This window comes from Bufo bufo, chromosome 6 (assembly GCF_905171765.1).
Source record: "Bufo bufo chromosome 6, aBufBuf1.1, whole genome shotgun sequence".
In the NCBI taxonomy this organism is placed as follows: domain Eukaryota; kingdom Metazoa; phylum Chordata; class Amphibia; order Anura; family Bufonidae; genus Bufo; species Bufo bufo.
In genome coordinates, this window is record NC_053394.1 from 294,490,144 (window position 1) to 294,562,232 (window position 72,089).

General features: G+C 43.9%; 1 protein-coding gene across 1 annotated transcript; it reads left to right on the plus strand.

Annotated features, from left to right (window-relative positions):
• The first annotated feature begins 4,854 nt into the window (after positions 1 to 4,854).
• LOC121005251 (junction plakoglobin) lies at positions 4,855 to 42,593 on the plus strand. Its single transcript, XM_040437872.1, is given in 21 exon segments — positions 4,855 to 4,995; positions 7,096 to 7,310; positions 11,625 to 11,878; positions 11,991 to 12,006; positions 12,009 to 12,041; positions 12,044 to 12,102; positions 12,104 to 12,160; positions 12,162 to 12,229; positions 12,337 to 12,402; positions 12,404 to 12,536; positions 14,513 to 14,657; positions 15,927 to 15,995; positions 15,998 to 16,029; positions 27,285 to 27,623; positions 27,781 to 27,936; positions 30,443 to 30,562; positions 33,557 to 33,707; positions 33,796 to 33,917; positions 34,044 to 34,083; positions 40,174 to 40,323; positions 41,212 to 42,593. Coding segments are annotated over 21 exon segments (2,334 nt in total). The 5' UTR covers positions 4,855 to 4,975; the 3' UTR covers positions 41,301 to 42,593.
• Positions 42,594 to 72,089: the final 29,496 nt, after the last annotated feature.

Consider the following 72,089-nt stretch of genomic DNA (forward strand, 5'->3'; position numbering starts at 1 on the left):
TTGGCGGCATCTTTAGGCTGGGCAGTTATTGAGAAGAAGCAGTATTTTGCATGCAGTGGTATTTTATCTGTCATGCCATTACGATAATGCCAGTATTCTGTTCTTTTGGCAGAACAGAATGCCGACACTTCAGGTGCATGCACGTGGCCTAATCATGTCGGGTCTTTCCATGTAAAGCTCTTCTAATTGGCAGATTTGACACTTCAGTTTTTTTGGAAACTAATTTCTGTAGGTTCAATTGCAGACTTTATTATTTATTTATTTTTTTCGACCCCCAAGAGTATTTTTGAAGGTTGTTAAAGAACATGTCCTGGATAAAAGTGTCTCTTCTCCCACCATGCCCTGCAGATAGGCTCATTCGGTTCCCATTAAGTAGATAATTGTAACAAGCAGCAGTGAGTAGAGGCACTCGGGGCCTGTTAATCAGAATTAGCCTGACATCTTTTGGGGTTTTCAGAATTACAGCTCATGCCGGGCTGTCACATCCACAGTTACTGGAGCTGTCAGCGGTGCTGGGGGGACTTGCTTCTTTTCAGTGTAAACTCATCAACTGCTGAGGTTGAGAAGACCAATTTGTCTTGTAGTGGAGTGGGGGGAGGGATAGTTCAGGCAGAATGAAGAACCTGGGAGCTAGAGAGTCAAATTCAAGATGATATTTTAAATGCACATTTCTAAATGGGCAATTTTAACAATACTTTTTGCATAATTAAATAAAACTATTGGTTTGGAGCCACATCCTAGCAAGTAAATAACTTACACAAAAAAGTCTGAAGAACTAGAGAGAAACCAAAATATGCATCCATAAAAAGAAAATGTCTGTTTATGGTTTTACGTGTGTGTGTGTGTATATGTATGTGTGTGTATATGTATATATATGTGTGTGTGTGTATATATATATATATATATATATATATATATATATAAATATTTTTTCTATTTATTTTTTCTTAATGATGGTGGATTATGCCCAATGAACACTGTTAAACCAGCATGGCAGCCCACAGACTCCCTATAGTTCCTTTGTAAAGAACCACTTTTTACCATATATCTCCATAACAAAGGAACATGAAACGCGCTACATTTTTGGGCTGTAAGTTGGCCATGTCCATGAGCTCGGTGCTATATATTAAGTTTTGGAGCCCTCAAAAGATTTCTTTGCATTATTGGTGTGCAATGCAAAGGAAAGTGTGTGTCCACCATGGGTCTTGTCCCTGGTCCATGGATTAGCACTGTCCCCTTGTAGTACTTTGGTCCTTGAATTGTATATTTTAGGGCTGTATTACACCAGCAGACTGTGACAAATTTTCTGACCAATCATTGGTCAGATGGCCATTTAGTCTTTCACAAACACACAAACCTCTTGTTGTACACACCAACTATTGGTCTAATTGGACATAAATTGGTCAGATAATGTGATGTAATACAGCCCTTACAGCTAAATCTCCTTTCCAGTTGCCTTCTTTGTCTCTTTTAATCGCCCGGCATCAGCTGTGTGTCTCTCACTTGGTTTCAGCAAAGATCAGTGCAATCTAACGTGTCCTCTCCAGGGAGTAGCACCTCGTCTTCTATGTGGCAACTTTCACTCAGTGCTATAATGAGCAGAAAATGGGATTTTTTCAGTCTGCAGCGTCCGTATGTTGGACGATTCAGGATGGAGCTGTCTGCAAGATGTTTTACTGCCAGATGTTGAGTAGGACGGTTTGGTTTTTTCAATCATGTATGTTGAATGTTATCAGGGTATGGTTGAGCCTATGTAGACGATCATATCGGACACAATAAAATGGACTGGACAAGCAAATTCTATTTTGTTGAGGTGTCTTCAATAAATTTCCGGATGTGTGAATGGACCCTTAGGGTGAATAGGACTTCACACTCTCCCTGCTGCCCTGTGCATAGTGCACACAGAAGCAGGGAGATTACCATGGCAGCCATGGCTTCAGTAGTGTCCTGGCTGCCATGGTAACTAATCAGAGCCCCAGAATTTTACTGCTGGGGCTCCGATCAGAAGCTGCCACTGCCACCAATGAGAAGGGGAGGGGACCCTGTGGCCACTTCCACCAATGATTTTAATACTGGGGGGGCGCACTGCGCCACCAATGATAATTAACCTTTAATACAGGAGGCAGGTGCCGGCAGCAGATCAGCGGCAGTTAAGGGAGGGTTAACTGCCTGAGGGGTTAACTGCCGCTGATCACAGCTCCCTGACAGAGGCAGGGTGACGGCTATGTGATTCTGCTGCCTGCCGGCACCTGCCTCCTGTATTAAAGGTTAACTATCATTGGTGGCGCAATGCGCCTGCCCCTCTCTTCTTATTGACAGCAGCAGCACAGGGGGGAGGGAGAGAGTGACTCCTTCTCCCCTTCTCTTCTTTAAAAGAAGAAAAACTGCTACAATAGGACATAGTTTTAAGGGGCAAAGGTTTAAAAGTAATATCAGGCAGTATTACTTTACTGAGAGAGTAGTGGATGCATGGAATAGCCTTCCTGCAGAAGTGGTAGCTGCAAATACAGTGAAGGAGTTTAAGCATACATGGGATAGGCATAAGGCCATCCTTCATATAAGATAGGGCCAGGGGCTATCCATAGTATTCAGTATATTGGGCAGACTAGATGGGCCAAATGGTTCTTATCTGCCGACACATTCTATGTTTCTGTGCTGCTATGGAAACCTGAGCGCGCTGACTCCATGTTCTCTGATGCTAGGCTGCGAAGTAGGGCAGCCTAGTATCTATAAATGTCAAATCCCGGTATCGTTATTTATTCCATCATAATAGAAGTCTATAGCCTGCAAAACGGATCTGTCCCGTTTCCGTTATGCAAGGGAGTCCTCTAAAGGTATTTCTTTATGCATTTCGTTATAAACTTGCGTTATGGTCCGTGGTAACGGAATCCATAACGCAATTCACCTTTTACCAACAAATGAAGTGTGAACAAATTAAAAAATATGAAATCTCTAGTAGATACCTAGCCATCAAAATTGTATATTGAGAGGTCCTTTAGCTCATGGTCCACTTCATGCCCCATTTTTTCAGGGTTTGGACATAAGTGAATTTTTACTTGTAGTCCAAAAAATTTTTTACCAGTATAAAGCAGGCAGAATATGTGTGGTTTTTTTTTTTTTTTTTTTTTACATTTATTTATATATTTTTTTTAGTTGAAGTTTTTGCAAAAAAAGACACCACCTAATTAACAAAAACACCAGTAGCAAAAATAAAACAAAAAACTGGAAAATAAACTCTAGGATTGTAGTGTTTGTGTCTTCCCCCCATGCTGTGTGTGATCAGAGTTTAAAACGCCCCATTCACTTGCATTGGGTGCAGAGTATTGGTGGATTTGATGAGTATTTAGAAAAGGAATCCTCATCAGATCCTTAATGTGTGAACAGAGCCTTACAGGTGTGGCAAGCATTTCACGTCTTCCCATGGGTTGTGATTCACTTACCATTAGCATGAACATTACTGAATTACTAATTGTATAGCTGACCTGACAGATGTCACTGTGGTTTAACAAATGCCTTCATAATGTCACTGTGGTTTACAGCGCATACGCAGTGGGGGCGCTGTCCACTAAATTGATGCCGCCACTCATTTTTAACTTGGGGAATTTGCTATACTTTAGTATTCAGAGAGACAGTTCCCCTCTGACTGTCGTGGTCTCCCGCCTCCGATGGGAAGCGAATGTGTCACTTGCTGCATTATTTAGCAGGCCTGGCAGTGCAGGATAATACGCTTGACAGGAAGCCCTAGTTTTATCGTGGCGGAGGAGAAGCACGCAGTTGTCGTGAATCACTGGGCAAACAATTTCCAAAAGACCTAGCTGCATGTACAGTGCCACCATGCCGGTCTAAAAAAAAAACATGGTGTACCGGGGGCGAGTGTCTGCAGCCTGAGCCACGTGTGAATTTGTAGCATGTGGTTGGGTTTCTCCTCGCTGTTATCTGTAAAGGAATTTCTGATTAATAGGACATCTGTATGAACTTGTTATTGACACCCCCACCAGCCCTGATAATGGCATTCCTGGTTAATGTCACAGTTACAGGCTGGGGGAGGGTCGGCACATGGCAGAACCCATTACCCCTGCCTTATATCATCCTTTGCTCCTGGAGTGGTGTCACGTGCAAGTCTCCGAGCAATGAACTTCTAGTTGACAGCTTGCACTACAGTCTAGACCTGCACGTACAGAGCAAGAGGGAATAGCAACCTTTGGGTAAGAATGCCAAATTTTGAAAAGCTGGGTGACAAACTACTGACGCTGTAATCGTGACCATTAGTGGTTGTGTCCTTCATCTAACATATAAGAAAAACTCTTAGCTTCTAATCATAAATGCAAGATCTGCAGCAACCCCCACCTACCATGTGGCATATTTGCCATCTTACTGCTACCTTTTGCACGCCCTGAACTAAGAGGAATAGAACTCATCATATTATCCCATGTGTCATTAATGAAGCTGGTGTGAACAGTGGGAAGTTCTGTCCTGTTATACCAGCTGTAATAGTCCAGTACATCTAGCTCTCACGATTGTGGCACACAGATAAGTGCCCCTCAAAACTTGGCATCAAGCGTGCCCTTTCTGTTCCTCTGTATACTGGCAGCACATCCGCATTTCGCAGTCTAACAAAACCTTGCAACGGGTCATTGTCGATACGTTGTGTTGACACACACTTAACATTGTGTGGCCCTTTGTCTCCCTGTCCCGTGGGGCGGCAGAGGGCAGAGAAGATTCTCCATCCTATCCCTTCCCTGCCTTTTTATTTTCTAGATAAACCTGCTTGTCCTCTTCTCCCCGCCCTAGAACTCCAGAGGAAACCCTAAGCAGGGACTGTGTGACAGGCTGACATTCCAGCTCAGGGTGTGCCTCCCTTGGACGAGCAGCTGGCTTTGTCTCTGCTTGTTTATTGTCTTCCTTATTTTTCTTTTTTCCGCACCCCTATTTGGATTTTTATTTTCTAAGAAGGCGTCTTTCCGCTGGTCAAAGAATGATTCGTGCTTCCTTGCTGTAAGCTGATATTATTCTTGATGAGTGACGTAATTTGTCTGAAGACCATCTTCAAAGGATTAGGGTTATGAGTGCTGTACCCAGCCCTACCTAACTTTTTTGATTATTTTTCAGAGGGTAGAGGAGGGTGAATCACTTGGTTGTTTCTATGGCTCATGGTACATTGGACAGTCCTTACATTGATGGCATTATTCCTCGATCTGTTACTACTTTCTATCCCCAATCCACAAGTTTATACAGTGAAATGTGTTTTTTTTTTTTTACCCAACTCGTGTGCAATCTCCAGCATGAACACTGAAGAAGCCTTCAAAGTTTCTGCTCCACAGGCTGTTTGGGTCTTTCCTTTACTAGTGCTATATATTGGATTGCGTTATCTGACCCAGAAAGACTTTGAGTTGTCTGGAGCTTTAGAAAACGAGGTGTTAGATCAGCTCCATATTGGTGGAATGGGGTAAATTGTCAACAAGAACTTTTTTTTTTTTTTATAGGGTTCAAGATAAAGGACAAGCACATTTATATTGGCTTAGTCACCTAATAGTTATTTCTCCTTCATACGTATAACTTATAAATCTTGTTTGTGTGATATGGTTCAGTTGTAGAGTGTCCATGGTGGTCTTCTAGCTTCTTACTACTGTATTGCATTGCTACTATTCTTGAATATCTTAGTCACATTTTTGTAGTATGGCTCTATAACTGTTTGATAGCTGCAAGGAGTTAGAAAAAGATCTTTTGGCTTCTGTACAAACAGACCTTCTCAAGGTTTCATGAAGTTAGCCAAACATGGTGAGAGGTCTCCCCAAGAAACATGGTCATTGAGGAATATTCCAGTCCTCCTACAAGGAGTTCCTTCAATCCCTCATTGCTAGATGAACAGGTTACAGTTGTTTCCTTTACTATGAGAAAGGTGACAGTTTTTTTGATTGGAATGAGAACACTTTGGGTCACCTTGAACTTCTTGATATTTCCAGTGTATGGCTACAGAAATGGGACTATGTATGAGCAGCATTCAAAATAACTTTTTAGAGGTTTAAACTGCTATACATCACGTCACTGTAAAGTTAATCATTCCTATGAAATATTACTTGACAGCTTTAGCAAATGTTGGGGCATTTGCTAACGATCCAAAGTCTACTGCACACCAAAAGTTCTGACTACTAATATCTGACCTTGTCTAACCTGGTATTCTTTTGTCCTAACTTGGCTTGAGTGGCAGCCAACTACTCTGCTCTTTTATGTGGATATAGTAATATTTTTATGTTCATTCACACTGAAGTCTTCTGCTATGACGTGTTTCTCCACCGAGGGAAGAGGGTAAGGGGTGTGATAATGGGATTTTTGGCTTGCTAATTCCTTTGAGCCTTGAGACTGCTCAGTTTCTTCCCAATTCCAAGACCATGTTTAAAAATGCATTTTGCAGAGCATCTGCTGATATCAAACTGGGAATAATCTTCTCCAGCATCTGTTCTTTCGAGACCACTCGTCTTGAGCAGTAGCAACCCAACTGTCTATTTAGCCATTAGTGGCACTGTTTAATGACTATATAGCTATTCGCCCAGTCCTGTTGAAGATTGTATAGTATGCCGTCTGTGTTACTCCACTTTATCTAACTTTATGTTGTAGTATAGTATATTCTTTGCATTTGGGTATGCGCAGAGGACACCCACACACCTATGTGGAGAATTGCTGCTGCTTACTTCCTGTTCCATGACTATATGCCAGCTGTCTCTTGCATAAAACATTTTCACCATGGACGCCAGCTGTAAATGTCTTTTGAGGTTTTTGTTTTTTCCACTCTAGAACAGCTGACTGTTTCACTAATGCCAGATCTCTCCATAAAAAGCGCGAGCGCATATATCTTTAGCCTCTATTACATACAAACCCTTTATTATATCTATAGATTTTTGAGGGCGATGTTGTCCATTTAGTGTATTGTTTGCTTCGTACATGACCTATCCATATGGATTTAGCATTCTTGTGATTACGTTCAGCTACTGGTTATTCTGCAGACAGATGGCTTCCTGTGGACTTGGTGCGCTCTGTGCATTGCGGGTAAATTAATTGAGCAGACGGAACTGATTCTCGCTGTTTTCTTCTTTACAGAAGTAGAATGGAGTTAATTGACGTAGCGGAGCGGCCTATGAAGGTCACAGAGTGGCAGAAAACTTACACCTACGATTCTGGGATCAACTCTGGCATGAACACCTCTGCACCATCGCTGAATGGCAAGACCGTGCTGTTGGAGGATGACGACATGGGCTACACTAAACAGTACACAACTGTGAAGACCACCACCTATACACAGCAACAAGCACCAGGTATGTTTTGTAGGAGGAATTGTGAGTTTTCCAAGTGCAGCGTTCCCCTCTGCAAAGAGAACATGAGTTAATAAACGGAAGCCAAGTAAGGATGTAGAGCACAAGCGGTGAAGAAAAAAATAAAAAATCCCAGCCCGCCACTTTTAGTTTAAAGGCTATGTACACCTTCAGGAGCATATTATTATTTTTTTATATAATATTGCATTTTTTTTTTTTAAACTAAAAATCCTTTTTTTAATTAGTAGTTATGAAAATATTCAGCTGTTTCTGAGATACAAGGTTTAAAAAAAATCAGTTTGCAAGCTGTCACTTTGTGTTTGTAGCTCTCATTCCTGATCTCCTAACCTCCATAAACACTTATTTAAGCCTTAGGCTACTTTTACATTAGCGTTTTTGCAGATTCATCATGGATCTGCAAAAAAACAAACTCTTCCATTACAATAATACAACATGAATGGATCCGGTTCTATTATGTCTTCTATAGCCATGACGGATCCGTCATGAACACCATTGAAAATCAATGGGGGACGGATCTGTTTTCGATTGTCAGAGAAAACAGATCCGTCCCCATTGACTTACATTGTGAGTCATGACTGATCCGTCTTGCTCTGCACCACATCGCAGACAGAAAAACGCTGCTTGCAGCAGCGTTCTGTCTGCGGTGGGAGCGCAACCATATGGAACTGAATGCATTTTGGTGTGTTCAGTTTTGACAATGAATGGGGACAAAACTGAAGTGTTTTCTTCCGCTGTTGAGATCCTATGATGGATCTCAATAGGGGAATTGGAAACGCTAATGTGAAAGTAGCCTTATTCTTATCAGTTTGAAACAAATTGAGCTACAATGAGTGTTTCAGGCCAGAAGGTCATAGATGCTACACATGAGCCATGGAGGGAATTTGGAGAAGGCACAGTGACGGCTTACAAACAAACTGATTTGTTAACCCTTGTAACTCAGAAACGGCTGTGAATGCGCCTGCTTTACTCCAAAGAAGCGATCTTCTCACTAACAATGTAGGCACTGTCCTCTTACTAGTCTCCTCGTAGCATCCTTGTCGACATTCCCTCCTGTATGGATCACTAAAAGTTGCTGTAGATGGCCACACTTCAGCCCCCTCACACTTTCAGATCACTGTTGCCAGCTGGCACTATGCATCTTGGATCGCAATCCTCCAGTCACAGGAATATGGAGACACAAAGAGAGAACCTTGTGCAGAGTCATTTAAGGTAAAACAATCTGCTGTATTGTTTCAGGTCAGTCAAAAGATGAACATCTTGTGTAAATCATATAGTAAAATGGTAGAAAAGATCTGGAGCTCATAAGTACCAAACTAATGTCCCCTTACAAGGCTTCTTCAGGTGTTCCTATTCTGAGCTAGCGTCCACATTTTTAATTTCATAAGCACCAACATTTCCAGGTCACAAGTCACTTCACTTAAAAACCTCATAAGGGTGCATTCACACAGTGTAGCTCCTAACTGCAGTAGCTACCAGCCTGTATGAAGTAGGACTCAGCAAACCCATTATAAAATGCATTCCCAGTCCCAAAATGAAAAAGGAGGGGGGTAAAAACTGCATCGAAACTGCACCATGTGAATACGGCCCGAAATTGTCAATTTCAATATTTCACCTACTTGGCCAAAGGGTGTTAATTTAGGTTAAAATATAGAGAGAAATAAATAAAAAAAAATACCAGATCCCTATTAGTGTATCTGATATATCAAATCGATCATACTGGTATATTTGCCCTGCATGGCTCTAGCGCAGCCTCCAATACAATCATGGCCATCTCAGTGCACCAAGTAAACTACTCATTCGGAGAATCCGTTTCCCAGCCAAAGAGAAAGGAAAATGATGCTTTAAGACTGCACTCTGTGAACACAGCCCAAAAAATTGACATTAAGCAATTAAATGTAAATTTCCACATTCAATTTTATCAGAAAAAAAAAAATTATTTTTTTTTGTCTTTTTGCAACCGTTTTAATGATGTGACCCCCCCACTCTCCACGGTGGGTCAACCCGACAAATACCACAGCATACAGACCTTTTGGATTGTATTCATGTTCTTGTTTGAAATGCTGGTACACGTTGTGAGTGATCAAACCCTTTCTAATGTTTCTAATATGTCCAGCCAATCCTGTTTTTACTCCCCGCCCATCCTACCAATGTACTGGTCACCACACATACACATCAGTACGACTACAACATTCCTGCTCTGGCAATTTGTTTCTTTATCTCAAATTGGTTATTTGGATTATATTCTGAACTGAATTTAGTTGTTAATTTAAACTAACTTGTGCTTCGGGTCCTTACTTGGAGATCTGGCTGCTGGCACTGACTGCAAAAATGGGGGTCTCGAGTTCCCTGGATGAGTGGTGGTTGAACATGCGCACTGCCACTCCATTTATTCTTTAAGACTGCCAGAGATCGTGGTAGAACAGTATACTCCCATCTCTGCAGTGCCATAGAGAAGAGAGTGTAGCACCCATAGTCGACCGCCACTCTATTGATCTGGGGAAATCGTGACTCCCATACTTATGATTGGTGGAGGTCCAACTGCAGGGATCCCCACCGATCATGAGAATGGGAGTCCCAGTTTCTCCAGATCAATGGAGCAGCAGTCAGATTAGATCCTGAAGATGGGCGAATACATTTATATCTTTGGGTAACCCCTTTAAGCTGGCACCATCTTTCCTCTACTTGACACAGAGGAAGCAGTTATGGTTTTCTTTGGCCCTCAAGCTGGAGGAGTGTCCACAGATAGCACATACCATAGAAGGCTGTTGTTTGGCTGTTCACGCACTGTCTCGTTCATGTGAATTTCCAGGGGGGAACTGTTTCTTTTTATTGCAGCTGGCACCGGCAGCCTAGTGTGGCAGCGATTCAGACCTTGGGTGTTGGAATAAAGGCTTCATTGTTACTCTGCACTTGTCTGCAGCATATTTAAGCAACCTCTTTAGAAGCTGTTTGCGTCTTTATGGCAGCTTCCCATGATGCCAGCCTTGGCTGCAGCCTTAAACTGGTTTAGAACACCAGTATCATACACTCATTGTGGCTTTTGGGACACCATTTGCAGCTTTCACTAAGAACTATGATTGTTACGAATGTATCAGTTGCCTTGACACAAGTTTTAGCCCTGTGGCAGTTACCGTACAGGAATATACGGTAACCACCCATGCTATTCATATTGAGCAGTCACGGCTCTGCAAGGAGAATGTTAATGGACAGCTTTTCCGTAATGCATTGTATATTTGCCAAATGCGTTTTGTTAGCCATTTTCTTTGTTGCCTCTAATTGACTCCCAGGTTTTCCTGTCTGTAAAAGTTTTGTGTAATTGGCCAACTGCACTGTAAATAGGCTGTGGTGGAAATGCTGCTTGAGGAGCCCCTTAGTCCCTTTCAGGATGGCAAGCAATGGCTGTACTGTTGGCCGAGTGGCTTCTTCCTTTAAGCTTGGTGGTTGGGCATTGGGATCTGTTGCATGGGGGAGTAAAATTGGGGTCTTCTGATTGATATGGCTGCGGCAAGGCCCTATATGCTTGGACTTAATAGTATGTAATAAAATCAAATGTCACCAGTAGATATAGTTGACCTTCCGATTCCATCTTTATTAAGCCGATACATTTTTCTTTGAGAACTGCGTGTCAACCTATAAGAGTTGTTCTCTGCTAATTCCCCTAGTTTTCATAATGAGGCTATGCTACATATCAGGGTGAAGGGTACAGAAAGCGATCCTTCACCAGCTAAGTCCTCAATGGTTTCATTGGTCCTGTCAACATTTTGTACCATTTATGTTTATTTTAGGGGTATTATAATCAGGACTGTAAAAGGTACCATCATTCAGTTTGAGGAATTGAGGATTTTCGATTTGTGGTTTTCCTTCTTTGTCTTGACTGATATTCCTTTTATGAACCTAATCCCATGAGGTAACCCTCAATGTAGGCTAACCAAGTGGGTTCTTGAGATTCTGCCAGGGGCGTAACTATATCAGAAGCAGTTAGTATGGGGCAAACCCAGGAGGAGGACTAAAAGAGATTTTGTCAAGGACCCCTCAACAGTAGTATACAATTACATTATATACAGTGACACTATATACAATCAAATGACATATAGTATATGCATGTAGGAAATGGATTGAGCGGCTGCTGGGCCTAGCCTTAGAGAGCCATCTTGACTAGGCACAGGAGTGGGGGTTGCAAAGAAATTTTGCATTAAAAAATTTGCCGTGTGGCCCAGTCATTTCTAGTTATGCCACTGGTTTCTGCCAATATTTCTTTATCAATTTCTGAATGTTTACTTATCTATCTTCACATAGATATGGAGTCTCAGCTTGCCATGACACGAGCCCAGCGTGTTCGTGCAGCAATGTATCCAGAAACGGTGGAAGGACACATCTTACCCTATTGTCAACACAATTTGATGGACAACAGACCAATGTGCAAAAAACTTGCAGAGCCCTCACAAATGCTGAAATCTGCGTTTGTCCACCTCATCAATTACCAAGATGATGCTGAACTGGCCACCCGTGCTATCCCTGAATTGACTAAACTCCTGAATGATGAGGATCCGGTAAGGCTTTGGTGAACCTTTTAAGTTGATTGATCTTGGGTGATAAAAAGGTGCAGTTTAAGGTTCATGAAGGACCTAAGTGACACAAGCTCCATCATTTTTGTTCTATCAGGTGGTAGTGAACAAGGCTCTATGATCGTTAACCAGCTCTCCAAAAAGGAAGCATCCGTAGAGCGTTGATGCAGTCCCCGCAAATCGTTGCAGCTGTTGTGCGTACCATGCAGAAGCACAAGTGACATGGAAACTGCCCGCTGTACCACTAGCATTTTGCACAACTTGTCCCCACCATCGAGAAGGGCTCCTGTCCATTTTCAAGTCTGGAGGAATTCCTGCTCTCGTTCGTATGCTTAGGTAACTAACTTCCCCACCATTTGTTATCTTATTACTGTGTCTAGTGTCTCTTGGTCTCATTTAGACCGTAATACATTATTTTTTTACTTTTTGTTTTGTGTTTTTAGCTCTCCAGTGGAATCTGTGCTATTTTACGCAATCACAACTCTACACAATCTCTGCTGTACCAGGAAGGTGCCAGATGGCTGTGCGCTTGGCCGATGGACTGCAGAAAATGGTGCCACTGCTTAACAAGAATAACGCCAAATTTTTGGCCATTACAACAGACTGTCTGCAGCTCTTGGCATATGGCAATCAGGAGAGCAAGGTGAGCCAATATGTTGCACTGAGACTCTTTAGTTACCCAAGTTTAGCTTTGTGTCATTCTCATAGAGCTGTGATGGCTAATCTCCGGCACTCCAGCTGTGGTAAAACTACAACTCCCAAGATGCACACTTGCTTAGCTGTTCTCGGAACTCCATAGATATGAATGGAGCATGCTGGGAGTTGAGGTTAGCCATCACTGTCATAGAGATTTAGCATATTATAATTGGTTTGCACGGTTATCTTGGTGATCAATGAACTTGAATGGCACCATGTGGTTTTTAAAAATGGCCTTAATCATAAAATCTGAATAATCATCCCAAATATGAACAATTTTTTTTCCCATGGAGAAATACTGTTAAGGTGCTCATACACATGGGGCCTCTTGCACTTGACCATATGTATTTTGCAGTCCGTAAAATGTGGATCTGTGAAATACGGTTGACGTCTGTGTTGTCTGTTGACTTAAATGGGTCTGTGGTCCGCATTTTGCCTTATGTTCCATCTTTGTGTAACAGACATACGGATGCAAAAAGCAAATGGATCATCTGTGTGCTTTCTGCATCCATACGTCTGTTTTTCAAAAGATAGAACATGATGTATTCTGGCCGCAAAATGAAGTCCATGGACCCATTTGAGTTTATGGGTATGCAAAAAAAAAATGGCTGCAACATGGACGTCATCCATATTTTGTGGATCTGCGTTTTGTCCGTTCAGTCCAGGAAACATGCTCTGACGGCTGTATATCCTGGACTGAACCCTGCTCCTCTGACATGCTGAACTGTACGCACACCATTATGTGTGTACAGTACAATAGATATGCGGTGAGGCAGGAATACACAGCTAGCTCATGTCAGAGGAACCGTGCTTGTTTCAGGAACTACAGCCTGGACTGAACATGATTGTGTGGAACTGGCCGTAGCGTTGAGCACTTATTGCTGGAGGAAATGGGTAGACAGACCTTCTCTTATGCCCATAAGAACTAATAGATTTGAAGAATAGAAATTATTCAAATGGAACACCCCTTAAAGGAACATGGACAAACTTGCTGGTTAAAATTGAAAATGTTTGACCTTTATACTTCGGAAGTTGTCTTAGGATTAAAAATTAAAACTCTGAACTTTGTCTTATTTTACTAAACACCTTTTTCGCAAAGTTTTCTCAACTTTTTTTCTCCTTCTATAAATACCAGTGCAATGACATTATTTCTGTGCGTTTTGCTTTGTCCTTGATTTGTAACAAGCTGCCATCCAAACCACATAATAAAGCGTAAAATGGTTTGAGATCTGTGCTTCGGGGAAGCTTTGCAAAGTCAAATAAACCCGGAAAGAACCCCCCCCCCCCCCCCCACCTCCTGCTCAAAAAACATTCATATTTAGAAATGGAACAAGATGGCAAGGGCAATTGTGGATTGGTTATCTGTAAACGTGTATCAACCTAGACCTAATCCTCTATCTATGAGTATGTAGATCGATACCTCCAGTGTACGCATACTGAGCAGAACATTCTGCATTATCATTTGCCTTTGCCGCTTATAACTTCAGGTCGATCTTGCAGTAAATATGGTCTCGACTTAAAGGGGCTACTTTATTCCAAAATCAGTACCAACCTGCGTCAAGATAAACTTGTTTAAAATTAAGAGAAGGTTCTCATGATCGTGAAAATGGTGGTCCTGTATTGTCCACCCCCCCCCCCCCCTTCCCCCTCATATGAAGTTCAGCATGACAACTGTTCTCGTGTTCAGGGGTCCCAGCGGTCGGACCCCAACCGATCAGGCACAAACCTCCGAAGAGGAAGGAGACTCCAAATAAAGAATCTGTTTCTGATTTGGCCCTATGATGCTCCCTTGCTAAGTGGTATCTTGCAGTGTCAACTGAGCAACCGCATTGTAGGGGGCACTTAATATGTTCGGTATTGCAGTCCGTGTTGTATTAACCTTCAACAAAGCTCTATCTAAGCTGAAACCTTGCATCTTCATAGCTCATCATCCTGGCCAATGGAGGACCTCAAGGTCTAGTGCACATTATGAGGACCTACAACTACGAGAAGCTTTTGTGGACCACCAGCAGGGTGCTGAAAGTCCTGTCTGTGTGCCCCAGCAACAAGCCAGCCATAGTTGATGCTGGTAAGTACATTGTGATCACCCAGCTGGCGTATAAATCTGAGTGGTGGAGCAGCCTACTTTTCCTTTTCTCTTTCTGTGTTTCACAAAGCCCATTGTGAAGGTAGTTGATTATCCCGGAGGAATTCATTGTAGATACAGCTGCAGATGTTATATCCCATGTTTTCCGAGCTGAAGCCACAACATTTCCTCTTTTTTGTCCAGGCCCGTTGATAAGGTCACAGTTGTAATGTTTGTTCCCCTTTCCTTTCCATGAGGATTCTCATGAGCATGGCTCAGAATTATATTCCAATCGCGTGTAACGGTACAAGCTCTAGATTTTATTTAATTTTTTTCACCCTAAGCTGGTTACTGTATGGTGGCCTTGTCCTAGGGGGACTTTGGGGCTTTTGGTGATGTATGACTGACATTTCTGCATTCTTGTGAAGGAGGAGGATAGATTTCCTTTAGTCTCAGCTATATAGTATGTAATTTTTGTCCATTTCCTTCACCACTACGGTAATTCCACTGATTTCCACTCAGTGGGTCAGCTGCTAGTCTGTCTGTCTGAGCAAACTTTGTGATGTACTTGAAAGCTCCATGTGTAAAATAAAATAAAAAGTGCTCCATAACCTGTCACACATGTCTGCGTGCCATGCTGGTCCACAAGGGAACCTCAGCCATGTACTATATCCCCATGGGTACAGATCCTAGTAGTCATATGTTATGGAGTGGAAGTAATTGCCCTCCTCAGTTGCGCAGCTTTAGTACAGGTCACCAAAGTTCGATTTTTCCACATTATGCATCCATTTGTTGTAGTATATATATATTTTTTTAACTAAGTAAGACCCATTTTCATGTTTGGACATCCTACCTCGAGGTTGCAATGGCTTTATATGCTCTGTCTTCATCATGGTCCGTGGCTGATGGACTGATCTAATCGACTTTCTAACCTTGCCTGTTGTAAACTTTTTGGATATGCCCAAAGCCTTGTGATATTAGATCTCTTTGGGGAGACTATGCGTGTAGTGGGACAATTTAAAAAATTTCTCTTAAGTCTCTTTACGATCAAAGATGAAGGTGAAAATTATCATTTAGGTATGTTAATAGCTGAATGTTTTGCAGCCTGAAGGGCCATCTCACATTTTAGGCTGATGAGACACTGGGACATGTTATATCATGCGTATTATGGTTGCCTTGGGTCTCCTCAGTCTTTTTTTTTTATTTATTTTTTTATACATTTCTAATCATCCTATGTTCAAGTAGCTCTTTAATAGTCATCTTTGTTTCTAGGAGGAATGCAGGCTCTGGGAAAACATCTCACTAGCTCCAGCCCTAGGCTTGTACAGAACTGCTTGTGGACTTAAGAAACTTGTCTGATGTCGCCACTAAACAGGTGAGGAACTTGACCATCATTGTAAAAGACTAAGATGTATGTTCAGTTGATATCTGCTTGTTGCCATTTTTTGGTCACTAGGATGTCGGCCAGGCAGAACTTAATGTTGTAGTACATGGCTACTCTTCACCCAGTCTGTTATTAGCTGACTTTTAAGATGGTTGGTGGTTCCCAACTGTCTATTGAAGGCTCTGAATGGTGTCGACATTAATACTGAAGAAAATGCTCAGGTTTCTGACCAGTCATTTGTTGTCACGTCTGAGAAGGTCCATACAGAAACCATATTAAGGTTTTCTTTGAAGATGTGATGTCTTCAGAGAATTAAATGGTTTCCCTGTCTTACAGTAGTGAAATGTTCTGACAAATTCTGGCTATAATAAATTACGCAATATTGTATTATAAGGAAGTGGTCAAGGCAGCGCTGTACACTTGTGTTATCAGCTCTGTCACCTCTTTTTGGGGGACTGCATGTGACATATGGACCTTTTGTGTCATGACAAGCTGTCATAAGCAGATTCATGACACGTACAGGGAATAATAATGACTCGCAGCTTTTTTTTTAAGCTGAAATTCCAAAATGGTAAAAATGCCTAATAAGTCACATTCGTTGAATAGGTTAAGTTTTCCAGAAATAACATCTTGTTCATTTTCATTTGTCCCTCCCAAACTTGGTCCGACATACCAGTGGGTTACAGCTGAATTTATGCTGATTGATCCCTTTCCCACCTTTAATCAGGTCTGAAAGAAATTGCTAGCAGCAGACTGGTTGCAGCTCAGCTGCTGGATCCAAAAATTCACTTGTCCAAAACATCCAAATTTTGGATCCACAGTCCAGGCAGGAAAAATTTGACAGCGTCCAGATGTGAATTAACATAATTTATTCACCAATCCCACTCTCAAAAAAATGCAACATTTTCTACTTCACTAAGGCTACTTTCACACTAGCGTTTTACTTTTCCGGCATAGAGTTCCGTCACAGGGGCTCTATACCGGAAAAGAACTGATCAGTTTTATCCCCATGCATTCTGAATGGAGAGTAATCCATTCAGTTTGCATCAGGATGTCTTCAGTTCAGTCGTTTTGACTGATCAGGCAAAAGAGAAAACCACAGCATGCTACGGTTTTTTCTCTCGGCGAAAAAACTCAGGACTTGCCTGAACGCCGGATCCGGCATTTTTTCCCATAGGAATGAATTAGCTCCGGATCCGGCATTCAGAATGCCGGATCCATCGTTCCGGCATGCGCAGATCGGTAAAAATGTGAAAAAATATACAAGACGGATCCGTCGGTCCGCATGACAAGCGGAGAGACGGATCCGTCCTTGCAATGCATTTGTGAGACGGATCCGCACCCGGATCAGTCTCACAAATGCCTTCACCCTCAGTTCAGACCTGAGCGTTTTACAGCGCGTTCCTATGCGCTGTAAAACGCTCACAAGGAGAAACCAATGCTTCCCTATGGGAATGGTTCTCACCTGGGCGTTTTACAGCGCGTACGATCGCGCTGTAAACGCCCGACGCTCAAACAAGTACATGAGCGTTTTTTTTTTGGGCGTTTGTCGCACGTTCCCGTACATAGACTTTCGGGAACACGCGACAATGTGTGTTCACTTGTCTCTGTATGCGCGCTTGTAAACGCCCGTACAATCGCGCAACAGAGCGCTCCTTTCAGAACGCTCTGGTGTGAAACCCAGCGTCAGTCAGCGGCAGATCGGTGGATCGGCGGGCAGTTCCGACGACTGAACTGCCCGCGGATCACACTGCCGCAAGTGTGAAAGTAGCCTTAGGTCATTGTCAAATAATATATAATCATATTAATTTACATCTGGATGCTGTCACATTTTTATTTCTTAGACCATGATGTAAAAATGAAAATCGCCCATTCTATAGTAAATGGCAATCTCTTTCTAGAAAGAAAAGCTAGAACCACATGGATCCAGCGATCTCTCCATTCATTGCTCCGATTTGTTCTGCTAGATTATTTCAGACTGGTAGCTCGGGGGCATGACTTTTTCTGCTGCAACTTTCTACCCATTACAGCTCATAGGGTATGTCCTTTCTGCTGCAGTTTCTGCAACCTGTAAATGTCACAGCATCTAACAGAAGAAGGAATAAAACGGAGCATGTGTGACCACCTCAACAAAAATAATTTATTGAATAATGCAGTAGTTATACAAAAATTTTAATTACAAGTAATTACATAAGTATTCAGTTCCAGTTGCTAACTTGAAACATGTGAAATATTTTTCATGGGATAACCCCTTTCACCAGATCTACTGGCTATGTGTAGGTCATTCATATCTCTTAAGGTGCCCATGATGTTGGTTAAGTGTTCATTCGGCTGACAGCGATTCCTCTGACTTCCCTCAGCTGTTTTCAGAGTGGTATATCTTCTGTGGGAGAAAAAGATCAGGCGTGCCGAAATCCAGAATTCCCGATTCTGCTTTCCCGCAACCTTTTATTTCAGGAGTGTTGGGACAACCCTCATGCCAAGATCAATGGGTTGGGCCAACTGTCCCTTTGGTGTATGGGCACCTATAGGTTATGTTCACATACAGTGGAAATAAATCTGTTGTGATTGGCTATTCCGCTGCTAACCCGCATGGGTTCCGTTCACATTATGCAGCAGATTATGACAACCCTGTGAAAGTCTTCAGCTTTTCCACAGGATAATGAGCACGCTTCGGATTATTGCTGTGTGGGGATAGGGTTTTACTAACCCAATCTGCATGTATTGTACTGTTAATTGCTACAGATTTGGACTGCAGAATTGGTACTGCAGATGTGCAACAATTCTACCGCATGTAAACATGGTCTTGGGGTCGAATCATGCAATCCTGATAAGATCTCACCAGTTGTGGAAAGGATGAATGTCTTCTCTGTATCTGGTTTGACCATGCAGTGCTCCAGACAAAAAAAAATAAACAGGAGCCATTGGCCTCCTAAATTGAAAAATTTAGGAGCCAAATACATTTTTCGTCTACAAATTGAAAATATATAATTATAGTAAAAAAAAAAGACTTGGAGAAGTGAGACGCAGTCATAATAATGAGCGAGCACTACATATTAGGGGTGTCACAATACCAAAAAAAACATTCCGCATTTTATGGAATGTCTGGCCCTTAATAGAACAGTCCTATCCTACTTATTGGGAGGACAAGATGACACGGGTATTTTTTTTTTTTTTTCCTTTTACAATGTTCACTGCATAGAAGATTTTTAAAATATTTTAATAGTTTGGACTTTTCGGACGTGGCGATATGTAATATGTTTATATATTTTATAAGTAAAATTGGGAAAGGGGGTGATTTATACTTAATATTTTGGTGTTTGTCTTTTTAAACTTTTTTTTTTTTTTTTTTTTTTATACACTTTTTATTTACTAACTATTAGCCCCCTTAGGGGCTACAACCCTTGTCCTATTCACCCTAATAAAGCTCTATTAGGGTAAATAGGACTTTACACTGTCCCCTGCTGCCTGGGCTTTGTGCACACGGCAGCAGGGAGCTTACCATGGCAGCCAGGGCTTCAATAGCGTCCTGGCTGCCATGGTAACCGATCGGAGCCCTCGCGATTACACTGCTGGGGCTCTGATGGGAACTGCCTCGGAGGGGACCTGTGGCCACTGCACCAATGATTAGATTACATGGTGCGGGGGCGCACTGCGCCACCAGTGTTTTTAATATTTAATACTGGGGGAGGGGGGGGGGGCCCACTGCGCTACAAATTATATTAATCACCCACGCGGGGCAGCGGATTGCAGCTACTGTCATAGAGGTCGGGTGCCAGGCTATGTGATTCTGCAGCCAGCCTCCGCCTCTTGTATTTGAATTAATGGGTGAGTTAACATCATTGGTGGAGCAGTGGCCACAACCCTTCCCCTCCTCTTCCCCTCTGTATTTTTATTGATGGCAGCAGCGGCACAGGGGAGGAGGGACTGCTTCCTTCTCCCCTGTGCTGCTGAGCGAACGCCTGCGCTGGGGCTCCCATGCACCGCCGCAATATTCAGCGGCAGCCCGGTGCATTGGCGACCAGGCTAAAAAGCCTTGTCGCCATCTGCAATTTGAGGCGCATTGGCGACCATTTTGGTCGCCATCTCTAGCGCTGCCATGAAGTTAGTCTTTTCCACCTGCACTACCTAAGGGTGCATTTACACAACTATATGTATTTTGCGGTCCACAAAATGTAGATGACGTCTGTGTTGCATCCTTTTTTTGGAATGGACGTACTGATGTGGATACAGCACAATGTGCTGTCCACATATTTTGCGGACCCATTGAAATGAATGTGTCCACATCCGATCTGCAAAAAATGTGGATCGCTTGAATACGGATGTGTGAATGGGGCCCAATTCTCATCTGATCATAGGTATCAAGCTATAGACTGGGGTCATGGCCAGAATTGTGTGTGTTTATATATATATATATATTTTACCCCAACTGGATGACTACTTTTAATGGGAGTTGGCATCCATATACACTGACAGTCAGGGTCCATAAATATTGGGACATCGACACAATTTCTAACATTTTTGGCTCCTATACACCACCGCAATGTATTTGAAATGAAACTAACAAGATGTGCTTTAACTGCAGACTGTCAGCTTTAATTTGAGGGTTATTTACATCCAAATCAGGTGACGGTGTAGGGAATTACAACAGTTTGGCATATGTGCCTCCCCTTGTTAAGGAACCAAAGTAATGGGACAATTGGCTTCTCAGCGGTTCCATGGCCAGGTGTGTGTTATTCCCTCATTATCCCAATTACAATGAGCAGATAAAAGGTCCACAGTTCATTTCAAGTGTGCTATTTGCATTTGGAATCTGTTGCTGTCAACTCAAGATGAGATCAAAGAGCTGTCACTATCAGTGAAGAAGCCATCATTAGGCTGAAAAAACAAAACAAACCCATCAGAGAGATAGCAAAAACATTAGGCGTGGCAAAACAACGGTTTTGGAAACATTCTTAAAAAGAAGGAACGCACCGGTGAGCTCAGCAAACACCAAAAGACCAGAAGACCACGGGAAAACAACTGTGGTGGATGACCGAAGAATTCTTTCCTGGTGAAGAAAACACCCTTCACACAGTTGGCCAGATCAAGAACACTCTCAGGAGGTAGGTGTATGTGTGTCAAAGTCAACAATCAAGAGAAGACTTCACCAGAGTGAATACAGAGGGTTCACCACAGATGTAAACCATTGGTGAGCCTCAAAAACAGTAAGGCCAGAGTTTACAAACGACATCTAAAAAAGCCTTCACAGTTCTGGAACAAACAATCCTATGGACAGATGAGACCAAGATCAACTTGTACCAGAGTGCTGGGAGAGAAGAGTATGGAGAAGGAAAGGAACTGCTCATGATCCTAAGCATTCCACCTCATCAGTGAAGCATGGTGGTGGGCAATGTATGGCTGCCAATGGAACTGGTTTCTCTTGTATTTATTGATGATGTGACTGCTGACAAAAGCAGCAGGATGAATCTGAAGTGTTTCGGGCAATATTACTTGCTCATATTCAGCCATATGCTTCAGAACTCATTGGACGGCGCTTCCCAGTGCACTATGGACAAGGACCAAAGCATACTGCAAAAGCAACCAAAGAGTTTTTTAAGAGAAAGAAGTGGATTGTTCTACAATGGCCAAGTCAATCACCTGACCTCAATCCGAATTGAGCATGCATTTCACTTGCTGAAGACAAAACTGAAGGGAAAATGCCCCAAGAACAAGCAGGAACTGAAGACAGTTGCAGTAGAGGCCTGGCAGAGCATCACCAGGGATGAAACCCAGCGTCTGGTGATGTCTATGCGTTCCAGACTTCTGGCTGTAATTGACTGCAAAGGATTTGCAACAAAGTATTAAAAAGTGAAAGTTTGATTTATGATTATTATTCTGTCCCATTACTTTTGGTCCCTTAACAAGTGGGAGGCACATATGCAAACTGTTGTAATTCCTGCACCATTCACCTGATTTGGATGTAAATACCCTCAAATTACAGCTGACAGTCTGCAGGTAAGGCTACTTTCACACTTGCATTCAGAGCGGGTCCGTCTGGTATCTGCACAGACGGATCCGCTCCTGTAATGCAAACGCTTAGATCCGTTCAGAACGGATCAGTTTGCATTACCATGAACAAAAAATATATATATTTTTTTTTTGTTCATGATAATGCAAACGGATCCGTTTTGACTTTACATTGAAAGTCAATGGGGGACGGATCCGTTTGAAAATTGAGTCATACTGTGTCAACTTCAAACGGATCCATCCCCATTGACTTACATTGTAAGTCTGGACGGATCCGTTTGCCTCCGCACGGCCAGGCGGACACCTGAACGCTGCAAGCTGCGTTCAGGTGTCCGCCTGCTGAGCGGAGGACAAAAGGAGCCAGACTGATGCATTCTCAGCGGATCCGCCTCCACTCAGAATGCATTACGACTGGACGGATCCGTTCGGGGCCGCTTGTGAGAGCCTTCAAACGGAGCTCACAAGCGGAGCCCCCGAACGCAAGTGTGAAAGTAGCCTAAAGCACATCTTGTTAGTTTCATTTCTAATCCATTGTGGTGGTGTATAGAGCCAAAAAATTTAGAAGTGTCACTGTCCCAATATTTATGGACCTGACTGTACCTGCATTACAATCTTGAGTCAGTGATGACAGCCAGTGTAGATGATCCCATAAACTGCTGGCTTTTATTGAACCGGCCTCATTTCCAGTGACGGGTTGAAGAACAATATTCCAGGCAGCAATTAAACCAAACATGGGTGTGTAGACCTGAGAGACTGCACACACCTCACATGTAAGCCTGCAGAGGTGTGCAGTTTATGAGCAGACCACACCTCAGCGTGTGTTGGAACTCTCGGCCTTTGTGTCCTCTCCCATTTGTCACCACTCACGCCTTATTTCTTACTGCATAATCCGGAAGAGCGGATACATATATGTATTATTGGCATCATCTGTGATTTAAAAGGAGGGATTACTTCAAGAACTAGACAGCAGCTTAATACCATTATTCCTCTTTAATATCCTTCCTGGAGTATCTTGGTGTTTTTAGACAGTTTTTGCCATGCTTATATTGAAATTCATTCCATGAATAAAATTGACTTTTTCATCTAGAAATGTAAATTGTAATGTAGAATCCTTATAATGCGTCTGCATTTCTTCCAGAATTATCAGTTCACATTTTACTTGGTGCAAAGAAAAAAAGTTGATAAGTTTATCTGGAAGCAATCAGCAAGCAGCTGTTATCGGATCTGATTCAATGGATTTATATAACTTGCAGTGTATTTGTTTCATGAGCATGGATGCTGGTATCATTTGTGCGTTAATGAGCAAATGAGATCCTCAGCCCGCTCAGGACCGTAACCGTTTTCTGTGAATGCTGTGGCATACTAGGAGAATAAAAAAAGAACTGTTAGAAGTTGGCCTTCTTGTTGATGGCATCCAGACCCCATAAGGCTAACATTAAAAACAATTGATATTAAAAACAGACACTGGAGATTTATCAAAACTGATATAAAGGAAAACTGGCTTAGTTGACCATAGCAACCAATCAGATTGAGCCTTTCATTTTCCAAAGGAGCTATGACAAATGAAAGGTGGAATCTGATTGGTTGCAATAAGCAACTGGGCCAGTTTTCCTTTGTACCACTTTTAAAAAATCTGCCCCACTGTTTTTTTTTTTTTTCTTTTGTGTGGCCATTCTGCATTTGTCTGAATCCATTTTCTGGCTGTTCTCCTGTTTTTTTTTATTGGCCATTTTGCATCCGTTTTTCATGGCCATTAAAAAACATCCCAACCCCAGCAGTGCCCTCAATATAAATTATACACCGCCACAATGGCCACAGTTTAAATAGCCACCATAATACATAATGAACCCCTGTAGTGCCCCCAGTGTCTATAATGCCTCCCCCATGTCTATATATTGCCTCTCACAGTATCCATGTATATAAAATGACCCCAATAGTACCCTTCAATATAACTATTGGCCCAGTAGTGCCCTCCATTCTGCAGGGTCCTATTTAAATAAATAACTCCCCTCAACCATTTGAACGTGAGGGAGCTTAACCTGAACCTCCCAGCTTTGTGATGTCACACTATATATACTGAGGACACTGCAGGGGTTGGGATGTTTAAAAAAAAAAAAAAAAACTCACCCGCTGTACCAGTGCTGACACTTAGGCCCCTTGCAGGTGAGGGGATTAGGTCTGGATGCGTTCAGTGTAAAAAAGGAAGCAAGGTCATTCAGTTTAGTATGCGATGTTCAGTTTTTATCGCGCGGGTACAATGCGATTGTATGCGTTTTGCACGCGTGTGATTTAAAAAAACTGAAGGTATGCAAACAACATCTTTTAGCAACCATCAGTGAAAAACGCATCGCATCTGCACTTGTTTGCAGATGTGATTTTCACGCTGCCCCATTCACTTCTATGGGGCCAGCGTTGCATGAAAAATGCAGAATATAGAACATGCAGTGATTTTACACGCAACGCACAAGTGATGCGTTAAAACCAACGCTCATGTACAGTCGTGGCCAAAAGTTTTGAGAATGACACAAATATTAGTTTTCACAAAGATTGCTGCTAAACTGCTTTTAGATCTTTGTTTCAGTTGTTTCTGTGATGTAGTGAAATATAATTACACGCACTTCATACGTTTCAAAGGCTTTTATCGACAATTACATGACATTTATGCAAAGAGTCAGTATTTGCAGTGTTGGCCCTTCTTTTTCAGGACCTCTGCAATCCGACTGGGCATGCTCTCAATCAACTTCTGGGCCAATTCCTGACTGATAGCAACCCATTCTTTTCATAATCACTTCTTGGAGTTTGTCAGAATTAGTGGGTTTTTGTTTGTCCACCTGCCTCTTGAGGATTGACCACAAGTTCTCAATGGGATTAAGATCTGGGGAGTTTCCAGGCCATGGACCCAAAATGTCAACGTTTTAGTCCCCGAGCCACTTAGCTATCACTTTTGCCTTATGGCACGGTGCTCCATCGTGCTGGAAAATGCATTGTTCTTCACCAAACTGTTGTTGGATTGTTGGAAGAAGTTGCTGTTGGAGGGTGTTTTGGTACCATTCTTTATTCATGGCTGTGTTTTTGGGCAAAATTGTGAGTGAGCCCACTCCCTTGGATGAGAAGCAACCCCACACATGAATGGTCTCAGGATGCTTTACTATTGGCATGACACAGGACTGATGGTAGCGCTCACCTTTTCTTCTCCGGACAAGCCTTTTTCCAGATGCCCCAAACAATCGGAAAGAGGCTTCATCGGAGAATATGACTTTGCCCCAGTCCTCAGCAGTCCATTCACCATACTTTCTGCAGAAGATCAATCTGTCCCTGATGTTTTTTTTTGGAGAGAAGTGGCTTCTTTTCTGCCCTTCTTGACACCAGGCCATCTTCCAAAAGTCTTTGCCTCACTGTGCGTGCAGATGCGCTCACACCTGCCTGCTGCCATTCCTGAGCAAGCTCTGCACTGGTGGCACTCCGATCCCGCAGCTGAATCCTCTTTAGGAGACGATCCTGGCGCTTGCTGGACTTTCTTGGACGCCCTGAAGCCTTCTTAACAAGAATTGAACCTCTTTCCTTGAAGTTCTTGATGATCCTATAAATTGTTGATTGAGGTGCAATCTTAGTAGCCACAATATCCTTGCCTGTGAAGCCATTTTTATGCAACGCAATGATGGCTGCACGCGTTTCTTTGCAGGTCACCATGGTTAACAATGGAAGAACAATGATTTCAAGCATCACCCTCCTTTTAACATGTCAAGTCTGCCATTTTAACCCAATCAGCCTGACCTAATCATCTCCAGCCTTGTGCTCGTCAACATTCTCACCTGAGTTAACAAGACGATTACTGAAATGATCTCAGCAGGTCCTTTTAATGACAGCAATGAAATGCAGTGGAAAGGTTTTTTTGGGATTAAGTAAATTTTCATGGCAAAGAAGGACAATGCAATTCATCTGATCACTCTTCATAACATTCTGGAGTATATGCAAATTGCTATTATAAAAACTTAAGCAGCAACTTCCAATATTTATGTAATTCTCAAAACTTTTGACCACGACTGTACACAGACCCATTGAAATGAATGGGTCCGGATTCCGTGCGGGAGCATCACGCGTTGCACCTGCACGGAATACTCGCTCGTGTGAAAGGGGCCTTAGTGTACCTGCTGGTCTCTGCTTCTCATTTTCATCTTGGCCACACTAGGTACCTGTTCAGCCTGATATAGGTCAAAGTGATTACTGAAGTAAAATTTTATGGTGTATTCATATGGGACTGATAGCTGCAATTTTGCAGCTAATCTGCACCATCTAGAGCAGGGATGCCAAACCTGCGGCCCTTCAGCTGTTGCAAAACTACAACTCCCAGCATGCACGGATGGCTATAGGCTGTCAAGGCACAATGGAACTTGCAACAGATGGAGGGCCGCAGGTTTGGCATTCCTGATTTAGAGTATCTTAGAGCCACATCATGTCTGATTTCAATGTGTAGACTGAAATCCACTGCGAAATGCACAACGTATCCTCATGTGAATGGGTTATTCCCCGTGTGGACGTACCCTTAGGCCTCTTACAGAGGAGCGAGTTTTCCGTGCAGGTGCGTTGCATGAAGTGAACACATAGCAATCCTGTCACATTCATATCAATGGGTCTGTGCACATGAAGGTTTTTTTTATTTTTTTTCTCACGCATCAGTTCTGCGTTGCGTGAGAATCGCAGCATGTTCTACATTGTTTTTCACACAGCCCTGGCCCCATAGAAGTAAATGGGGCTTCAGTAAGAAAACGCATTGCATCCAGATTTTTTTTTTTTTCCCACTTTTTTCAATGAAGGTTGCTAGGAGATGTTTGTAATTCTGTGAAAAACGCATCAAAACTGATTGCAGCCGCGCGGAAAAAACTGAAACACTGAACGCAATTGCAGACAAAATTGACTGAACTTGCTTGCGAAATGGTGCGAGTTTCACTGAACACATTCTGACACGATCCGTATCGTTCGTGTGAAAGGGGCCTTAGTATTGCGTTTTATAGGCTAGCATAAGCAGTATTTGTCCCACGTCACAGGGAGCGTTGTACTGAGGAAGGATAGTACACTGCACGTAGCCTTCACCTCGCTGGCTCTCTGAGCACTGTATGGCAGAGTAATAAGTCTGTAGATTATATTCCGAGGCTCCTCATGTTGGTCACAGGCCAAAGTTCACATTTGCTAACTTTCTATTCGTAGTTACAGTATTTGCTTATCACTTTCATTTGCAGGAGGGCCTGGACAATGTGCTGAAGATTCTGGTCAACCAGCTGAGCTCAGATGATGTCAACGTCCTGACCTGTGCAACTGGCACTCTGTCCAACCTGACCTGCAACAACAGCCGCAACAAAACTCTGGTGACCCAAAGCAATGGGGTAGAGTCGCTGATCAGCACCATCCTGCGGGCAGGTGACAAGGACGACATTGCTGAACCTGCCGTCTGCGCTCTACGGCATCTCACCAGCCGTCACCCTGACGCAGAGGTGGCTCAGAACTCAGTGCGACTTCACTATGGCATCCCGGCCATCGTCAAACTGATCGGCCAACCTTTCCAGTGGCCGCTGGTCAAGGTAAGATGAGACAGACTTGTACAGCTCCTGTTTAACACAGTCATTGGTCTTCAGTGAGCTCTCCCTAATGGTGGCTGTGGGCAGCAAGAACTACATTGCCCGAATGTTTCAGTCTCTTGCCTCTCTTCTGTAATATAACTGTTTGCTTAATTAATAGGCAACCATTGGCTTGATCAGAAACCTGGCACTGTGCCCTGCCAATCACGCCCCACTTCATGATGCTGGGGTCATTCCTCGTCTGGTGCAGTTGCTGGTTAAAGCTCACCAAGATGCCCAGAGACACGCAGCTTCAGGAACCCAGCAGCCATACACGGTGAGTCTTAGATGAGAAATCATGACATGGGGGAACATGGTTTAGGAATTTCAGTCAGTAGGACTGCATTTGTTTTGCTTATGTGGTGATGGTCGGTGGCCATTTCTGAGCTATCTCAAGCTTAATGTTCTTTTTAAGGGCTCATGCAGATGAATGATTTTACTGTCCAGGTGTTATCCAGGCGTAGTGTAGACCGCACCTGGACTGAACGCTCATCCATTAAAGTCAATGGGCCAGTTCCCTTTTCCTGCATCACTGGTCCATGCAGACAAAATGGCAGCATGCACCATATAGCGCCAATTTTCTCAAGACTCAATCAAGTGAGAGTCTGTGAGGAAAAAGGAGCAGCACACCGACGCCATCTTTGTCATCTCTCAGAACTTTTTTCCGATCGCTCATCTGAATAAGCCCTAAAATATGGCTTAATGGACAAATCATAAGCACAACCCAGTAAGTAAGGGGGACAACTTTGTAGCCTTAACGCTGGGTTCACACCTGAGCGTACTGTATGGAGCGCTCTGTATGCGCGATTTTATTGGGCGTTCCTATTCGCGGCCGGCAACAAGCAAACGCCCATTGTCGCGCGTTCCCGGAAGTCTACGCGCTGTAAAACGCTCAGGTGAGAACCATGCCCATAGGGGATCATTGGTTCTTGCCTGTTGAGCGGTTTACAGCGTGTAGGAACGCACTGTAAAACACTCAGGTGTGAACCCAGCCTAAAGGTGGAAGTTTTTTGTTTGTTACTGCATTTTATTCATTTTGGGCAATTTTTTTTAAATCACCACTTTCTATTTTACAGCCTTCATGTTTAGTGTATTCGCAGACTTTTGAACTTTTTTTAATTTTATTTTTTTCAGTAAAAATTTTTTTAGTTTATTTTTTTTATCCATCAGGGAGCTGCTCTGACAGCTCTATGTGTAGCCCTCATCTCTGAATTCCTGACAGCTCATAAACATTCACTTAAATGGGTAATATTGGTAAAGATAATGATGACCTATCCTCTGATAGGTCATTGTTATCACATTGGCGGGGATCCAAGTCCTGACAATCCCGGCAGCTTTCAAAACTGTGTACATCGTATAGCAGCTATGCTTGGTAATGCAGCATTATTGACTTCAACAGGGCTGTGCTGCAACTGCTTTGAATTCCAGGAGGCGGTCCTATCAGTGATTGACAGCTCTCTGTATTCACAGTCATAGGAGGAAGGCTGTCAATCGCTGATAGGACCGCTTCCTGGACATCAAAGCCCGGAATGAGCAGGAATTTAAATGTATGACAATGTTTTACTGAATCTTTTCCCATAAAACTAGATATTGATCTGCTCAGCTCCTCCTGCAGATTATACTGAATAGTCATGGTGATAGGTTTCCTTTAATACAAGGCACTTACTAATGTTATCGTGCATTATACATATATTATACACTGCTTATATCCAGAGCTTACATCCACACTGCAATCCAGCAGCAGTGGCTGTGCTTGCACACTATTCTTTCCTATGTCATTTTCTTATACTGTGTAAGCACGGCCACCACTGCTGGATTGCAGGATGGTCGTAACCCCTCGATACGAGCAGTGTATAATACAAAGAAATGAATAGAGCCAGATACACTAAGACTTAAGGTTATAAAACTGTTAAAATTTTAAGAACAAGTGAAAAAAATGACACTCAAAATGAGTCAAATGCGATGAAGAAAAAAATTGCCTCTGAAGGTATTCATAGCTTTCAAATCAGATTGTTACTGTGCATTAGATTTCTTTTGAAGTCGTGCTTGGATTGTTCTAGACTTAAAGTGGTTGTGTTTGATTGGAAAAACATGCCAGGAGAAAGGATTGTGCTTGTTGGAATCTCCGCATGCCCTATCCTTTGTTACTGCAGGAAATGAGGCAGCGGCTTATTCCCTCCCATTGAAAAAACATGCATGCAATTTAGGAGTTTTACAGAATTCGAAAAACATGGTGGTTTTCTTCCAAAAATGGTCCTGCAGCTTAGTGCCATTGAGGAGCTGCGCACAGGTGTGGTGCGATCTATGGGAGGAAGTTCATGTTTTTGTACGCCTGGAGGGTTGCAAGAAAGTGGCCATAGACTGGTCTCGCGTAGAAGAGGCTCGCCTGCAGTTTTGAGTCCACCCCTGGCATAGTCGTGGGGGGGGGGGGGGGTTGAGGGAATTCCAATCTGCGTTTCCTTGTTTCTCGTTAATCATTTCCGCTGGCTCCTTCCTCATGCATGCTGCACCTTTTAGTTCAGCAGCGACCCGTGTTGCTTGCCCTTGCTGCCCGCTTTCATTTACACCGCTGTTAGTTTAGTTTGTTTCTAAATGTTTTATTCAGGGACAGGCAGAAAGTTCCTATCGTGTCCCTAACTCCAGTCACCCTGAATGTTGTCACCATCCTCTAGATCTGACAACATGAATTTTTCATCATCAGCCGTTCCCTCGATTCATTGTGCTAAGTAGAGTGGAAAACAGGCCAGTTAGTCGTCATCTGCTGTCACATACTATTTCCCCAGGATGGTGTCAGAATGGAGGAGATTGTGGAAGGCTGCACCGGAGCCCTGCACATCCTGGCCCGAGAGCCCATGAATCGCATGGAAATCTACAGGCTCAACACCATTCCCTTGTTTGTACAGGTAAGGACTCTATACACTGCCTTCTGCAGGATTCATTTGTGACGGGAAGGATGAGTGGTGGTGTAGGCCTCCTATGTGCATATCCTGTGGGTGGGTGGTTGCTTCAGTTATGGGATCACATATTAAAGGGGTGGTTTCATGAAGACCCCTTTCCATCCCTTCTCCTTAATGAGCTGGGCACAAAGACCCAGTGGAGGCAGAATACTTGCCAGAATAGCTGGAATTACAAGCTAAGGGGGAGGGGGGGGCTCACATAGGCGTTTTTAATTCCAGTATAGCTTTCTGTTATAACATGCTTATAATGGAAAATAATGGAATTGATATACTGGAAACCAAACGGAAACCTTTCCGTATTATTCCATCCTCGTATACTTTAATGGATAATAAATAACGGAAACCAGCATTCTGTCTGGTTACCGTTATTTTGTTAGGGGGGAAAAAAAGTCATGTCCTTTCAGTTTGGTTTTCGGTAAATCAAATCTGTTTTTTTTTTTTTTTTTTTTTTTTTTTATAAGCATGCTATAACGGAATGGAAAACGTCTGTAGATCTCCCCCCCCCTCTATCCTCATCGGCTTGCCATCTCTGTGTTGGTAGATGACTATTACAATATTATAATTTTTAAATAATTTAAATAGATAATTCTGCAACTTTGATTTTCTTTGGCCCCTCCCATAACTTCAAGGGCATGTATTAGCAGATTTGTACCTGTGAAACTGGCTGACCTGTTACATGTGCACTTGGCAGCTGAAGACCTCTGTGTTGGTACCATGTTCATATGTTGCTAAGAAAAATGAAGTTTTTTTTTTAGATATGCAAATAAGCCTCTAGGAGCAACAAAGGTGTTGCCATTGCTCCTACAGGCTCATTTGCATATATTAAAACTTCATTTTTCTCAGCAATGCCAGTTTCATAGGTACAAATCTGCTGACAGATGCCCTTTTAAGTAAAGGACTTGTCTGATTTTTAGGAAAACGGCACCATTCTTGTCCATGGCTGTCTGGTATTGCAGCTCAAGTTGCAATACCAGACGCTGCCCATGGTGGTGCTGTAGCTGAAACCACCCCTTTGTTGTCTGAAGTTAGATGTTTGGCTATGTAATATTGCAGGAAGGTGTATGTCACGTTGTTGTGACCACACGCTATATAAAACTAAAAGTTGGCTGTTATAGCCCATTAAAATATGTGGTCTTCCTCGGATGGTGATTTATTACTCTACAATATAACTTGCATCCATCACTCTGTGGATGCTGTATCCTTGGTTATATTAGTCGCCTCACTGCGTGCCCTCTTCCTGACCTTGGCCATTAGGCCTTTGTGATGGGTGCTGGATGTAAGGAATAAGTGCTGACTAATGTGGCAGCCGCTCTGCAGAGGAAGTGTTGTGCGGCAGCCGTGCCTGGATCTTCCAGAACTAGCCTCTGCACGAGGTCATTGATTAGTCGGGAATTTCTGCGCTGGGAGCACACCGCCTCATTAATTAGTCATTTGTACATCTAATTGCTCCATTAACTTGATCCTTATTTCCGGGATGTTGCTGGGCAGGGTCATTGTTAAAACAGCGATGACTGATCAATACAAGGTATAGTGGATCTGCTTCTAGGATCTTTAGTGTAGATATCCCTTAATGGTCCGCCTGCAGCGGGGGATGGGAAATGGGGTAGCTGCCTCTAGAAATTAGGGATTGGTCAAGGAGAGGAAACTACTGCGTTATTGCTGGTCTGTTTAGGTAGGCCCCATACATGAATGGACTGTATGGCTGTAACAGACCTGTCTACACAGGAGGCAGAGGCCATAATGGAGTGGATGCTGAGAGGCCTAGTAGGGTCCGTAGTTGGTGGGACCGCACCACTATCTAAAGCAGGGGTGCACAACCTGCCGCCATCAATGCTATCTTGGGCAGCCCCTAACCAACTGGTAGAAGACACATGTCTGTCTTGTGGTTGCTCACATGTATTTTTTCATGTATTCTCCCATTTAGATGGGAGCCCCGGAAGTGTAGCCGGACATTTATGGTATATACTGTATGTTCAATATGGCAGAAATACAGTATTTCAGTTGGTCATACCCATTTATTTTATTTTTGGACCTAAGGATTGGTTCAGTCTGACAATGTGGCCCCCAACCAGAAGGTTGCGCACCCCTGAATCTAAAGTGTACTAACATGCACACTTGGCTGAGATGGGAGGAACATCTGTCGGCTGAACGCTCTAAGGCCTCATGTACACAACCGTATCAGTTTTACGGTCCGCATATCATGGATTCACAAAATTCGGGTGTGATCGGGGTTTTTTTTTTTTTTTTTGTGGACCCATAGACTTCAATCAGTCCGTGGTCTGCCTCTTATGGACATATTCTATCTTTTTGTGAGATGGACACACTGATGCGGAAAGCACATGGATAATCTGTGTGCTTTCTGTCTGTATGTCTGTTCCGCAAAAAGATAGAATATCATGTCCTATGCTTAGCCACAGAATGCGGACCATTGAAGTCTGTGTGTCTGCAAAACACGCAGATGCAACACGGACGGTGTCTGTATTTTGCAGATCTGTAAGTTGCAGACCACAAAATACATACTGTCACGTGCATGAAGCCTAAAGAGTATGGTCGGCTTTACACAGGATGAGAAGAACGTCTGTGGGGAAATATTTTATTTAATTTTTTTCAGAAAGGGAAACTAGCAGAAAGTTCTAGAGCTATATGTCAAAATAACGCAATACAATGCCTTTATACCGCCACGTAGTGCTCAGATAAAGGTGATCAGGTCCCAGGTTTTTAAGCCAAGCATTGGAGACTAGTAGTTAGCTTCTACCATGAATTCTCTCCAGGAAGTGTGGTGGAACCAAAGGGCATTTGCCCCTTTTGTCCTCCCTAAAATCCAGCCCTGTTTCTAAATAAAAGCCTCATAAACTGGAAGTAGGAATGCATAGTCCAGTACGCATTGTATTCCGGTGAATGACTGACTGTTCTCTAACATATTATGTTTTGCCCCTACAGCTCCTGTACTCTCCAGTGGAGAACATTCAGAGAGTGGCGGCAGGAGTGCTGTGTGAGCTGGCACAGGACAAAGAGGCGGCGGAGACCATAGATGCTGAGGGAGCCTCTGCTCCGCTTATGGAGCTCCTGCATTCCCGCAATGAGGGCACGGGTAATTAGTTCAGTTTCCCCCACATATGGGGAGGGAGTGGTCTGTGGGTCCAGATCGGTTAACCATGGTTCTCCGTCTTGCTCTCCAGCCACCTATGCTGCCGCTGTCCTGTTCCGTATCTCCGAGGACAAGAACCCTGATTACAGGAAGCGAGTGTCTGTGGAGCTAACTAATGCAATCTTCCGCCAGGACCCCGCAGCCTGGGAGGCGGTAAGTAATCAGCGCTCCGTTGGATTAGCTATAATGACTTTGCTATTTATGTGCCTACTCTTAGGTTTCCCAGGCACGTTCCATATCTGCAGATCATCTGACCTAATTCCTTTTTATTTGTTGTAGGCTCAAAGCATGATCCCCATTGGAGATCCTTATCCAGACGGTAAGTTGTAGAACCTACTGTTCCTGGCTGTTGTCATTCTTTAAGATGTAACAGAGCAGAGTTTGTTGTTTAACTCTTTCTTGTATTCACCAAGACATGTCGTTAAAAGGGTTAGTTGATTTAGAAAACCTGTTTTCTGATACCCTATAAGGGAAATATTATTCCTCTAACTCCTCACGGCTTGCCAAGCACAGTGCTGTATAGGGGCTGTGCTTGGTATTGCAGCCCAGGGCCATTCATTTGGACGGACCTGCATATAGACCATCAATTTATCATGAGGGTATTGTCTGAAGTCTGTTTTCCTTGAGTTTATGCTGAAGTACTTTATCAAAATGGCATATCTTTAATTCTTGGTTTTGTCTGGAAATGCTACTATAGTTTTCTATATTCAGTTTCCTTTTCTGATAGCTTTTCATTTTCAGGGATGAAATTTCCTTGGGCCACGTCTAGTAGTTTACAGCTCATTAGGCATGTCCACACTCCAGCTCTGCTGGCTAGGAACTCACTAACTAGCGGGTAGGACCATCACATCGCCAACTGCACTAAGGCTGCCACTTAACTTTTGGCTGCCTATAGAAAACCAATTTGGATGCACAAGAGAAGCATACATATATCACAATGTTAACTCTTTCAACATACAAATAACTCCATTAGCAGTGATCCACTGGGTCACTGCCCTATTGAATTTTTCAAAGTCATTGACCCTTTAATATGCAAATGAGGCCAACAGAGCGATCCACAGAGTGTCGAGTGTTCAGGCTCTTGGCCATAATCCCTGCCTAATGCCTCCCTTTGTCTTGATTGATGGCTCCTTTGCTCTGATATCCATGATCTTAGCACTGTAATATCGTACATGTGCAGTGTCTTAGCGGAATGGTGCATGCGCAGCACTCTCCAAGCCATTTGCATTGATTTTAGCTCTAGAATCAGTGGTTTTGAAACGGTGGTAGCAATATCGACCGCTCATTGGGCAATTAGGCCCTTATTTGCAAATTTAATAAAACTTCGATTTATTGATGTGTATTTAGACCATGGTCCACATGAATACATTTGCTGATGTCATTCTCACTTTGAATGACCCTGTACATATCTGTATGGCAGACTTATTTGATTATGCAGCATCTGTATGTCAACAGTACAGTTTTGCATGATTGCACTATGAACAGGACTATATACAGATGGGGACTGTTTGCATAAACAGATCTTCCTATGCAAGTTGGACAGCACTTAAACGCTATGTACAACTTCGGCGGCAGTTTTTTTTATTTTTGTTTGATTGCATTTCACTCATTTTGGGCTAAAAAATATGGGCCTTTATTATGAATATATTGAGTGTTCTGTCACAAAGGGTTAAGCGTTTTTCTAACTATTTGAAATCCTACTTACATATAAGATAAGAAACTGAGCTCTATAGTGTTTATAAGGTGAGAGAGCAGAGTGGAGCCATCAGCTCCCTGCCTGAGGGAAAGAGAGAAAATTCAAATCCTGGTAATGGAGCATCTCAGCTCTGTACAGAGAAAAGGACTCCATATTTTTTTATCAAGAACCAATTGAAAAAAATAAGTTTTACCTCATGAGTACAATGCAACAATGAAAATCAAAATCCCCCCCCCCCAAAAAAAAAAAGTGTACATGGCCTTTAACCACCTCAGCCCCCAGTCGCTTAAACACCCCTGAAAGACCAGGCCACTTTTTACACTTCTGACCTACACTACTTTCACCGTTATTGCTCGGTCATGCAACTTACCACCCAAATGAATTTTACCCTCCTTTTTTCTCACTAATAGAGCTTTCATTTGGTGGTATTTCATTGCTGCTGACAGTTTTTACTTTTTTTGTATTAATCGAACAGATGTGGATTTTTTTTTTTTTTTTTCTTACAAAGTCTCATATTCCACTAACTTGTGACAAAAATAAAAGTTCTATGACTCACTATGCCATCAGCGAATACCTTGGTCTCTTCTTTCCAAAATGGGGTCACTTGTGGGTAGTTATACTGCCCTGGCATTCTAGGGGCCCCAAATGTGTGGTAAGGAGTTTGAAATCAAATTCTGTAAAAAATGACCTGTGAAATCCGAAAGGTGCTCTTTGGAATATTGGGCCCCTTTGCCCACCATAGGCTGCATAAAAAGCTGTCACACATCTGGTATCTCTGTATTCAGGAGAAGTTGAGGAAAGTATTTTGGGGTGTCTTTTTACATATACCCATGCTGGGTGAGATAAATATCTTGGTCAAATGCCCAACTTTGTATAAAAAAAATGGGAAAAGTTGTCTTTTGCCAAGATATTTCTCTCACCCAGCATGGGTATAGTAAAATGACACCACCCAAAACACATTCCCCAAACTTCTCCTGAGGTACGGAGATACCAGATGTGTGACACTTTTTTGCAGCCTACGGTGGCAAAGGGGCCCCATATTCCAAAGAGCACCTTTCGGATTTCACAGGTCATTTTTTACAGAATTTGATTTCAAACTCCTTACCACACATTTGGGCCCCTAGAATGCCAGGCAGTATAACTACCCCACAAGTGACCCCATTTTGGAAAGAAGAGACCCCATGGTATTCGCTGATGGGCATAGTGAGTTCATGTAAGTTTTTATTTTTTGTCACAAGTTAGTGGAATATGAGACTTTGTATGAAAAAAAAAAAAAATCTGCATTTTCCACTAACTTGTGACAAAAAATAAAAAATTCTAGGAACTCGCCATGCCCCTCACGGAATACCTTGGGGTGTCTTCTTTCCAAAATGGGGTCACTTGTGGGGTAGTTATACTGCCCTGGCATTTTCCAGGGGCCCTAATGTGTGGTAAGTAGGTAAATGACCTGTGAAATCCTAAAGGTGCTCTTTGGAATATGGGCCCCTTTGCCCACCTAGGCTGCAAAAAAGTGTCACACGTGGTATCGCCGTATTCAGGAGAAGTTGGGGATTGTGTTTTGGGGTGTCATTTTACATATACCCTTGCTGGGTGAGAGAAATATCTTGGCAAAAGACAACTTTTCCCATTTTTTTTATACAAAGTTGGCATTTGACCAAGATATTTATCTCACCCAGCATGGGTATATGTAAAATGACACCCCAAAACACATTCCCCAACTTCTCCTGAGTACGGCGATACCAGATGTGTGACAGTTTTTTGCAGCCTAGATGCGCAAAGGTGCCCAAATTCCTTTTAGAAGGGCATTTTTAGACATTTGGATACCAGACTTCTTCTCACGCTTTGGGGCCCCTAGAATGCCAGGGCAGTATAAATACCCCACATGTGACCCCATTTTGGAAAGAAGACACCCCAAGGTATTCAATGAGGGGCATGGCGAGTTCATAGAAATTTATTTTTTTTGGCACAAGTTAGCGGAAATTGATATTTTTAATTTTTTTTCTCACAAAGTCTCCCGTTCCGCTAACTTGGGACAAAAATTTCAATCTTTCATGGACTCAATATGCCCCTCACGGAATACCTGGGGGTGTCTTCTTTCCGAAATGGGGTCACATGTGGGGTATTTATACTGCCCTGGCATTCTAGGGGCCCTAAAGCGTGAGAAGAAGTCTGGAATATAAATGTCTAAAAATTTTAAGCATTTGGATTCCGTGAGGGGTATGGTGAGTTCATGTGAGATTTTATTTTTTGACACAAGTTAGTGGAATATGAGACTTTGTAAGAAAAAAAAAAAAAAATTCTGCTAACTTGGGCCAAAAAAATGTCTGAATGGAGCCTGACAGGGGGGGTGATCAATGACAGGGGGAGTGATCAATACAGGGGGAGTGATCAATGACAGGGGGAGTGATCATTGGACAGGGGGAGTGGAGCAATGACAGGGGGAGTTGATCAATGACAGGGGGAAGTGATCAATGGTCAGGGGGAAGTGATCAATGACAGGGGGAGTGATCAATGACAGGGGAGTGATCAATGACAGGGGAGTGACAATGACAGGGGGAGTGATCAATGACAGGGGGATTGATCAATGACAGGGGGGTGATCAATGACAGGGGGGTGATCAGGGAGTCTATATGGGTGATAACCACAGTCATTGTCACGCGTTGTAAGGCTTCATTCAGAAGTCCGTATGCGTTTTGCGGATCCGATTCCATCTATCAGTGCATCCGTATAAACTCATGGGACATCTGAAGGGAGCTTTACAGGGGGTTAATCAATGAAAGGGGGGGTGATCAGGGAGTCTATATGGCGGTGATAACCACAGTCATTGATCACGCCGTGTAAGGCTTATTCAGACGTCCGTATGCGTTTTGCGGATCCGATCCATCTATCAGTGCATCCGTAAAAATCATGCGGACATCTGAATGGAGCTTTACAGGGGGGTAATCAATGACAGGGGGGTGATCAGGGAGTCTATATGGGGTGATAACCACAGTCATTGATCATGCCCCTGTAAGGCTTTATTCAGACGTCCGGATGCGTTTTGCGGATCCGATCCATCTATCAGTGGATCTGTAAAAATCATGCGGACATCTGAATGGAGCTTTACAGGGGGGTAATCAATGACAGGGGGGTGATCAGGGAGTCTATATGGGGTGATAACCACAGTCATTGATTATGCCCCTGTAAGGCTTCATTCAGACGTCCGGATGCGTTTTGCGGATCCGATCCATCTATCAGTGGATCCGTAAAAATCATGCGGACGTCTGAATGGAGCTTTACAGGGGGGTAATCAATGACAGAGGGGGGTGATCAATGACAGGGGGGTGATCAGGGAGTCTATATGGGGTGATAACCACAGTCATTGATCATGCCCCTGTAAGGCTTCATTCAGACGTCCGGATGCGGTTTGCGGATCCGATCCATCTATCAGTGCATCCGTAAAAATCATGCGGACATCTGAATGGAGCTTTACAGGGGGGTAATCAATGACAGGGGGGTAATCAATGACAGGGGGGTGATCAGGGAGTCTATATGGGGTGATCAGGGGCTAATAAGGGGTTAATAAGTGACGGGGGGGGGTGTAGTGTAGTATAGTGTAGTGGTGCTTGGTGCTACTTTACTGAGCTACCTGTGTCCTCTGGTGGTCGATCCAAACAAAGGGGACCACCAGAGGACCAGGTAGCAGGTATATTAGACGCTGTTATCAAAACAGCTTCTAATATACCTGTTAGGGGTTAAAAAAAACACATCTCCAGCCTGCCAGCGAACGATCGCAGCTGGCAGGCTGGAGATCAACTCTCTTACCTTCCGTTCCTGTGAGCGCGCGCGTTCACAGGAAATCTCACAGGACGCGTACGGCGGTCCTGAGGAGGTTAAAGGGAACCTGTCACCTGGATTTTGTGTAAAGAGCTGAGGACATGGGTTGCTAGATGGCCGCTAGCACATCCGCAATACCCAGTCCCATAGCTCTGTGTGCTTTTATTGTGTAAAAAAACGATTTGATACATATGCAAATTAACCTGAGATGAGTCCAGCGTGAAGGAGCCCAGCACAGCATCCTCAGAATCTCCTCCTTGCTCCCCGACGTCAGAAAGCCAGAGCGCCGTAATCTTGCGATGCGCGAGCTAGCGCATGTGCAGTTCCTTCCCTGCGGCTGATGCCAGCACAGGGAAGGAACACTATGAGGACACTGCGCATGCGCTAGCTCGCGCATCGCAAGATTATGGCACTTTAGCTTTCTGACGTCGGGGAGCAAGGAGGAGATTCTGAGGATGCGGTGCTGGGCTCCTTCACGCTGGACTCATCTCAGGTTAATTTGCATATGTATTAAATCGTTTTTTTTACACATAAAAGTACACAGAGCTATGGGACTGGGTATTGCGGATGTGCTAGCGGCCATCTAGCAACCCATGTCCTCAGCTCTATACACAAAATCCGGTGACAGGTTCCCTTTAAATCTCTGATTTGGAGGTGAGATATTGGAAGGTGTGGTATGTAAAAGTGTGAGTTCATGAAGTGTTTCAATATGGATGCATTAACAAAATGTAGAAAGTCTGATTTTCTTATTTTGCTGGGGACCTCTGCTGCTGACCTATGGTAATCCAGCAAAATCACATTTTTCCTGTCAGTGCTCCGAAAACATTAGCATATGTTTTTATGATCTACAAGATTCTGTAGCATATATTTATTCACATGAAGATTCTTGCCTTGCAGAAATGGAGAATTATCGTGGCATGTACAATGAGGATATTCCACCAGACCATATGGGTGACCTTGACCCTGAATATGGAATGGATGGCTACAGTGACCATGGAGGCAGAATGGTATACAGTGATAACATCTGTCCTGAATCCATCCGTCAAGGTATGCCGTCAAGTTTGATTCCCCAATCCTCAGTAGTCCACACGAGGTGGTGTTTCTCATAGGTTGCCATTTTGAGATTGTTGTTTTTCATAATCTTTAGCAGGAATTGATCTAATTTGAGCAGGGCCAAATTAGGGATGTGTAAAGAGCCCTTTATGCAGGCCAATAATTGGCCAGATAATCACTGACCAGCGTTCATAGGAACTCTCTTTAGTGATTATCTGGCGGTGTAAAGGTGCTGCCGATTACCTGATGATCGTTGTTTGCCGGCAGCGATTGTGCCGTCTTTACAGCCTCTGTAAACCTGCAAACAATGTTCATGTATGAGGACGAGAGTTGGCAATAGCGATTGCTCCTCCATACTGTGGAAGAGATCGCTGCATGTAAATGCAGGCGCTTGCCAGGAAGGAACACTTCCTCCAAAGAATCTCTTGCAAATTGACCCGTATAAAAGGGCCTTTAACCTGTGCAGAAATAAGTTGTCCTCCAGGTTTCACATAAACCATTCCCCCTTTTTCCAGAAGAACATGTCCTTCATACTTGGCCACGTCTTTTTAGTGCACTGTTGAATGCTGGGGCTAATGGTGGATTAACATGGGGTGAGGAGCAACTGGCTTGCCATTCGGGGGGGGGGGGGGGGATTTACATGCAACAATCACCTCCACAGTATGTGAATGAGCGATCGCTCATGCCCATACAGCTGTACTGCTTTTTGGCAGCAGATCACTGTTTAGACAGCACAGTCTGCTGCCCAGAAACGACAGTTTCACCCGATTAAACTAGCGTTTTGCTTCTTCATCGGGTGATTGGCTGCACCTTTTAGAGTCGTCCCCAATAATCTGCCTTATCATGTAAACTAATCCCGTGATGTCTTTTTCCCCCCTTCAGCTCCTCACTGTGGAAGAATACAATCCAGACAGAAGTGCCTAACAAATCCACTGTCCGCACCTCGACTTACCCCTACATCTCCCTTTTAAAAGAAGCTTTTATTTGATAAACTTTTGCATGGGGTCATTTTTTTTTTTTTTTTTTTTTTTCATTTTATATCTTCTGTATGGGAATTTGCTTTAGGATGCAGTCTATTAACCCCTTGTCTCTTGGGCGTCGAGTTTAATGCACTGCTCTGCTCCATGCTACTTTTAATTCTTTCATGTTTGCCTTGACTTTGAGTTTTTGTTTCTAGAGATTTATAAATACATAATTTTTATTTTTATTAGTAATTTTAATACGCAAGAAGCTTCTACACGCAGTTTTATTTTTGCAGTATACCGCCAACTATTTAGGAGCTGTATTAAGAGGTTTTTTAATTTGCCTAGTTACCCATCTACTATAGTGCTTCATGCCCTGAGTAGTGGCACGTATAAGACTAATTAATGTTCCTCTTGTCTATAGACAGCCATGCACTGTCACCAATGTCACTACAGTGATTGAGGATTTTGTTATTACTATATTTTTTTATTACTCTGTGGTAATCTGCTTTTTGTGAATAAAATCCCACCAAAAATGAAGTTCGAATTTGTGGTTTTCTGTTGATTTTGTCTGCAGGCTTTTCTATTTGGAGGACCCATCATTACACCATGTGAACATTTTGTGGGGGGGGGGGAGAATCATTTGAATCCATTTCTATAATTTTTTTTTTAATCTATAAATCGAACTATTTTTAGAAATCCAGAATATCTCAATCACATTCATGTTGCTTGATGGTTTAAAGCGGCAAGTTGACTACCATGGGAGCTATTTACATTCTTTTGTTCCTTTTTTTTTTGGGGGGGGGGGGGGGGGGCTAGCCACAAATTTATTTCATTTGCAGTATTTCAGTTTAGGCAGATTGAAAGTTTCAGGATTATTGTCCAACATGGTCGTCTTTCATTAATATGCCAAATATTTTACTTGTTGAAAGACCGCTACATAAAAGTACCCCAATACCAAATGGTTACACTATATATCAATTTTTTTATTTTATTTTTTTAACTCGTGCAAGTGCTACTGCTTATCTTACCATGGTGGAGACCTTAGATTTTTCCAATTTATTTTTACATTCTTTTTGTTCCTTTTTTTTTAAAAACTTAATAGTAATTGAAAAATATGTATAGTAAATAAAAATATTAACTCTTAAATGTGCAAGTAATAGAAAGGTTTTCTTTTCTGAACGTCATGTGAAGCCTAACACCCTGCACCTTGGACAAAAAGTCAAATACCAAGGTGGTTGTCTCTTGTGGGCAAAAGGTGCACTTTAAAGTTATATATTTTTTTTATATATTTTTTTTTTTTCATTAAGAAATATCTGGACTTTTAAAGTATTTCCATTCTATCTACAAGCATTGGTGTTTATGATGGAGACCAGATGGCGAAATGCACAGTAACTTGTGGAAATGTTTTTGACAATGTATATACATTCCCCTATTCAGTTTCGTATGAATCTGTTTTGGCAATAAATCTAATCTGCTGCTTTGTGTTTTCACTTTTTTTTTTTTCCATGTTTAGGGATGAATAAAATTGGAAAATGCTTACCTTTATACTGTAATATTTGTATAGACTCAAAGCAGCTAATAAAACAAATTTCAAAAAATGTTTATTTCATTATTATCTCCATTATTGCTTGGGTTATCCAAATTTAAACTACTCTGTAAACTCCAGACTGGCCCACCAGAGAATTAAGGGATCCTATCCTATTAATTATAGATTTATTAATTTCCTGTTTACTCCGTTCTACTGAATTCTGTAGCATTGTACAGAGATGGTCACCATTCACATTTTTTCACATCCCTAATGGGCTTAGAATTTAATTTCCCTTTTACAAATAGATCATTTAAAGTGACAATCCGGTTCAAGAAAAAATTCAGATTAACTGCGATTCCATCATAAGAGGTGTGAAGTTTGAGGAGAATGGTGTTGTGAGATGTCTCCCTGGTGCTACCGCTAGCAGGGATAGACGACGGATCGTTAATATTGTTAGGCCAAGCAAAGCAGGAAAGGGAAGTGGATGTTATTCTCCATCTTGGGACAAACGATCTGGCTTGCAATGAGGTTTCAAAGGTGAAAGAAGCTTTTCACACACTTGGAAAGGATATACAGGAGGTTGCATCAACTGTTTCATTCTCTGCAGTTTTGCCTGTGCATAACCTTCAGCATGACAGGAAGATGCGCATTAAGGAATTCAATGTATGGCTTGGTGAATGGTGTCTGAACCAAGGGTTTGGCTTTGTGTCTCATGTTAGCTCTTGTTGGAATGGAAAAGAACTGTACAAGAAAGATGGTTTGCACCTTTCTCTCAAAGGAACGAATGTCCTCGGTGAACAGTTCCAGGTATTTGCTAAGAAGCATTTAAACTAGGAAAGGGGGGCAAAGAGTGATAATCCAGCAGTCCAACTGCCCCCCGAAACAATGCCAGAAAAGGGCAGTAGCACAAAGGTTAAGAAATGACAAGCTCAGAGTCTTGTCTACAAATGCTCGCAGTCTAGGAAATAAGATCAATGAACTTGAGGCTATAATGGCATCTGAGAATATAGATGTAGTGGCTGTTACTGAGACGTGGTTCAAGGGGAGTAATGACTGGGATATATCAATACCAGGGTTCTCTCTATACAGGAAAGACAGAGAAGGCAAGAAGGGGGGAGGGGTGGCCCTGTATGTGAAAGATAACCTAAAATCTAATTTGATACAAGTTAGTGAGAACAATTTAGAGTCAGTTTGGGTTACCGTGCAGCTTGATAATCATAAGGCAACTCGTGTAGGTGTGATATATAGACCACCTAGCCAAGTCAAAGAATTAGATGATCTACTAGTTGAGGAAATAGCTAAAATGACATTGAAGGGGGAAGTTATCATTATGGGAGACTTCAATCTTCCAGATGTAAACTGGAAACCAAAATAGCTAGTTCTGCCAGGAGTACAGATATTCTAAATTCCCTACTGGGATTATCTCTACAGCAAGTAGTGGAGGAGCCAACCCGGAAGGAGGCCATTTTAGATTTAGTATTCACAAATGGGAATTGGTATCTGATATTACTGTAGGGGAAAGCTTGGGATCTAGTGATCACCAGTCAGTGTGGTTTACTATAAGTACAGTGACTGAGTCACACCACACAAAACAAAAGTTTTAGATTTTAGAAAAACAGACTTTTCTAAAATTAGATTAGTGGTATACGAGTCCCTATCAGATTGGAACAGTTTCATTGGAGTCCAGGAGAAATGGGACTACTTAAAAGTGGCACTATTGAAGGCAACAGAAAATTGCATAGCTTGTCAGTAAAAGCAAAAAAAGGAAGAGACCACTGTGGTACTCAGCAGAAGTGGCCAAAATCATTAAAAACAAAAAGATAGCATTTAGGAATTATAAAAAAAAACAAAACGAGGATGACAGACAAATTTATAAGATTAGGCAGAGAGAGGCCAAACAAGTTATAAGAGCTTCCAAAGCACAGGCAGAAGAGAAATTAGCTCAGTCAGGAAAAAAAGGCCAGAAGGCATTCTTCAGATACATAAATGAAAAAAGGAAACTAAAACAAGGAATTACCAAATTAAAAACAAAAGAAGGAATGTATATAGAAGAAGATAAAGAACTAGCTGACTGCCTCAATGAATATTTCTGTTCAGTTTTTACAAAGGAAAATGAAGGAGAAGGACCTCAGTTAGGAAAGAAGACTAATGAATCTTTTGATGCATGTGTCTTTACAGAGGAAGAGGTTCTAAGTCAGCTGTCTAAAATTAATACAAATAAGTCACAGGGGCCTGATGGGATACACCCAAAGCTATTAAAAGAGCTCAGCGTTGAACTAGCAAAACCATTAACAGATTTATTTAACCAATCGCTGGCAACAGGAGTCGTCCCAGAAGATTGGAAATTAGCAAATGTTTGTGCCCATTCATAAGAAAGGTAGTAGGGAGGAATCGGGCAACTATAGGCCAGTAAGCCTGACATCAATAGTGGGGAAATTAATGGAAACCATACTTAAGGAGAGGATTGTGGAACATCTAAAATCCCATGGATTGAAAGATGAAAAACAGCATGGGTTTACTTCAGGGAGATCATGTCAAACTAATCTTATTGATTTTTTCGATTGGGTGACTAAAATAATAGATGGAGGAGGTGCAGTAGACATCGCTTATCTAGACTTTAGTAAGGCTTTTGATACTGTCCCACATAGAAAGCTTATCAATAAAGTGCAGTCTTTGGGCTTGGACTCCCATATTGTTGAATGGATTAGGCAGTGGCTGAGGGACAGGCAACAGAGGGTTGTAGTCAATGAGTATATTCAGACCAAGGTCTTGTTACCAGTGGGTACCTCAGGGATCTGTTCTGGGACCCATATTGTTTAATATCTTTATCAGCGAAATTGCAGAAGGCCTCGATGGTAAGGTGTGTCTTTTTGCTGATGACACAAAGATTTGTAACAGGGTTGATGTTCCTGGAGGGATACACCAAATGGAAAAGGACTTAGGAAACTAGAGGAATGGTCAAAAATATGGCAACTAAAATTTAATGTTGATAAGTGCAAGATAATGCACCTGGGCCGTAAAAACCCAAGAGCAGAATATAAAATCAGTGATACAGTCCTAACCTCAGTATCTGAGGAAAGGGATTTAGGGGTCATATTTCAGAAGACTTAAAGGCAGGCAGACAATGTCATAGAGCAGCAGGAAATGCTAGCAGAATGCTTGGGTGTATAGGGAGAGGCATTACTAGTAGAAAGAGGGAGGTGCTCATGCCGCTCTACAGAGCACTAGTGAGACCTCATTTGGAGTATTGTGCTCAGTACTGGAGACCATATCTCCAGAAGGATATTGATACTTTGGAGAGAGTTCAGAGAAGAGCTACTAAACTGGTACATGGATTGCAGGATAAAACTTACCAGGAAAGATTAAAGGACCTTAACATGTATAGCTTGGAAGAAAGACGAGACAGAGGGGATATGATAGAAACTTTTAAATACATAAAGGGAATCAACAAAGTAAAAGAGGAGAGAATATTTAAAAGAAGAAAACTGCTACAAGAGGACATAGTTTTAAATTAGAGGGGCAAAGGTTTAAAAGTAATATCAGGAAGTATTACTTTACTGAGAGAGTAGTGGATGCATGGAATAGCCTTCCTGCAGAAGTGGTAGCTGCAAATACAGTGGAGGAGTTTAAGCATGCATGGGATAGGCATAAGGCCATCCTTCATATAAGATAGGGCCAGGGGCTATCCATAGTATTTAGTATATTGGGCAGACTGGATGGGCCAAATGGTTCTTATCTGCCGACACATTCTATGTTTCTATGTAACACTAACCGGTGCCCATCTTTTCAGCTTCATTTCCACCCCAGGTTCCTCTTCTGTTATCCAAATGGCTATACTGCTTCTCAGACTACCTGATGCACACAGTAGTCCAAGACACCTCCTGCTTGTTCAGCCCTGCTCATGTGAGTGGTGCTGGCCAATGAAAGGAGAGCAGAAAGTGTTCATCGGGCAGTCTGAGAAGCAGTGTGCCCATCTTGAATGGCAGAAGAGGAGCCTGGGAACTGGAAGATCTGCAGCTGAAAAGATTAAAATGACGGCACCATGTAGTGTTCATTCCCCAGTTAGGGCTCATGCATACAAACGTATTTTCATTCCTTGTTCGTAATGTGGACAATAATAGGACATGTTCTATTTTTTTGCGGAACAGAAACGGAATGCACATGGAGCACCTTCCGTGTTTTTTTTTTTTATAAATTTTTTCGGATCCATTGAAATGAGTGGTTCGCAAAAAAAAAAAACAAAGGTACTCCATGTGCCTTCAGTTTCCGTATTTCCGTTCTGCAAAAACATAGAACATGTCATATTATTGTCCACATTACGGACAAGGATAGGACTGTTCTATTAGGGGCCAGCTGTCGGAATGCACACGGATGTCATCTGTATTTTTTGCGGACTGCAAAATACATACGGTCATGTGCATGAGGCCTTAAGATTAAGGGTTCATTCAAGTGTATGTAGAATGGGTCCGGATCCATTCCGCAATTATGCAGAACAGGTGCGGACACATTCATTTTCAATGGGGCTGGAAAAGTGTGCTGTCCACATCCGCATTTCCGGTCCGCGGCTCCAGAAAAAAAAATAGAGCCTGTCCTATTCTTGTCCGCAGCTGCGGACAAGAATAGGAATCCTCTAAGTACCGGTGATGTGCGGCATCAGTGTTTTGTGGTCCGCAAAACAATACGGATGTCTAAATGGACCCTTAGATTTATTTATTTTTTAATGGAGGGTCAGATTACACAGGTCTGCAAAAACATTTTTTTAAAGAGCTGTTCTGGTTATTCCACGTAATCTTTGTTTTTTGGTGCGATGTCATAGGACATCACGTTTCCTGACAATTGAGGTAACTATGTTTAAATAAGGCAATACCTCAAAATAAATGGAAATAGACTTATAAAATTTAAGTTTTAGTACGATTTTTTTTTCATAAATCCTCTTTTGAACTGAAATGAGCTCACCTACACACACTAAACTCGATTCTTCCCTGTGAGGCTCCTCTTGGTGCATTTATGCTTGTGAGTAGCATCTGGAATGTCTCTGAAGCATCCAACAATAGTCTGCCATCATTGTAATGCTCCTTTTTCCCTGGTATCTCTTTTCCATCCCTTTAATGTCTTGGTGGAATCGTTCACCTTATTCCTCACTCACAGCTCCCAAATTATCAGGAAAGTAGTCAAGGTGGGACTAGAGGAAATGCACCTTCAAACTCATCAGGCAACTTAAAGCTTGAAATGCTTTCAGCATTCATCCGACGATCTTTTTGTAGTGAGGATCTTTATTGCCTAAAAATTTCTGTACGACTTCTTTAAATGCAATCCACCCTTCTTTTTGAGGATCCTTCATGGTATTAACAAACTGTTGATCAACTATAAGCCTTCTAATGTCTGGTCCGACGAACACACCTTCCTTCAATTTTGCCTCCGACAGGCCTGGGAACTTGGTGACCAAGTATTTGAAGCATTCTCTATCTCTTGGAAGTGATTTTACGAATTGCTTCATCAATCCCAATTTTATGTGGAGAGGTGGTAGAAGAACTTTATGGAAAGGTACGAAAGTTTTTCGGAGGACATTTTTTTTCGCCAACTGTTAGCACCCTCGGCTGCCAACTCTTCTTGGTCCAGTGATTTTTGTCGGTCTCGACTGTCCCATAGACACAGAAAACAAGGTTATTTGGTATACCCAGCTTGTTGGCCGAGCAGCATGCACAAGACCTTCAAGTCCCCACACACTTGCCAACCATGGTTTTCATATTTAAGTTTGCGTAGAACCAATTCCAAGTTCTCATAGGTTTCCTTCAAGTGTACGGAATGACCTACAGGTATGGAAGTGTAAAAACCACCGTTGTGGAGTAAAACTGCTTTGAGACTTTTTGAAGAATCTCTAAAAAGGCACCATTGCTTTGAATCATATTGGATTTTAAATTGACCCATCAGACCTTCGACATCGATGCAATAAACCAACTTGTCTTCCTGGGCGAAGTAAGGAACAAACTCCTTTTCACAATGTCTGAACCATGAAGATGACACTCCTGGTAACAATAAATTCCTGCTTTTCAGCCTTCATCCGAGTAACTCAGCGGCATCTTTGGGAAGATTCAAGTCTCTTACCAAATCATTCATCTCCTCCTGAGAAACAATTTTGGTCTTGTATCATCTTCAAAGTCAGATTCTCCAGGAAAGATTAACCCCTTATACCATTAGAAGCACAGACTCAGGGCTGAGGCTTACACATACAGCATGCTGCTGAGTATCCCATTAGTCAGACATGTCACTCAGAACAGCACTTGTATTCACCCCCTTTGCAGGGGGGGGGGGGAGGGGCAGAGATTGTTTACCTGCAAATAACAACAAAGGGCCAAGAAGAGAACTAGGTAAATGAGGAAATATAAAAAAAAAATTCCCCCTAAAACTTGCTTAGCTAATGTATTTATTGCTGACCATCAGATTTACAGTGCAATATTTTTTTTTTTTACATAACTGACAACCCCTTTAAGTTTTTTTGGGCATTTTATATCTTTTAAATGCACTTATGTGAATTAATTAATAGTAATTTGGACTTAAAATTTGGTTAAAAACCCATAATATAAAAAAATACCAAAAATATAAAAAATTGGATAAATTTGAAGATTATTTTGCATTTTGTGGCAAATCATGACATGTAGGAGTTTTTGCAATATTTTATTTGTTTTCAGCACACCAAAATACATGGAAATTAGATGAAAATAATGAAACAGCTTTTTAGTCGCAGACCTGTGTTATCAGTTTGTTTTTGTGTGGGGAAATAAACCAGGGTTCCTAGAGGAAATCAACACACGGAAAGAGAACATGAAATGTCTGTGCGGATGTTGCCATTGTTGGGATTCAGACCCAGGTCCCCAGTGCTGCAAGGCATTAGTGCTAACCCCTGATCCTCATGTATATGTATACAGTGAAACATCTTTGCAATGACCAACCCAAGCTACGGTTGAAATGGCCTTCTGGGGGGCAGGGAAGTCCTCCTAAAGAGGCAGACATACATAGAAGATAAGAAAATCCATTCTAGAACGTGGGGTGATATTCTCAAAGAGGTGGTCTTTTTTTTTTTTTTTTTTAAAAAGGTTTCCCTTTATCCAGTCCAATATAAATGAGCAGCTGACTGCTACTATGATATGACCTTACGTTCACCACCTTCTGGAAAGCATCAACAAGCAGATCTGGAGATGACATATTAAACATTATATTCTAATTAACGTGTGATATGTCAGCAGCCACTTGTTGATGATTTACAGGGAGAAATGGAAGATTCTCCTAAGTTAGTATTTTTTTTTAAGTAATATCCAGTGTATGTGTAAATGTGTGTTTCTGTAGGTACATTAGAAAGCGGGGATTGATATTGCCATTCCTCCATGCTATTTCATCATCAAGTTGGATAAAAAATGGTGCCAGTACTGATAAAGAAATGGTTCGCTGCCAGTATAACATCTCTGACATCTATTATCATAGAGAAATCAGACCATAAAGTAGGAGCCATCTGTGTCCTGAAGATTAATCTAGACAAGTGCAGCTGTGATGTCACACCCACACATATCAAAATGGCCTCCTGTCTTCTCTATACTATCCAGCACATGGTCTTACCTACTTTCACTGACCTTACTGAAGGTTTGATTGTTGGGTCTGAGGTCACCATCATCACTGCTTTCCATATACTCATCTAATGGAACCCTGGACTTTTGCACCCCTGTAGCATGTCAGTCCAAGCCTATGATTCAGAATCCATAGAATAATCTGAAAGACTCAAGGACTGTACCATACATCTGCTCTCCTTTGTCACTCCTTTATTCTGTACTTTCCTTTTTGTGTCCCTACACAATGCTTGTTGGTTTCAAATGGGTTATCTCATGACTAATGTAAAAAATGAAAATCCGACATCACATGACAACCACTTTCTGAGCCTGATGCACACGACCGTATGTATTTTGCGGCCTGCAAAAAATACGGATGACTTCTATGTGCATTTCGTATTTTGGGAACGTTGCCACTAATAGAAAAGTCCTATCCTTGTCCATAATGCGGACAATAATAGGACATGTTTTATTTATTTTTTGCGAAACGGACACAGAATGCACACGGAGGAACTTCCGTTTGAAAGCTCAAGGGGAGTGTCTTTTCTTCTGCATCTAAGGGGGTGTGTCCATGATCTCCCTATCACAGCTCAGGAGGCAGTTGAAGAATGACTGAGCATGTGCGGCCATGTCAGTGAGCAGGACAAAGAAATAAGAAAAAGATCAAACAGCAGGTGTGGCGCTATACAGATAGATTTCATTGAATAATTCAATGGTTATGCAAAGTTTTTAATTGCATGCAATTACAAAAGAATGCAGATCCAGGTGCTGGCTTATAAAATGTAGAATATTTTTCGTGGGACAACCCCTTTAGCATAAGATAAGAGAGGAAATAATTTTTATTTATATAGCTATCATAAGTGAGCAGGATTACTCCATAGGTGATGGACACAGCTCAAACCCTCTCTCTCCCTGCATGTGTTACAAAGCATGCCCACAACACTCTCCTATCAAGATGGTGGACCGAAGCTTGATTAGTGGGCTCTTTCACACTTGCGTTGTCCGGATCCGGCGTGCACTCCACTTGCCGGAATTACACTCCGGATCCGGAAAAACGCAAGTGTACTGAAAGCATTTGAAGACGGAACCGTCTTCAAAATGCTTTCAGTGTTACTATGGCAGCCAGGACGCTATTAAGGTCCTGGTTGCCATAGTAGGAGCGGGGAGCGGGGGAGCAGTATACTTACAGTCCGTGCGGCTCCAGGGGTGCTCCAGAATGACGTCAGAGCGCCCCATGCGCATGGATGACGTGTCCAATGCGATCACATGATCCATGCGCTTGGGGCGCCTTGACGTCACTCTGGAGCGCCCCGGGAGCCGCACGGACGGTAAGTATACTGCTCCCCCGCTCCCCGCTACACTTTACCATGGCTGCCAGGACTTTAGCGTCCCGGCAGCCATGGTAACCATTCAGAAAAAGCTAAATGTCGGCTCCGGCAATGCGCCGAAACGACGTTTAGCTTAAGGCCGGATCCGGATCAATGCCTTTCAATGGGCATTAATTCTGGATCCGGCCTTGCGGCAAGTGTTCCGGATTTTTGGCCGGAGCAAAAAGCGCAGCATGCTGCCGTATTTTCTCCGGCCAAAAAACGTTCCGTTCCGGAACTGAAGACATCCTGATGCATCCTGAACGGATTTCACTCCATTCAGAATGCATTGGGATAATCCTGATCAGGATTCTTCCGGCATAGAGCCCCGACGACGGAACTCTATGCCGGAAGAAAAGAATGCAGGTGTGAAAGAGCCCTTAAAAAACAAGATAAACTGATCGTGCATATTAGATAGCTGACAGTCTCATAAGTTTGCTCTTCTGGCAGCAACATGTTAGAAGCGCTCCAGCAAGATGACCACCAGCTAATATCCTAAGTAACTGCCGTGTACAGCACGGACAGCAGCTAGACAGGCTGGGAGTGACTCAGAGTCCTGGTGGGTTGTCGCAGGTTCCTGTAGTGCATCCCACAGCTGCTGGAGGGTGGGTGAAGGAGGAACTCTACAGTGAACATGACGATCACGTTGGTCCCTCAGATGCTCAATTGGTTCAGGTATGGGGAATTGATCTGTAAGGATGGCTTCATACCCAAATCAGTTGAGAGTGCCTTCCACATGACCATAACACTACCACCACCAGCTTGTGTTCTTCCAGCAATAGTTGCAGGGTGTTTGTTCTCTGATGTTTCTCGCCTGACACGCCAACATCCATCTGTTCGATGAAGCAGAAAAAACGCGACTCATTGAAAAAGGCAAACCTTTACCAATCAGCAGAAGCCCAATTCTGATACTACTGCGAAAATTGAAGCCTTTTCTGCCAATGCAACATTCTTAGTAGAGGTATAGTGACCATCCATCTGCTTCGGGGTCCCTTACACAGTAGGGTTCGCTGGACTGTTGTTCTAGACACACATCTGGTAGCCCCTGGTTCATTTTGGCGATGAGCTGCTCCACTGTAGTGTGCCGGTCTGCACTCCCGCAACATCATAACTGACGTTCACCTCTCACATCAATGGCACGTGGTACTCCGCAGTTTCCATGTCGCTTATTCACAATGGTGCCATTTGTTCACTCACCATAGACTTTCACCACAGCATCACCCTGAGGACTCGTTGCATCAGTTGCTCTGTTCCGTGGCCCCGCAAAAATTATAAGTCATGTCCTATTCTTGTCCGTTTTGCACAGTCGTGTAAACAAGCCCTAACAGTTCACAAACTGCGCTGTTTCAGATATACTGCTGACCTTGGTCAGATAATCATCCCAACTCTGATAAGTCACCCCTTTTACCCATGACAGCCTATCACACACCTTATATACCCACCAGGCCAGTTCACAAGACATGACATGTCAGCTACACTCGAAAGTAGGAAGGGGTGAAAATAATGTGACTTGACTGTGTATTTTAACACACTACATACAATTAGGGACTTTTATGATGATGATGATGATATGTCTTGTGTACACGCAATCTTACCCTTCGGGCCTCGATGCGCTGTAAGTATGTCTTTGGAGTGTGGGAGGAAACCGGAGGAAACCCACGCAAACACAGGGAGAACATACAAACTCCATGCAGGAGTCCTTGGGGTCCTTGGTCGGATTCGAACCTAGGACCCCAGCGCTGCAAGGCAACAATGCTAACCACTGAGCCACCATGCTGCCCATAATGCCACTATTGTGACAAGGGGCGGGGATTTGTGCAGACGGATTTCCTATAACTTATACCAGAAACTGGCGTAAGGTCACAACTGAAGTATATGACAGTAGTGATGGACGAACATCTGCCGGGGCGGTTCGCGAACGCGATCAAATGTTCGCGAACCGCAAGTTGGCGGCGGGTCCCATTCATTTTAATGGCAGGCAAACCTGAAAAACCTTCAGCTCATATTTGCAGCCAAGAAATAATTACTAGAAGTGCACAAATAGTCCCACAACATGGACAGTGACATACCAGATGTATTATTCGAATTTGCGATCTTCATTCATTTTTGTTTTCAATGCGAAATATCGGCAATATAATTTTCGCGTACGCGCATGCAAAAATGCACTATACAGTACCCAAATGCACTATAAAGAAAATATATTGGTATATAACACCCCGCTTCAATCAGTTTTTTGGGGGGCGACTGGTATATCAGACCAGTAGAAATTATTTGTTCCAATAACGCTTGTCCCTCTATATACCTGCAGTATCGCAGCAGAACCGCACACAACTGCCGCACAATACAAATGCACTATAATATACTTTCTAACATAGAAAGTATATTATAACATTGTACAAGGAAGGCAATCCATGAAGATAAAACGTAACCTTTAATAATTTTACTATGAGGGTCCATTCACACGTCCGTAAGTGTTTTGCGGATCCGCAAAACACGGACACCGCCAATGTGCATTCCGCAATTTGTGGACCGCACATCGCCGGCACTATAATAGAAAATGCCTAATCTTGTCTGCAATTGCGGACAAGAATAGGACATGTTCTATTTTTTTGAGAAATGGAAGCACAGATGCGGAAGTGCGGATCCGCAGATGCGGACAGCACATTCCGGCCCCATTGAAAATGAATGGATCTGCACCCGTTATGCAAAATTGCGGAACGGATGCGGACCCATTTTGCGGACGTGTGAATGGAAAAGATATCCCTCAAAATGAAAATAAATGAAATTATTAAAGTTAACCAAAAAGCATAGATGTGGTAGGCAATAACAACTGCTCGGCGGCACTAAATCAGGTGCTCGGCGGCACCAAATCAGAAACCATATGTCCTACCACAATCCGGGGGGTTCCAGTGCACATCCATGAATCCCGGAGGGAAAGCAAAAACCATCTATCCCTGGGCTAGATGATGATGTGGTATTGAAGGACAGGGTGGGCAAAAAACTGTCCCTGATATTGCCCTACAGGGGGGTGCTATTCTGGCCCTGATAGCCTAACCACAGACCACCTGCCCTGATAAGAGCGACCCCGTCCGGAACCTTACCCTATATAAAAATGGCCCTAGTAAGCCCCTAGCCCCTAGGCCCCTGACTTCCAGGTGATCACTATATAGATCTATGTGTTTTTGACTCATTATAAAAGTATATTATAAGTATATCGCACCCCTCTGTGTATCACACCTATCGATAGCACACCTATACCAGTGCTTTAAAGGACTTTTGTGGCCCTATTAGCTAGTGTTTGGTGTCCCTAACAGCCTGTCCCTGCTCCACACAGCAACCTCTCCCTACACTGGAAAAACACTGAATGTAAAATGGTGGCCAGATCAGGTTTATTTATAAGGTAGGGGGTATGTCCATGTGCTGAAATGTCTCAATTGGCTGTCCTGTACCACCTAATGGATGTGTCATGGGTCAAAGTTCTTCACAATGTAAAAGAATATGGCGGGCGCGAATTTCTCCATATGTTCACATTTTCGGCGAATCGTGAACACGCAAAGTACGCCGCGAAACGACCGCCAGGCGAACCGCAAGGCCATCTCTATATGACAGCACTTGGTTGGCAAAGACTTCAGTTTCTGGAACACGGACTGCCAGAGATGCGCCTAATTTATTAAGAGGCATCTCACTCCAGCACGGGAAGATCAAGACTAGCGTATGGGAACGGCAGTCTGGATAAATGTCCCTCAATAAGTTTTGTGGCACTTGTAGAGCAGAGCAGGCCCTATGGCGTAGCCGTAAGGTATGTTATGTTCATGTGCCACTTTCTGAGGTCTTTGATTTGTAATGTGAAAAAAAAATGCTACAGAAAAATCACAAAAAAGCATGTGCCAAAAAACATTCCATAAAAAACTTGTCATATTTAAAAATGCTGGCATTTTAAAATAGATTTTTTTTCATGAATAGTAAAACACCAGAAATAAATATTAGGGAAGATTTTTGATCTGGTATAAAATGTAGGCATTCTGTCTAAAGATGCCCCAAATTTATCACAGTGCCTCATGCTGAAATTTGGTGCACGGCTTTACACTCTTCTCTTACTTTATGCTAATTATTATTTGTCTTTGTGCCACAATTTGGACGTTGTTACATCTTCGGAGTCCGCGCGAAAGACGGGATCGAGTGCCGAATGAGGAGGACGGCGCATGCGCAGCCTTGACAAGCGCGGTCCCGGCGACTGAGCCGGCTGTCAATTACAGTGCATAGAGGCGGGGTTAGGGCAGGGGAGGTACAGCCAGAGGTACTGTTGGAGCAGGAAATGATAACTTTATAAGACGATTTTTTCAGGCAGATACAGCGCATGAAAGCGGCACAAGGATGTATAAGAACACACTGAAGATGATCTATAAGGTACTGTTGCTAGTTTATAAAGTGAAAATGAGGTGAAAGGTTCGCTTTAATAAAAAGGTATAAAACTCAATGTGACATTTTCTACAAGGCCTTAGGAGCACAGACAGTAAATTTACCTCACTGTTTGAAGGAGCCTTGAAGGCCATCTCAGACATTGATGGCATATACAGTGAGGAACAGAAGTATTTGAACACCATGCTATTTTGCAAGTTCTCCCACTTAGAAATCATGGAGGGGTCTGAAATTTACATTGTATGTGCATTCCCACTCAGGAAATCACATTGTAGGATTTTTAAAGAATTTATTTGTCTTGCACTGCTGAACATAAGTATTTGAACACCTGAGAAACAGCAAGAATTCTGGCTCTTAAAGACCTGTTACTGTGCCTTTCAAAAGTCCACCTCTACTCCACTCATTAATCTAACTTAGCAGCACCTGTCTGAGCTCTTTAAAGACACCTGTCCACCCCACAGCCAGTCAGACATCAACTACTACCATGGGCAAGACCAAAGAGCTGTCAAAAGACACCAGAGACAAAATTGTGGACCTCCACAAGGCTGAAAAGGGCTACGGGGCAATTGCCAAGCAGCTTGGTGAAAATAGATCAACTGTTGGAGCAATCACTAGAAAATGGAAGAGGCTAAAGACGACTGTCAGTCTCCCTCGGACTGGGGCTCCATGCAAGATCTCACCTTGTGGGGTATCACTGATGATAAGAAAGGTGAGGAATCAGCCCAGAACTACAAGGGAGGAGCTGGTCAATGACAGGAAGAGAGCTGGGACCACAGTTTCAAAGGTCACTGTCGGTAGAACACTACGCCGTCATGCTTTCAAATCATGCATTGCACGGAAGGTTCCCCTGCTCAAGTCATCATATGTACAGGCCTGTCTGAAGTTTGCCAATGGCCATCTGGATGATCCAGAGGAGGCATGGGAGAAAGTTATGTGGTCAGACGAGACCAAAGTAGTACTTTTTAGGTCTAAACTTCACTCGTCGTGTTTGGAGGAAAAAGAAGGATGAGTTGCACCCCAGAACACCATCCCTACTGTGAAGCATGGGGGTGATAACATCACCCTTTGGGGGTGCTTTTCTGCGAAGGGGACAGGACGACTGCACTGTATTAAGGAGAGGATGAATTGGGCCATTTATTGTGAGATTTTGAGCAACAACCTCCTTCCCTCAGTCAGAACATTGAAGATGGGTCGTGGCTGGGTCTTCCAACATGACAACGACCCGAAGCACACACCCAGGATAACCAAGGAGTGGCTCCGTAAGGCCCCATTCACACGTCCGCAATTTCGTTCCGCATTTTGCGGAACAGAATTGCAGACCCATTCCCGTATCCGGAAATGTGGACCCGCACTTCCGGGTACGCATTTCCGTTCCCGAAAAAAATAGAACATGTCCAATTCTTGTCCGCAATTGCGGACAAGAATAGGCATATTCTATTATAGCCGGCAATGTGCGGTCCGCAAAATGCGGAACGCACATTGCCGGTTTCCGTGTTCTGCGGATCCGTGGATCCGCAAAACACACTACGGATGTGTAAATGGACCCTAAGAAGCATATCAAGGTTCTGGAGTGGCTTAGAACGTTTCCAGACCTAAATCCAATAGAACATCTTTGGAGAGAGCTGAAACTCCGTGTTGCTCAGCGACAGCCCCGAAACCTGACAGATCTAGAGGAGATCTGTGTGGAGGAGTGGGCCAAAATCCCTGTTGCAGTGTGTGCAAACCTGGTCAAGAACTACAGGAAATGTTTGACCTCTGTAATTGCAAACAAAGGCTTCTGTACCAAATATTAACACTGATGTTCTCAGGTGTTCAAATACTTATGTTCAGCAGTGCAAGACAAATAAATTCTTTAAAAATCATACAATGTGATTTCCTGAATTTTTTAAAAATTTTTCTGTCTCAGATTGGGAATGCACCTACAATGTGAATTTCAGACCCCTCCATGATTTGTAAGTGGGAGAACTTGCAAAATCGCAGGGTGTTCAAATACTTCTGTTCCTTACTGTATCTAAGACGGGGGTCTGCAACCTCCGACACTAGAGCTGTAGTGAAACTAAAACCCCCAGCATGCACCGTTCACTTCTATAGGAGTTCTAAGAATAGTCAAGCAAGTGTGCATGCTGGGAGTCATAGTTTCAGCACACCTGGAGTGCCGAAGGTTGCTCATCCCTGATCTAGGATATGCCATCAAGGTCAGATAGAAGCTGGTCCCAAATCTGTGACCCGCTCCTATTTCCAGAAAGTGTGCTGACTCGGCTATTTCCAGCAATCCTGTATCGGTGAATGGAGAGACTGCAGTACATGGACAGTGCGCTCTTCATTCACTAATATGGGACTTCCCAAAATAGCAGTAAATAGAGAGCATGCTGCGCATGCGCAGTGCGCCCTTCTTCACTCCTTGGGCCCCATTCTGGAGACAAGAGGATGTCCCAAGGGTAGGACCCGCACCTATCTGACATTTATGGCGTAGCCTAATGAACTGCCATCAACGTATGAGATGGAAATATCCCTTTAAATATACTATTTGTAACTAGTGTTGAGTAGAGTTGAGCGAACCCGAACTGTAAAGTTCGGGTTTGTACCGAACTTTAGGGTTTTCGGCACCCGGACCCAAACCCAAACATTTACGTAAAAGTTCGGGTTCGGTGTTCGCTGATTTTTATGGCGCTTTTTGAAAGGCTGCAAAGCAGCCAATCAACAAGCGTCATACTACTTGCCCCAAAAGGCCATCACAGCCACAGTGGCGTCTGTAGCTTTCAAATTTTGGGGGGGCACACTGGGGGCCAGGACAAAAGTAGGGGGGGCAGCTATAACAACGATACATTTACACAAGTACGCTTAGAAATGCTGCGATACTTTACCCAATACCTAAAACCGCAACAGGGAAGAAAAGTCCTGCTGTGTGTGGTTTAAAAAAATAAATAAAAATAATGACTCAGATTTCAACATGTCCTAGCTGCCTGTGGATGACACTTTTATAGGGAGGGGGATCTGTGGATGACACTGCTATGGGGGGGATCTGTGGATGCCACATACCGTATATAGCATCTTATGCTATATGTGTCATCCACAGATCCACCCCATGACAGTGTCATCCCCATTTCCCCCTCCATAACAGTGTCATCCAGAGATCTCCCTCCCCGCCTCTCACAGGAGTGTACATTTGACATTTCTAAACTGTGGCGGATCCAGAGCCTGGTCTCGAGAGGGGCACTTCCAGATTATTTTCTGTCCGCCGCCACAGAACAAGGGTGCTTATAGAACAGACTACACAGTGTAGAGGTATACTATGCATTGTGTGGCACAGTGTAGAGGTATACTGTACATTGTGTGGCACAGTGTAGAGGTATACTGTACATTGTGTGGCACAGTGTAGAGGTATACTGTACATTGTGTGGCACAGTGTAGAGGTATACTGTACATTGTGTGGCACAGTGTAGAGGTATACTGTACATTGTGTGGCACAGTGTAGAGGTATACTGTATATTGTGTGGCACAGTGTAGGCTATATGTGTATAACAAACATATTTCACATGAAAACTTACAATAACTTGGCTTGGCCCTTGGGGATCTTGGACACCACTTCAACACTTGGCTGGGGGGCTCGGCGGAGCTGATGTTGTGCTTTATTTTAATGAGAAAGATTTCATAATAAGGATTTGGTGAAGGGGCAGAGGGGTCAGAGAGCAGGGAGAGGCTGGTGCTGCTTCTAGGGGGGTCATACCATGGGGGAGTAATAAAGCCCACCATAATGCCCCCCAGTAGAAATAATTTTCCTTATAATGTGACATCGCAAAAAATACCCCCTTGTAATGCCCCCAGTTGAGCTAATGTCCCCATAGTGCCCCCATAATGTACCAGTATAAAATACCCCTATATAGTGCCCCCAGTAAATGCCCCCATAGTGCTCCTCTCCCCGCTTCCTCCTAGTGCCCCCCATAATGTACCAGTATAAAATGCCCCATATATCGTGTCCCAGTAGATGCCCTCAGTGTCCCCCATAATTTGCAAGTATAAAATACCCCTTCTTAGTGCCCCCCGTAGATGACTCAATAGTACTCCTCTCCCCCTTCCCCATAGTACCCACCATGTGTCCCAGGATAAAATGCTATTGTACAGAGCCCCCCATATTAAATACCCCTTCTTTGTGGCCTCAGTAGATGCCCCTATAGTGCCCACCAATAACGTGCCAGTAATAAGTGCCTCCCATCACGTGCCAGTAATAAGTGCTTCCCATCACGTGCCAGTAACAAGAGCCCCCCATCACGTGCCAGTAACAAGAGCCCCCCATCACGTGCCAGTAATAAGAGCCCAGCCCCCATCACGTGCCAGTAATAAGAGCCCAGCCCCCCATCACGTGCCAGTAATAAGAGCCCAGCCCCCCATCATGTGCCAGTAATAAGAGCCCAGCCCCCCATCATGTGCCAGTAATAAGAGCCCAGCCCCCCATCACGTGCCAGTAATAAGAGCCCAGCCCCCATCACGTGCCAGTAATAAGAGCCCCCCCCAATGTTGCAGTAAGAAGAGCCCCCATCATGTGCCAGTATTGTAATAAGCCCCCCATCATGTGCCAGTAATAAGCCCCCCAATGTGCCAGTAATAAGCCCCCAATGTTCCAGTAATAAGCCCCCCCAATGTGCCAGTAATAAGCCCCCCCAATGTGCCAGTAATAAGCCCCCCCAATGTCCCAGTAATAAGCCCTCCCCCCAATGTGCCAGTAATAAGCCCTCCCCCCAATGTGCCAGTAATAAGCCCCCCGATGTGCCAGTAATAGGCCCCCCCCAATGTGCCAGTAATAAGCCCCCCCAATGTGCCAGTAATAAGCCCCCCCAATGTGCCAGTAATAAGCCCCCCCAATGTGCCAGTAATAAGCTCCCCCAATGTGCCAGTAATAAGCCCCCCAATGTGCCAGTAACAAGAGCCCCCCTTATTGTGCCTGTCAAAATATTGCCAAAAAAAACAACAGTTATACTTACCTCCATGTCAGCGATGCGATGCAGGCCTCTTCTGGCCTGTGTCCCGCGCTGTATAGCTCAGGCGGCACGGTGACGTCATCGCGCCGCCTGCGCCGGCCTCTGATAGGCTGCCGGCCTAGTGCCTGCAGCCTATCAGAGGAAGGGGAAGGGACATGCCTCTCCCTCCCCTGCACCGCCGCAGCACAGGCAGATTACTATGGAGATGAGCACAATGGAAGCGCTCATCTCCCTGTACCCGACTGCGGCAGTGCGGCGGCTCACTTGGGGAAGGGGGGGCATTTTAGTTGGGGGGGCACAGCGTGATGTAGGGGGGGCCGTGGCCCCCTCTGGCGACGCCACTGCACAGCCATGCCTACTATTGGCATGGCTGTGATTGGCCAACTGCAGCATGTGACCGAGCCTCTATTTAAGTTGGAGTCACGTAGCGCCGCCCGTCACTCTGCTCGGATTAGTGTAGGGAGAGGCTGCAGCTGCTGTGAGGGAGAGATCAGGGAGAAATCTTATCAAGAACTGGTTTATGTACTCTGCGATCTACAGAAAAATTGTTTTGTGGGTGCAGTGCTCAATTTTTTTAAGCCTGCCCTGAGCCAACTACTGCTGAAAACAAACTTTTTTTTCTTCAGTTTGCCAATATCAATACATGATCGGCAGCCATTTTATGCAACGATAGTGCACCAGCACAGGATATCTGCAAGTCCAGAAATACAGCTCTGGCATACTGGGGTGAAAAAAGCCTCTGATATACTGCACATCTGGGATTAGACAAGCATAAGTGACTGTCACATTTAGGACAGAAATACAGCTTTTTGGTTACTGGGGTGAAAAAACACTCTAATATACTGTGTAACGGCATACAAGGGAATGCTCCAAACTCCCAAACGGAACCTCACGAATAGCTGCTAGCAGACGAATAGGAAACGCACCCAAGCGGCTTACACTCCTAGCAATCAGTCTCTAACAGCATACAGTGAATCCCCCCAAGAACGAGACGAGGATCCGTGTTGAGAGTCAAGCAGTGGTCACCCAGAGCTGTGCGTTTTATTGATCTTATATAACATTGGTACACATCAGTACCACCCACAGGGTTTTGTAAAAACAACCAATAACCACAATACAGTAAAACACTCCCACACAAAATCCTCCCCTCTGCCTGTGATATAATTATGGTACAATGGGTTGATGTAATTATCACAGGCAGGAGAATACACAATGTCCTCTGTCCTGGAGACAACCGAGGAGTAAGTCAATTATCTCTCAGGACAAAGGGAAATCGCCAATACACATGTGGAGACAATAGGACAGACATCACCACTCAAACATACAATGTCTCAGCCTTTACAGTACACATAGACATTTAACATATCCAAAAATGGCACGAATTAGACCAGGGGTTTAAAAGTTAGTAAAAGTCCTTTGTGAACAAAGGAAGCATGGCTGATGAGAGGGCCCATAATCCTGGGGCAAGATGCTGGCAACCAGGCCCCTCCAAAACCCAGTGGCGAGGTTAGTTTCGCCACATACTGCACATCTGTGATTACACGTGCATAAGTCACTGTCACATTTAGGCCATAAATACCGCTTTGGCATACTGGGGTGAAAAAAGCCTCTAAAATACTGCACATCTGTGATTACACGTGCATAAGTCACTGTCACATTTAGGCCATAAATACGGCTTTGGCATACTGGGGTGAAAAAAGCCTCTAATATACTGCACATCTGTGATTACACGTGCATAAGTCACTGTCACATTTAGGACAGAAATACAACTTTATGGTTACTGGGGTGAAAAAAGCCTCTAATATACTGCACATCTGTGATTACCCATGCATAAGTCACTGTCACATTTAGGACAGAAATACAGCTTTTTGGGTACTGGGGTGAAAAAACCCTCTAATATACTGCACATCTGTGATTACACATGCATAAGTCACTGTCACATTTAGGACAGAAATACAGCTTTTTGGTTAGGGTGAATAAACCCTCTAATATACTGCACATCTGTGATTACACGTGCATAAGTCACTGTCACATTTAGGCCATAAATACGGCTTTGGCATACTGGGGTGAAAAAAGCCTCTAATATACTGCACATCTGTGATTACACGTGCATAAGTCACTGTCACATTTAGGACAGAAATACAGCTTTTTGGGTACTGGGGTGAAAAAACCCTCTAATATACTGCACATCTGTGATTACACATGCATAAGTCACTGTCACATTTAGGAGAGAAATACAGCTTTTTGGTTAGGGTGAAAAAAGCCTCTAATATACTGCACATCTGTGATTACACGTGCATAAGTCACTGTCACTTTTAGGCCATAAATACGGCTTTGGCATTCTGGGGTGAAAAAACCCTCTGATATACTGCATATATCTGGGATAAGACGTGCATAAGTGAGTGTCACATTTAGGCCACAAATACCGCTGTCATATAGAGTTAAAAAAAAAATTAGAGTGCAATACCCTACATCAGCGTTTATATTGGTGGTTAATTATTTTTAATATACTTAACCACTTTTTACTTTGCTTTGTGAACGCTAACTATGAGGCAAACATCTAATAAGGGACGCGGTCATGGTGGTGGTGTTGGTGGAGCCTCTGGTGCAGGGAGAGGACGTGGCTGTTCTGCCACAGCTACACGTCCTACTGAACCTACTACCTCAGGTCCCAGTAGCCGCCAGAATCTACAGCGATATTTGGTCGGACCTAATGCCGTTCTAAGGATGGTAAGGCCTGAGCAAGTACAGGCACTAGTCAATTGGGTGGCCGACAGTGGATCCAGCACGTTCACATTATCTCCCACCCAGTCTTCTGCAGAAAGCGCACAGGTGGCGCCTGAAACCCACGCCCATCAGTCTGTCACATCAACCCCGTGCATATCGGGGAACCTGTCTGAGCCTCAAGTCATGCAGCAGTCTCTTATGCTGTTTGAAGACTCTGCTGGCAGGGTTTCCCAAGGGCATCCACCTAGCCCTTCCCCAGGGGTGGAAGACATAGAATGCACTGACGCACAACTACTTATGTTTCTTGATGAGGATATGGGAATACCACCTCAGCACGTCTCTGATGATGACGAAACACAGGTGCCAACTGCTGCGTCTTTCTGCAGTGTGCAGACCGAAAAGAAGGTCAGGGAGGAAGACTGGGTGGAAGACGATGCAGGGGACCATGACGTCCTAGACCCCACATGGAATGAAGGTCGTGCCACTGACTTTCAGAGTTCGGAGGAAGAGGCAGTGGTGAGACCGAGCTAACAGCATAGCAAAAGCGGGAGCAGGGTGCAAAAGCAGAGCAGCCGTCGCCAAAACAGTTCGCCTGCTACTGGCCACCGTCAACAGGGACCGACACACCAAAGGCAGCTTCAAGGAGTTCCCTGGCATGTCACTTCTTCACACAATGTGCTGACGACAAGACCCGAGTAGTTTGCACGCTGTGCCATCAGAGCCTGAAGCAAGGCATTAACGTTCTGAACCTTAGCACAACCTGCATGACCAGGCATCTACATGCGAGACACGGGCTGCAGTGGAGTAAGCGCCTTCAAAACCAAGAAAGGGCTCAGGCCCCTCCTGCTCCCTCTTCTGCTGCTGCCTCGGCATCTTCCTCCGCCTCTGGAGGAACGTTTGCACCTGCCGCCCAGCAAACAGAGGATGTGCCACCAACAACACCACCTCCGTCACCAAGCATCTCCACCATGTCACATGGAAGCGTTCAGCTCTCCATCTCACAAACCTTTGAGAGAAAGCGTAAATTCCCACCTAGCCACCCTCGATCACTTGCCCTGAATGCCAGCATTTCTAAACTGCTGGCCTTTGAAATGCTGTCATTCAGGCTGGTGGAGACGAACAGCTTCAAACAGCTCATGTCGCTTGCTGTCCCACAGTACGTCGTTCCCAGCCGCAACTACTTTTCCAGGAGAGCCGTGCCCTCCCTGCACAACCAAGTATCAGATAAAATCAAGTGTGCACTGCGTAACGCCATCTGTGGCAAGGTCCACCTAACCACAGATACGTGGACCAGTGAGCACGGCCAGGGACGCTATATCTCCCTAACTGCACACTGGGTAAATGTAGTGGCGGCTGGGCCCCAGGCGGAGAGCTGTTTGGCGCACCTCCTTCCGCCGCCAAGGAGCGCAGGGCATCATTCTTTGCCTTCTGTTGCCTCCTCTTCCTACTCGGCTTCCTCCTCCTCTTCTACCACCTCCTCATCCGGTCAGCGACCGACCTTCACCACCAACTTCAGCACAGCCAGGGGTAAACGTCAGCAGGCCATTCTGAAACTGATGTGTTTGGGGGGACAGGCCCCACACCGCACAGGAGTTGTGGCGGGGTATAGAACAACAGACCGACGAGTGGTTGCTGCCAGTGGGCCTCAAGCCCGGCCTGGTGGTGTGCGATAATGGGCGAAATCTCATTGCAGCTCTGGGACTAGCCGGTTTGACGCACATCCCTTGCCTGGCGCATGTGCTGAATTTGGTGGTGCAGAAATTCATTCACAACTACCCCGACATGTCTGAGCTGCTGCATAAAGTGCGGGCCGTCTGCGCGCGATTCCGGCGTTCTCATCCTGCCGCCGCTCGGCTGTCTGCTCTACAGCGTAACTTCGGTCTTCCCGCTCACCGCCTCATATGCGACGTGCCCACCAGGTGGAACTCCACCTTTCAAATGCTGGAGAGACTGTGCGAGCAGCAGCAGGCCATAGTGGATTTTCAGCTGCAGCACGCACGGGTGAGTCGCACTGCGGAACAGCACCACTTCACCACCAATGACTGGGCCTCCATGCGAGACCTGTGTGCCCTGTTGCTCTGTTTCGAGTACTCCACCAACATGGCCAGTGGAGATGACGCCGTTATCAGCGTTACAATACCACTTCTATGTCTCCTTGAGAAAACACTTAGGGCGATGATGGAAGAGTATGTGGCCCAGGACGAGGAGGATGAAGAGGGGTCATCTCTAACACAGTCAGGCCAGTCTTTTAGAAGAGGCCAGGTACAAACTTGGCCAGCCAGGGCCCACTACTGGAGGAGGAGGAGGAGGAGGATGAGGAGGAGGATGGGGACGAAGCATGTTCACAGCGGGGTGGTATCCAACGCAGCTTGGGCCCATCACTGGTGCATGGCTGGGGGGATATGGAGGACTCAGACGATACGCCTCCCACAGAGGACAGCGTGTCCTTACCTCTGGGCAGCCTGGCACACATGAGCGACTACATGCTGCAGTGCCTGCGCAACGACTGCAGAGTTGCCCACATTTTAACGTGTGCTGACTACTGGGTGGCCACCCTGCTGGATCCCCGTTACAAAGACAATGTGCCGTCCTTAATTCCCTCACTGGAGCGTGATCGGAAGATGCGCGACTATCGGCGTACCCTGGTAGACGCGCTCCTGAGAGCATTCCCGACTGACGCCGGGGGACAAGTGAAAGCACAAGGCGAAGGCAGGGGAGGAGGAAGAGGTCGCCAACGCAGCTGTGTCAGCACCTCAGAAGGCAGGGTTAGCATGGCCGACATGTGGAAAAGCTATGTCACCTCGCCACAACAACCGGCCCCAACTGCTGATATGGAGCGTGTTAGCAGGAGGCAGCATTTGAACAACATGGTGGAACAGTACCTGTGCAAACGCCTAGATGTACTGACTGATGGTTCTGCCCCATTAAACTTCTGGGTCTCCAAATTGTCCACATGGCCAGAACTTGCCCTGTATGCCTTGGAGGTGCTGGCCTGCCCTGCAGCCAGTGTACTCTCTGAACGTGTATTTAGCACGGCAGGAGGCGTCATTACAGACAGACGCAGCCGCCTGTCCACAGCCAACGTGGACAAGCTCACGTTCATTAAAATGAACCAGGCTTGGATCCCACAAGACTTGTCTGTACCTTGTGCAGAATAGACATTTATACCACCATCAAACATACATTCTTGTACTCAAGTCAAGTGCAATGATTCTTTTTTTTCTTTTTTTTTATTTGTCCCAAAATTTTGGGGGCTACCTACCCCAATAAAAAAAATAAAAAAACATTGTTGGCTACCACCTCCTTCTCTGAGTTGCAGGTTAATAATTTGTAATTTTTTGTTTTTTTATTTCATTTTAAGTTATTTCCCTATCCACATTTGTTTGTAGAGCAGTTGCCATGCTCTTAAGCACATTTTACTGCCTTTTACATCCCTCTAGCCTTTTCAAGGACTATTTTAGAGCCATTTTAATTTTTTAAAAAGTGCCAATTTTAGCGCCCTAAATTGAAAGAATTCTTATTTTCAATTGTCGGGTGACATTTTACCATTTTTGGCGTATACAAACCCCTGCTGTGCCTGGGTGACAGGGGCCTAAATCTCTCAAAATCCTCTGTTGTATTGCTGGGTGTAATGAACCCCCTTTTGCCGTGAATGAACCCCTGCTCTGCATTGCTGACAGGGGCCTAAATCTCTCAAAATCCTCTGTTCTATTGCTGGGTGACAAGAACCCCCTTTTGCCGTGAATGAACCCCTGCTCTGCATTGCTGACAGGGGCCTAAATCTCTCAAAATCCTCTGCTGTATTTCTGGGTGACATGAACCCCCTTTTGCCGTGAATGAACCCCTGCTGTGCCTCGATGACAGGGGCCTAAATCTCTCAAAATCCTCTTTTGTATTGCTGGGTGACATGAACCCCCTTTTGCCGTGAATGAACCCCTGCTCTGCATTGCTGACAGGGGCCTAAATCTCTCAAAATCCTCTGTTCTATTGCTGGGTGACATGAACCCCCTTTTGCCGTGAATGAACCCCTGCTGTGCCTGGGAGACAGGGGCCTAAATCTCTCAAAATCCTCTGTTGTATTGCTGGGTGACATGAACCCCCTTTTGCCGTGAATGAACCCCTGCTCTGCATTGCTGACAGGGGCCTAAATCTCTCAAAATCCTCTGTTGTATTGCTGGGTGACATGAACCCCCTTTTGCCGTGAATGAACCCCTGCTCTGCATTGCTGACAGGGGCCTAAACCTCTCAAAATCCTCTGTTCTATTGCTGGGTGACATGAACCCCCTTTTGCCGTGAATGAACCCCTGCTCTGCATTGCTGATAGGGAACAAAATTTTGTGAAAACATCTGTTACTGATCGGAAGATGCGCGACTACAAGCGCACGCTGCTAATGGCATTCCCACCTGACAGCAGGGGCACAGTGGAAGCACAAGGCGAAGGCAGAGGAGGAGGAAGAGGTTGCCAACGCAGCTGGGGCACCGCCAGCACCTGAGAAGGCAGGGTTAGCATGGCCAAAATGTGGAAAAACTTTGTCAGCCTTGGAGGTGCTGACCTGCCCTGCAGCCAGTGTATAGTGTGAACGTGTGTTTAGCACGACAGAGAGCATTATCACAGGCCGCAGCCAATGTGGACAAGCTTACGTTTATTAAAATGAACCAGGCATGGATCCCACAGGACTTGTCCGTACCTCGTGCAGAATAGACATTTATACCAGCCTCAACCATCCATTCTTGTACTCAAGTGCACTTATTCTTAGCTTTATTTTGTTATATGTTAAAAATAAAAAATAACACAAATCAGTGTTGGCTACCTATTCCTCCTTCACCTCCGCTTCCACCTACACCGCCACGTCAACCTACACCGCCACATCCACCCATCCACTGCCTCCTCAACCTCCTACTCCTAGATCCAGATTGTTATTTTTAATTTTTCTGTATTTTATGTTAATTTAAGTCATTTCCCTATCCAGATTTGTTTGCAGAACAGTTGCCATGCTCTTAAGCACATTTTGATGCCTTTTGCAGTCCTCTAGCCCTTTCCAGGACTATTTTAGAGCCATTTTAGTGCCCAAAAGTTCGGGTCCGCATTGACTTCAATGGGGTTCAGGGTCAAGTTCGGGTCCCGAACCCGAATTTTTTTTTCAAGTTCGGCCGAACCTGCCGAACCCGAACATCCGGGTGTCCGCTCAACTCTAGTGTTGAGCGAACTTCTGTTTTCAAGTTCGGCATACAAGGTTCAGGTTCTGGATATTTAAGAATCCTATTATGGATTCTGCTACGACGGACCATAACTTATGGTCCGTGGTAGCAGAATCCATAACTGAATTTTTAGATAACCCGAACCTTGTACACCGAACTTGAAAACAGAAGTTCGCTCATCCCTATTTGTAGCTACTATGCATTTGAGAAGTGTCCATGATGGTTTCTGCAATTCTAGAGCTGTCCACTAAGGGGCAGGCTTGATACACATTCAGACAGCTGATAGCTAGACAGCAGGCTTCATTTCTGCTGCAGTGGCGCTATGGGAGAACCTGAAGCATTTCATAGTACTTACCGAATTCAAGCTGGGGCACCCAGAGCGCCATCTGCCTGGCTAATAGAGGGGAGATGCCCAAATGAGGAAACCCCTTCTAATATATATGATGTACCCAACCACATTAATCACTAAATTCTGCAACTTTCTAATACGCTTTTTATTTCCTACCATTTTTTAGGTTCTCTGTTTGCTGTCAGTGAAAGAAAACCTAATTGTTAACGTCTAGAGACTTACAGCTGAGAATGTACCTCAGAAAAAAGATTTTTGTAAGTCCCTTTAGAGAAATGCTTCAGCAGCACAAATCTCAGTTCTGGTAGTTTGTTACAATGTGTCAGTACAGGTATAATGTATCAGCCTGAAGAGGGTTGTCTAGACTGGATCCAACTGTCTCAAATTATCAGGTGTGAAAAGTAGTCAGGACAGATTTTTAGCCCCTGGCTGTGAACAAGAGTGTTACCATTCACTGACAGCAAGTAAAGATCTTCACAGAAATCACAGCCCATTGAACGAAATAACAAACATGTCCTTACTACATCTGGAAATAGAATACATCTGTAAACGGAATTTACATCCTTATATATGAAGAGGGCGGAAGCGGGGATGACGGAAAAAGTGACTATTGCTTATTGCGTAGAGAAGTTTTTTATGGGAAGGAAACAGATAACATTGAATGAAGATCACAAGGTCCAAGAAGGAAATGGCAAGAAAAATAGCTGCAGCCGTCCAGAATGACATGCCGCCTGACATCCTGGTTTCATAAGGACATTCACATTGACAACATGTTTTCTGTTGAGGTAAGAAGATAGTAACCAGTCACTGACAGCAAGCACAGGTCTTGAAACATAAGTTTCAATTTTCATTAGATCACTATGCCATGCTTTATACAGAACCTAAAGCCCGCTTGCATGTCATTACAGGGGCTGTATGGGAATAGAGCAAAGGGTCTGCTTTTTATTTCAAATACAGTGCCTGCAGTACCAAACACAGCCAGTAAACAAGTGTGGCACTGTTCCTGGTAAAAAAAATAAAGAAGCTGAGCTCAGTTGTACTGTATTAGGGCTATGAGGCACCCTATAGCGGCACATAGACTGTAATATGCCATATTTATGGTCCTTCATTTGTATTTTGGCATCCCAACACGGTTCGGCCATGTTGGTTTACAATATGCTTCTCCTCCAGACGGTAAGTGGTTCTGGCTAGTCCCATCTCCCCATTTAAATATAAATGCAAATGGCTGCCATATTAGTGGTCACCCAGCTTTCCTAGAGTCCTGAGTGGCAAGATTGCTTAGTTATGCAATGCATGTGTGCCGGGTGTGGCACTTCCGTGGCATTTAGGTCCGTGCCTCCGTGGCACTGCATCCGTCAGCACCGTGCACACGGACGGTGCATATGCATTAGAGACCACAATTTGCAGTGCCCGTTCGTATGCATGAGCCCTTAACGGAGTTCTCCAAGAGTATAAAATGTCTCCTCATGTGTTGGGCACCGCCGCTGCTGCTTCTCTCTGCACACGGATGAAAACATCCGGTGTCGGGGGGAAGCAGCCAATGGCAGACGGGGATGAGCCTCCCTAGCATCGCCGGTGAGGTTACGGAGGCTTGTCTCCGTCCCCGCCTGCCACTGGCTGTTCCCCCGACACCAGATGTTTTCATCCGTGTGCAGGGAGAAGCAGCAGCGGCGGTGCGGGGACCGAGGTAAGTATATTCCATGTGGGGAGCCCAGCACATGAGGGGACATTTTATACTCTTGTACTCTTGGAGAACCCCTTTAGGCCTCTTGCACATGAAAGTGTGCGCACCGTGGCCGTGCTCCGGCCCGCAAATTGCACGAACACCAACCGTGGGGCAGCCGCAGCGGATCGCGGACCCATTCAATTTAATGGGTCCGCGATCCGCCCATTCCGCAAAAAGAAAGTTCTATCTTTTTGAGGACCGGAAGTACGGGACGAAACCCCACGGAAGCACCCCGTAGTGCCTCCGTAAGGTTCCGTTTGCGTGTTTCCGTTCCGCATGTCTGGATTTGCGGACCCATTCAAGTGAATGGGTCTGCATCGGAGATGCGGAATGCCCACGGAACGGCGCCCGTGTATTGCGGATCCGCAAATGCGATCCGCAATACGGCCACCGAGCGCACACGTTTGTTTGAAAGAGGCCTTAAAGAGAGGGGTTCACTGAGCTATAAAGATTGGTGCACATGTAGGTTTTTTTTTTTCTCCAAAACTAAGCACTTTTTGTCGTTTTTATGGGGCAATAAATACTGCGGCCAGATGTTACATTATAAAATGTCCTTCAAATGCTGTTTCAGTTTTTTTTTGTTTTTTTTTTCGCTCTGAATGTGGCCTTATTTCCGGCATTTTCCCATCAATTGCTTTATCGGAAAAAAATATATGAAAAAAATGCAAGGAAAATATGTGACTAAAAGAACTTCACCCAAAAACCCAACACGAGTTTCATGGTGTTTTTACAAGACTAAAAAAAAAAAAACAGTGGAAGCATCCTGCCTAGGCAATAGCGGTTGCCACCTCTCTTACCAAAGCGATGTGCGTAGAGATGAGCAAATTGATTCGTTCTTCAACAAGAATTCGTCACCTACGAGGGGCTGTGCCCGCTGGTGGAGAATCGCCTTCCTGCTGCTTCATTGAC